Source organism: Sphaerodactylus townsendi, linkage group LG03, assembly GCF_021028975.2.
Source record: "Sphaerodactylus townsendi isolate TG3544 linkage group LG03, MPM_Stown_v2.3, whole genome shotgun sequence".
Lineage (NCBI taxonomy): Eukaryota > Metazoa > Chordata > Lepidosauria > Squamata > Sphaerodactylidae > Sphaerodactylus > Sphaerodactylus townsendi.
The window spans coordinates 158,469,135-158,540,496 of NC_059427.1; the positions used below are offsets into that span (position 1 = coordinate 158,469,135).

At 45.4% G+C, this 71,362-nt stretch overlaps 1 protein-coding gene across 2 annotated transcripts; it reads left to right on the plus strand.

Moving 5' to 3' along the window:
* The first annotated feature begins 6,498 nt into the window (after nt 1-6,498).
* ESPL1 (extra spindle pole bodies like 1, separase) lies at nt 6,499-56,234 on the plus strand. 2 transcript variants are annotated; one of them, XM_048487891.1, is made up of 31 exons: nt 6,499-6,630; nt 9,741-9,829; nt 11,524-12,639; nt 14,978-15,082; nt 16,085-16,208; nt 16,740-16,876; nt 19,934-20,127; nt 21,371-21,613; nt 24,219-24,363; nt 28,625-28,787; nt 29,449-29,588; nt 30,714-30,848; nt 31,710-31,829; nt 33,140-33,311; nt 34,526-34,654; nt 36,568-36,724; nt 37,552-37,661; nt 38,168-39,324; nt 40,979-41,366; nt 42,776-42,937; nt 44,160-44,373; nt 46,223-46,410; nt 47,641-47,768; nt 47,865-47,987; nt 49,587-49,736; nt 50,264-50,437; nt 51,173-51,277; nt 52,646-52,761; nt 52,960-53,043; nt 53,835-53,993; nt 55,709-56,234. In XM_048487891.1, exons 2-31 carry the CDS (start codon nt 9,749-9,751, stop codon nt 55,908-55,910), a joined length of 6,621 nt encoding a protein of 2,206 aa, XP_048343848.1. In that variant the 5' UTR covers nt 6,499-6,630; nt 9,741-9,748; the 3' UTR covers nt 55,911-56,234. The 2 variants fall into 2 exon arrangements, 1 of the variants encoding a protein (XP_048343848.1); XR_007243783.1 differs by lacking the exon at nt 55,709-56,234 and having other exon boundaries at nt 50,264-50,441; nt 53,835-53,892.
* The last annotated feature ends 15,128 nt before the right edge of the window (nt 56,235-71,362 follow it).

A 71,362-nucleotide genomic window follows, 5' to 3' on the forward strand; every position in this document is an offset into this window, starting at 1 on the left:
CTCCATTTTCAGAACTATTGTAGTGTCTCTTACAAAGCCATGTCTTAAGCATGCTCCTGTTACCTCACCCTGTCCCCACCAGTCTGTTCAGCATATAGGTCAGAGGTCCCACAGGCACAACAAAATGGCCCCCACCCAGGGGAAGCCAAAGTTCTGTGGACATGAGTAATTTAAAAAAGTATACTAAGACAAAGGAATAAGACCAACACTATTGGTAGCTACCACTAAAACAATATTATTTTAATCTGCATAGCCAATCTCACCTCCAACGGCCTGTCAAGGAGCCCCACCTCCTTTTTAAAATACCTGGTGGGTGCCAGGAAAGGTGCTGAGGTGTCCATGGGTACCATGTTGAGGACTCCCGGTATGGCGCCTTATAGTTAGCGAGGGTTTATGGGCAGAGTAATCTTGCAATATGGATGCAGAAGCCACAATCTTAGTCTTACCAATTCCACTTGCCAACAGCTAACTCATTTGTGGCGTGGCGATAGTCTGAAAGAGGCACTGAAAAACTCACTCTCTGCAAGTGACTAGTTGCTTACAAGCCTGAGATCTGGTTGTTTCTGACAGTGACGTGGGGAGAGGAACAGAACGGTTTGTTGTGATCTGTTTTACAAAACCACACGTGGGGAAGATTTAGAAATGCGTTGGTTGGCCATTTAATGTACAGGGAAAGTTCCTGGCGGGCTGCTGGCTACCGGGAGCAAGCAGAGCCAACCGCAGCAGCTCTGGGTTTTAACAGAGGAGGCTACAGTGAACTGACACCAGGGGCGAACCTAGGCAAACTGGAGCCCGGGGACAAAACCTGAGTTTGCCCCCCCCCCCCCCGGCGAATGGGCAGCCACCCTCCTCCACCATGAACAAACAATTATTTTTTGCACCAGCTCACAAAACACCTCCCACTCCCAGCAAAACATACATGGCTCTCTCCCCACCAACTCTTTTCCTAATTTCCTAATCACAACAACCCTATGAGGTAGGTTGTTAGCCTGAGAAACAACTCCAAGCCAGTGTAAGTGGGTATTAAGCATGTAAATCTCTCACAAACCACCCCCAGCAAAACATTTACCAAACAAATGTCAGCATCATCTCTCACAAAACACCTCCAGTGGAATCCACCCCCAAACAGCATCACTTTCAATGGTGCTTTAAACTAGGGAGCTCAGATTCTTCTATTAAATCCACCTTAAAGGGAGAATCTGGGGTCTCCGGTTAAAACAAAATTGAAAGTGATGCTGTTTGGGGGTGGATTCTCCCCCACCCTGAAACAACATCACTTTTGAGGGTTGGAGATTTAGATGAAACAAATACCAGATTCAGATGGAATCTGGGCAAATTTGGGCACATTTGGACAAAAAGTGTCCAATTATGTCCTGCCCAAATATGAACAAATGTGAATGCAAGGTATTTGGGCTTTTTTTGGGGGGGAGGTATTTTTGGTGTTTTTCGGCCTTCAGGGAGGGCATTTTTAAAGCTAACAGCACCATGATTTTAGGGCATCATCCAGAGACTGCCCTGATGATACCACCCAAGTTTGGTGATGTTTGGTTCAGGGGAAGCAAAGTTATGGACGCCCAAATGGAATGCCCCATCCCCATTGTTTTCAATGGGAGTTAACAGGAGATGGGGGCTACCCATTTGAGGGACCATAACTTTGGTCCCCCTGAACCTAACTTCACCAAACGTGGGTGGCATCATAAGAATAGTTACCAGATGATACCCTGAAATTTTGGTGTCACTAGCTTTAAAAATACACCCCTTACAGGCACCCCAAGAAAGTTGCCCAAGATTCTTTGTTTTGCAGTGACTTTCCTCCATTGTAGCCAATGGGGAATTTCTGAGGCAGGCTGCACATTTTTGAAGATAGAGGCACCAGACTTTCAAGGTGGCTCCAGGAAGCCCTCCTGGTAATAGCATCCAGGCATAGAGACCTTTGCTTCTGAGGGTTCAATTTTATGGACCCCCAAAAGGCTTATTTTGTTTCCACGCTCCTGCCCATGAAGCCTGCGGGCTGAGGTCTCTCAGAACTCTCTCAACTTGCCCCCCCCCACTCTAGAAGCAAAGCTCACCAAGCTTGGATGCTATTACCCAAGGCCTCTTGGAGCCACCTTGAAAGTCTGGCGCCTCTATCTTAAAAAATGTGCGGTCAGTGCTTACACACTCAGAAATTCCCCAGAATCTGCCAGGCTCTTCAGCAAGCTCTATGGTGGGAAACATTATTTTTCCCACCATAGACTTCAATGGGGCTTTCTGTTATGCCCAGCTGGCGCTGTGGTAGAGGTTTCAACAGGAGGCAATGTGGTAGTGGTCTTGCTCTGGGTGGGGGCACTAAAGTTTGCCTGGGATGGCCGAATGCTGTGGGCATCAGGTTCACCTTCAACTTGGTGCCCACAGCATTTTAGCAAATTTGGTTGGTTCCTTTCAGGAGACTCACACTAGCAGCCCTGCAGGAAATGCCCCCACCCAGAGCAAGACCCCTACCACAGTGCCTCCCATTGAAACCTCTACCACAGAGCCATCTGGGCATAACAGAAAGCCCCATTGAAGTCTATGGTGGTAAAAGTAATTTTTCCCACCACAGAACTTGCTGAAGAGCCTGGCAGATTCTGGGGAATTTCTGAGTGTGTAAGCACTGGCTGCACATTTTTGAAGATAGAGGCACCAGACTTTCAAGGTGGCTCCAAGAGGTCTTGGGTAATAGCATCCAAGCTTGGTGAGCTTTGCTTCTGGAGTGGGGGGGAGGGGGACGAGTTGAGAGAGTTCTGAGAGACCTCAGCCCGCAGGCTTTCATGTGCAGGAGCGTGGAAACAAAATAAGCCTTTTGGGGGTCCATAAAATTGAACCCTCAGAAGCAAAGGTCTCTATGCCTGGATGCTATTACCAGGAGGGCCTCCTGAGCCACCTTGAAAGTCTGGTGCCTCTATCTTCAAAAATATACAGCCTGCCTACACACTCAGAAATTCCCCATTGGCTACAATGGAGCAAAGTCACTGCAAAACAAAGAATCTTGGGCAACTTTCTTGGGGTGCATGTAAGGGGTGTATTTTTAAAGCTAGTGACACCAAAATTTCAGGGTATCATCTGGTAACTACTCTTATGATACCACCCAAGTTTGGTGAAGTTAGGTTCAGGGGGACCAAAGTTATGGTCCCTCAAATGGGTAGCCCGCATCTCCTGTTAACTCCCATTGAAAACAATGGGGATGGGGGCACCCTCTTTGGGGGTCCATAACTTTGCTTCCCCTGAACCAAACATCACCAAACCTGGGTGGTATCATCAGGACAGTCCCTGAATGGTACCCTGAAAATTTGGTGTTGCTAGCCTTAAAATGCGCCCCCTGCAGGGCAAAACGTGAAAAACACTAAAAAATTTAAAAATCACACAAACGACCCTGAAATGGTGGCGCCCCCCACGTGACCAAATGGGAAGCGCCCGGGGACAGAGGAACGCCACTGACTGACACCTATCATTGTTGTCCCTGGGTGGGTGTGAACTGACTTGTTCCTGGACTATTTTTCCCAATTGGAATCATGGCAGCTCTTTTTCGGGAGGGGGCATGGGTGAGGAGGCCCCAGTGGCCGCAAGATCCTTTGTATCTCCCTGGAAATTTACTCCTCCACAAGCACTCCCTTCTAAAGTGCTCCCAGGGTAGTGTAGATTTTATAGCGTACGCATTCGGTTAGCATCAGACTAGTATTACCTGACCAACAAGAAGTTGTCAGCCCACATATTGCTGGTGCTTTTTGTTTGGGAGCATTCTTCACACCCACCCATCACCCCCCCAGGTTAGAAATAGAGCTGGCTTTGCCCAAATGCAGACTGGGAAGGCCTTTCTTGTTAAGGCATGTTCGTGTTGTATGCTTGGGGTGTGGGTATGCTTGCCATACTGCTGGGTTTATACGATGATCTAAGCCCTTGCAAAAAAGCAGTGTCCTCCATGCCCCATGCTGTTGCTCCTCCGTTTTAGGGTGAGTCTAATCACACACCCAGTTATTGCATCTTTCATGCCTCCACTCCTTAATAAGATGGATTGTGGAGGTGGTATGTACCTTATTGATATGTACTGATCTCTCAGCTGCTCTGCAAGTGAGTTGGGCAAACCAAAAGCAAGAAAGGTTGCTTCTCTGTTGATCACTTGCCACTTCACGGAAGATGCTTCAGGGATGGAGAACCACTGCCCCCATAGATGGGCATGGTTGGTTGTTGCAATTAAAACTGATCTCCAGGCTATGCAGATCGGTCCTGCTGAAGAAAAATACTTTGGAGTGTGTATTAAGATCACTTCAATATCTGCAGGAATTTTGAGCCCCAGAGTTGGCAACCTGTGAGGTGCCTGTTGTCACTGTTCATGAAGATTTTGTGTCTCCACGAGAAAAGGAACTTCAGAGGCCCTCAATCCTCAGTACCAGAAGTTTTGTAAACAGGATGTGGCAACACTACCCAGAGGTTAACAATGTGTGAAGATGAGGGAGACTTAATGGACCCTGCTTGTTGAGTGGAGGGCAGGAGGGATTGAAAGTGGCGATTCTGATACCTAGTGGACACAAATACTAGTGATATACCTGAGGTAATCAGGGGCACCATTTGGCTGAGTTCAGGAGGCCAGCTGCTAGGGCTGCCAACTACTAGGTGGTAGCTGGGGATCTCCTGGGATTACAATTAATTTCCAGGCCACAGATGTAATTTCCCCTAGAGGAAATGGCTACTTTGGGAGGTAGACTTTATACCCTTTGGAAATCACTCCCTTCCTCCAACCCCTCTCCCCAGGGTCTACTTCCCAAATTTCCAGAAATTCCCACCCCAGATCTAGCAACCCTAACAGCTTCAATTTCACCTTTCATCTGCATAGCAACTAACCTGGGGCTTTTTGTCATTATGAACATGAAGGATGTTAGGAAAGGAGAATGCATGAAGTCAGCTATTCCAGCCACACAGTGCGCCTATCTTCGTATAAGAAATGCATTACACTTTTACATCCACAGGACCACAGACCACTTCACAGCACTCTGTGGGGCTCCCCTTTAAATTTTGTTTATTTCTAAACGAAGTATCTTCTTCCCATGTTCTCATAATGGAAACCCAGATCATTTTCAGCTTCTTCTATCCATTATTTAAAAAAAAACAACTCAAATACCATTCAATTTCACAGGCAGTATGGTGGATACTGAACCAAATGTTCAGATCTCGTGCAGTCTGCTCCTAAGCATATTTTCTCCAAAACAAGCCTCACTATCTTCCATGAGACCAGAACCATCTTAACGCATGAGTATGTTGGGCAGTGCCCTGGGGGCCCCATATTAATTTATGTATGTTATGACATACTGTCAATAAATAAATAAAAAGTACACTAAACTATAAATATTTGTTATTGGAAAACTCATCTTTTGCATGTTTTACGAAAGATAATGAACAATATTAATGTTATTTTTTATGATAACAAGACGGCATTAGCACATATGCCAACTGCCCAGCGTGTCCATGTGTTAAGATGGCCCTGGTCTCATGTAAGATAGCAAGGCTTACTTCGGAGGAAACATGCCTAGGAGCATATATGCCAACGTCCTTTTATCATCATAAAAAATTAACATCAATATTGTTCATTATCTGTCTTAAAAACAAATGCTAAATATGCATTTTCCAATAACAAATATTTATAGTTTAGCGTAGTGTTTATTTATTTATGCGTTAATCAGCAACTATCTCAGAACTCTCTCATATATTTTTAAGATAACAAGGGGACATTGGCATATATGCACCTAGGTAGATTTCCTCCGAAGTAAGCCTCGTTACCTTCCATGAGACCAGGGACATTATAATACATGGGCATGCTGGCCAGTTGGCATATATGCCGATGTCTTCTTATTAAAAAATTAACATTAATATGGTTCAGCAGTGGCGTAGGAGGTTAAGAGCTTGTGTATCTAATCTGGAGGAACCAGGTTTGATTCCCAGCTCTGCTGCCTGAGCTGTGGAGGCTTATCTGGGGAATTCAGATTAGCCGGTGCACTCCCACAGACAGCCAGCTGGGTGACCTTGGGCTAGTCACAGTTCTTCTGAGCTCTCTCAGCCTCACCTACCTCACAGGGTGTTTGTTGTGAGGGGGGAAGGGCAAGGAGATTGTAAGCCCCTTTGAGTCTCCTGCAGGAGAGAAAGTGGGGATATAAATCCAAACTCTTTTTCTTCTTTTTCATTATCTTTTGTCAAACAAATGCTAAAGATGCATTTTTCCAATAGCTAATATTTATAGTTTAGTATAGTATTTATTTTACATAATTTTTATCGACCATTTGCATTTTTATTCCTGTGAGTGGTTGCCTAGGAAGGGGCCCCGGCGCACTGCTTTGCCTGGGGCCTATAATGCTGTTAAGCTGGCCCTGCCTGACGATCTTACTCCTTAAGTAAGCGTGCTCAGGATTCGCAAGGAACCAAATCGTTTCCACGCCTGCCGAGCCTCAGAGTGAACAAAGAACTACAGTTCCCAGAAGGCAGCAGATGGGAAAGGGGCGGAGTTATAGCATGGCGCCCGCGATTGGTCGCGATGTGGATTTGAACGTGGCGCGGGGCCGGTTCTTCTTTCTCCTTCCTGCAGTGTTCGCTTTTGTCTGCAGCGGGGCAGGTGATGAGTAACTGGTAGGTAGTGGGGCTTTTTGGAGAGGAGGAGGAGGAAGGTCGTATCCCAAGAGGTGGGAGGGATCCAAATAATAACTTTTTGGTGCGGTTGGTGATAATTTCTTCTAGGAGTATCTGCCATCCCCAACCCTGCACCTTTTTCAAACAGGGTTAGCTACCATGGTTCCTCTACCTTGCCATTTTTTTTCTTGAGTCTGTACGACCGAAGTCTCCCCCTTTCCTGTTATATAGTTTGCCTGGTCTTGTTTGCAGACTTTTAGTTCCCTGGTTGTGGGCTGTGTGTAGGGGCCTGTAGTGGTTAAACTAGTTAAATTCAGTAAATCCAATTTAAAAGTGATGGAATCGGAGCGGGATGCTGTATTTTAGGGTTCCTCAATGTGGTCCCTGCTAAACATTTTAGAAAATAGGAGGGGCCATTGAGCAAGACTTGTTGGTTGAGTGTGCATGTGTTAAGGGTAGTCAAGTCGCTTCCAACTCATGGTGGCATTACTGGGTGCCCTAATTAAAATGTAGGGTTTTTTGAAGAAGACAGGCAAATAACTGGCCTTTCCTTAGCCATATTGGGGTGATGCTCCCCACCCCCTCAAAACTCCAAAGGTACCTACCGGCTATGAAGAAGAAGAAGAAGAGTTTGGATTTATATCCCCCCTTCTCTCCTGCAGGAGACTCAAAGGGGCTTACAATCTCCTTGCCCTTCCCCCCTCACAACAAACACCCTGTGAGGTAGGTGGGGCTGAGAGAGCTCCGAGAAGCTGTGACTAGCCCAAGGTCACCCAGCTGGCGTGTGTGGGAGTGCACAGGCTAATCTGAATTCCCCAGATAAGCCTCCACAGCTCAGGCGGCAGAGCCGGGAATCAAACCTGGTTCCTCCAGATTAGATAAACGAGCTCTTAACCTCCTACGCCACTGCTGAAAGCTTGGGGACCTACCAAGGGCTCTTAAAGTTAAATGGAGTTTAGGGGTGTGTGCATGTGTGTGTTTGTATAATTAGGAAAATACTTTGTTGAGTTAAAAAAAACTATCACAAATTATATTCCAAAATTCTTACAGAGGGTTTAAGTTAGAAATGCAATTAACCCATTCCACCACACACACACCCACACACACCCCAGCATACAGAAAGCAGCAATAGCAAAATCCCCATAATAACAAACCTCCTGACAGGTTATGAAGAAGATTGGAATTCCCAGAACAGGGAAAGAAAAGAAACACGTGAGCGGAGATTCAAATAACCTGATGGCAAACCTTTTCGAGGCCGAGTGCCCAAATTGCAACCCAAAACCCACTTATTTATCGCAAAGTGCCAATGCAGCAATTTAACCTGAATAACCCCCTCAAACAGGGGTCAGCCTGCTGTAGCCTCCAGTAAGTGCCACATGTGCCGCTTTGCGCCTCTCTAGCATCTCTGCTGCCTCTGCCCCCCGCCCCCCCCGGCATCAGCCACCTGGAACACAGGCACCAGGCCTGCTGGCCGAGTCCTCCCTGCTCACTGAGGTGCACGCACATCAAGTCCAGCGGCCCAAGCCAGCCTAGATGTGTGGGGGGGGGGGCAATTCCCCCCACATGATGAACTCTGTGCATGCGTGCCCACAGAGAGGGTTCTGAGTGCCATCTCTGGCACCCGTGCCATAGGTTCGCCACCACTGACCTACAGGCTCATAGTTCGTTTTCTGTAGCTTTAAACCTGTTTACTGCTTAATGGCAAGTAAGGAGTGAACGAGATGTTTATGATGAGTAAATTAAGTTTTGGTCATTCTTTTTCTGTCAAGTCATGTGAGTTTAGAAGAGGTCTGCTGTTGCCTGCCTCCACATCATGCACCTGGTATTCCTTGGAGGTCTCCCATCCAAATACTTTCCAAGGTCAAGGCTGAGAGTGTGGGACTAGCCCAAGGTCCCCCAGCAAGCTTCTATTGCAGTGGTTCTCAACCTTCCTAATGCTGCGACCCTTTAATACAGTTCCTCATGTTGTGGTGACCCCCAACCCTAACATTTATCCATCTTACAGATGGAGAACACTGATGCAGAGAGTCTTAGGCGACCCCTGTGAAAGGGTCGTTCGACCCCCAAAGGGGTCCCGACCCACAGGTTGAGAACCACTGTTCTATTGAGAGCTAGCATGGTGTAGTGGTTAAGAGCAGGTGGATTCTAATATGGAGAACTGGGTTTGATTCCCCACTCCTCCACCTGAGTGGCAGAGGCTTATCTGGTGAACCAGATGCGTTTCCGCACTTCTACATTCCTGCTAGGTGACCTTGGGCTAGTCACAGTTCTTTGGATCTCTCAGCACCACCTACCTCACAAGGTGTGTTTTGAGGGAAAAGGAAGGGAAAGGAGCTTGTAGGCCACCTTGAGTCTCCTTACAGGAGAGGAGGGTGGGATATAAAGCCAAACTCTTCTTCTCTTCTATTGCATGAGTGAGAATTCGGGCCTGGGTTCCCCAGATCCTAGTACAATACCTTGAATGCTACCCCATCATGGCTTTCTCATGGGGGATGCAGCTGCTATCAAATTTTGTAGGGTCAATTTAAACTCAACAGGGGTGTGAGGTCTGGAAGAGTGGGCAGAATGATCTTAATTAAAGGGAATGCTAAGGCCATAGGTCATGACAGGTAAGTGGAGTTGCCCTTACCAGGTGTTTCTCATTTTAAAGGCTGGTAAAGAGCCAGCCTGGTCTAGTGATTAACAGCAGGTGGACTCTAATCTGGAGAACTGGTTTTGATTCCCACTCCTCCACATGGAGTCTTATCTGGTGAACCAAATTTGTTTCTTTATTGTGTCAGTCCTACCTCACAAGGTGTCTGTTGTGGGGAAAGGAGTTTGTAAGCCCCTTTGAATCTCCTTACAGGAGAGAAAAGGGGGGTTACACATCCAAACTCTTCTTCTTCTTCCAACATGGGGTGGATATTAATTCAGACCTTCCATTCCCATGTGACTTGAGAGGCTGTGGCTGCATGGTAGAGCCTCTTCTTTGTACATAGATGGTCACATGACAGCCGCATCTCCAGTTTAAAGGATCCAGTGACACTCTGGGAGAATTCCTGGCCACCCTCACAAGTTATAGGTGTGGAATCTTGTTGTGATATAGATATATATATATTTCCTTTCTGTAGGATGCAGAATGAAGTTCCTCAAAGGCACTGACTTTGTGGCATGGACCAGCACTCCTCAAGACACTCGGGATTTGTTGTCAGAGTTGGAGGTAATACTCCTTGGTCGGCTGTCTTTAAGGATAAGGGTATCAATGTATTTTCAAAGGCCTCCACAGCCAGAATCAACTGGCTGTTGTGGGTTTTTTAGGCTGCGTGGCCGTGGTCTGATGATTTTTGCTAATAATGTTTTGCCCTTGCCTTTGGCTGGCATCTTCAGAGGTATGTCACGGCAACATGTGTTTCTCTTCGTGGCACAGATGCGGGTGAAAAAGGAGCAAGAACTACCAAACCCACAGCCACACAGCCCAGAAAACCCACAACTGCCAGAGAACTGTATCCTTTGCGGTTTTTGAACTTGCTGTTGGTTTCTCACAAAGCTCAGGAGCTCAACTGCTTTTGGTTCTGGTCTGTGGCAAGCAGCTTATTCCCAGTTCTGTATCAGCATCTGAAGGATTTAGAGGATGTGCCCTATTCTTTGCAATTCCCTCTGGGGTGCCCTTAAAGGCGTGCATTTCTCTGGGCCCCTGTTCCCTTACTGTGGGTTGGGTGTTCAGACCCTTACTGAGCAATATTTGAAGCCTGAAGAGTAGTTTGAGGCCTAACCATGTATAATTTGGATTCCAGCAGCAATTTAGTTTGCAAGAGTTATGTGTTCAGAAGGGCTATGGAAATGGAGAAGGGGAGGGGTGAATGGGGAAGCAGAGGGGGACAGGGAGAACCTACCCCCCCACAACATTTTTAACAATACTGATAAGCAGGCTCCTTTCTATGAGTGAAGAAAAGGTAATAAGCCAAAGGGACAGTTGCTGGTGAGTCAGGTCTTTTCCTTCCCGACTCCTTTAACAAAGCGATGGTCCTTGTACTGGCGTCCGGAGAGCCAGCGTGGTGTAGTGGTTGAGAGTAGTTGGATTCTAATCTGGAGAACCGGGTTGGATTCCCCCCTCCTCCACGTGAATGGCAGAGGCTTATCTGGTGAATCAGTTGTGTTTCCGCACTCCTACATTCCTGGTGGGTGACCTTGGGCTAGTCCAGGGGTAGGGAACCTGCGGCTCTCCAGATGTTCAGGAACTACAATTCCCATCAGCCTCTAGAGGCTGATGGGAATTGTAGTTCCTGAACATCTGGAGAGCCGCAGGTTCCCTACCCCTGGGCTAGTCACAGTTCTTCGGAGCTCTCTCAGCCCCACCCACCTTACAGGGTGCTTGTTGTGGGGTGAGGGGAAGGGAAAGGAGATTTTAAGCCCCTTTGAGTCTCCTTACAGGAGAGAAAGGTGGGATATAAATCCAAACTCTTCTTCTTTGAGACACATTAAAGGTAGAGAAAAGTGGGGTATACAAACCAACTCTTCTTCACACATCATGTGGTTAACTTGGGTGACTAAAAGGGATCAGTTAAATTCAGGAAGACAGGTCAATCAATGGCTCTTAGTCATAGGAGCCAAACAAAAACTTTATGTTCAGAGGCAGCATAGCCAGCATGGGGAGAAGCCTTGCTCGCAGGTTCCCTAGAAGTGTTTGGTTGACTGCTGTTGAAAAACAGGGGCTAGGAATATTCCAGTAGGTCTCGTAACACTGGTTAAATTCCAGAGAACTAAAGTGGGGACAGTGCTGTGGATCTGGCATGTTGTTTATACATTTTGATGGGAGTTCTTCCATCCAGCTGCAAAAGGGAGGCACTTTGCAGAGCTTAATCTACTGCAATGTGTTATCTCCAAGTTCCTAAAAGACCCTCTCTTAAATTTCAGGAATGCCTCAACTTGGCAATCAAAAATGCAGATGCTGCAAGCCAAGCTTCCAAGTGGGCGACCGCATGTGATGGGATCCTGCGGGCCTGCATCCACCGGTTTGCCGAAGACTTGGCCTGCCCAGATCATTTGCAATGCCTCCGGGCTTTGGCTGAGAGGGCCTATCACGGCTACGTGGAAGCTCGGCCGCAGTATGTTCCGCTCTATCTGGAGAGGTTGCTGTACCACTTGCTGAGAGGCGCTGCTTCTCGGGGCCCATCAGAGACCAAGCTGGGGTTTGCAAACCTCCTCTATGCTGAACTGTTGAAGCATCAGCCACCAGAGGTGCCCGCTGACGACTTCACGGCCATTGCCAAGAGTGCCTTTAGTGTCCTGTGGAAGAGCGCTGACGTTGTTGCTAAAACAGGCAGGACTCCTGCCCAGCTGAGGGCAGTCCTCTCATCACAGCTGCAAGCAGTGCGCTTCTTGGTTCTCTTGGAGCACGACTCCCCCGTCCTCTTGCTCAGAGAACCCCCTTTCTTTACATCCCCGGTGGCCCAACATGCTGCTGCTGCCGCTTCTATATTTGAGGCCCAGCGGAGCCCGCTGCCCAGAGAAGAGGCTTGTTTCCTCAGCGAGCAACTGTTCAGCCATCTTGTCACAGGACTCCTAGAAAGGACGGGCACGAGCGAAACTTTGCCCTTTCTGGACACGCTCTGCATCTTTGAAGTCACTGTGATGAGGGCCCGTTACCTCTGCAAGAGCGGCTGCTTTGCAGAAAGCAAGGAAGTTCTCCAGCAGTCCCAGGGCTGTTTGAGAAGCCCTAAGAAGAAAAGACACTTCTTCGGCGCAGGCTTGGATATTCTTTCTGCTGGTGTCAAGTTAAACCAAATGTTGGTACTTCATGACGGCTCGGTAGGGCCTCTCTTTGCCCAAACTGCTCAGGTCCTACGTGCCTTGCTGGATTCTGACGAACGTCTACTTAAAGCAACGATTGAAAGTTGCCAGTTGTTTATAATGCCTCTGTACGGATACACAAAGGAGTCTAAACGGAGTTTCTTCAGTCTGCATGATGTTCTGGGCATCTCTGCCTTTATGGAAAGATACTTTGAGCTGCTCGGCAAGCTGCTAAATGTTGTAAGTGAAGTTCATTTTTTTCCTCATTAATTCGTTTACATCCTGCCTCTCTTCCCAGTGGGGAAGGATTCCAAATTCTCTGTTTGCTAGGAGTTCTCCCTGCTGGCTCTAGCCTTGGACCCTTGGGCTCAGAGCCAAAGAGCAAAGGCCTTTGACTCTTCCCCTTCTGCTTGTGTTCAGGGGCTCCCTCCCCATGTCTTTTGCATGCCTTAAATATCTTCAAAGCTGGCAGCTATCTTCCCCAAGTCCCCCCTGCTGCTTTCACTTTTCACTGTTCCTCCACAGTATCCCTTCATTCAAGGGCCAGCCATATGTTGCTGCTTTGTGTTGCACGGTGGTGCTGCCTGTACATCCCACCCCAAGGCAAAAAACAGCATGCGGGCTCTTTCCACTAGAGAAGAGGCAGTAAACCTGTAGCAATCTGAGCAGCTACTGATGCTGTAGAATGTAGTTGGAATAATAATAAGAAAAGTTTGGATTTATACCCCACCTTTCTCTCCTGTAAGGAGACTCACGGGGGGCTTGCAAGCTCCTTTCCCTTCCTCTCCCCACAGTAGACACCTTGTGAGGTAGGGTGGGGCTGAGAGAGTTCCAAAGAACTGTGACTAGCCCAAGGTCACCCAGCAAGAATGTATGAGTGCAGAAATACATCTGGTTCATCAGAAGCCTCTGCCACTCAGGTGGAAGAGTGGGGAATCCAATCCGGTTCTCCAGATTGGAATCCACCTGCTCTCAACCACTACCCCACGTTGGCTCTCTGGAAGGGGGCACGGTCATGAGATTATCCATTCTACAGAGTGCTTTGTTACAAGACCATCAGCTGGGGTTGAGCTAAAAAACTGATTGGACATGGCCCACCTACCCTAGCGGAGGGAGTGGTGGCATGGAAGGGAATGAGTAAGGGGTGGCATGCAAGGGAAGGGGAGTGAGGGAAGGGAGGGAGAAAGGGGTGGCATGCAAGGGAAGGGGAGGGGTTTGGTTCTCCTACATCACAGTATGACACTAACCACAACATTTAGTAACAGTCCTTCCAAACATATTTAAGAAAGCAAACCAATTCATATAAATACATGCATACAAAGCATAAATGTGCATTTATTATTTGTTTGGGGTATTGATTGCCAATAAATCCCATAGGGTTTTCAAGACAACTAAAATTCAGAGGCAGTTTGGCATTACCTTCCTCCGCATCACCCCCCTGGTATTCCTTGGAGATCTCCCATTCCAAACATTTGCCAGGATCGCGGATGAAAGTGTGCAACTGGCCCAAGATTAGCTGGCAAGTTTCCATGGCAGAGTGGGGATTTGAGCCTGGGTTTCCCAGATCCTAGTCCAGGGGTAGGGAACCTGCTGCTCGAGAGCCGCATGCAGCTCTTCTGCCCTTGCACTGCGGCTCCATGAGCCGAGCTGCTGGCCCCATCCTTGCCCACCCTGCAGGAAGCAGGGCATGCGCACCAACTGCCCATGGTCGACTGGGCCGCAGTGCGGGCTTCCCTTCTCGCCCGCCCCATTGGAGCGGGGCGGGTGCTTTCTTGGCAGCCGGCGAGGCCGAGCTGCTGGCCCCATCCTTGCCCGCCTTGCAGGCAGCAGGGTGGACGCATCCATGCGCTTCTCAGAATGAGCGGAGTAAAAGGTAAAAAACCCCAATATGTACAGTGTTATCTTTATTTTAAATGTCAAAAATTATTTGCGGCAAGTGTTTCTTTTCCCGTGGAAAACGGGTCCAAATGGCTCTTTGAGTGTTAAAGGTTCCCTACCCCTGTCCTAGTCCAACAACCACTACACCATGCTGACTCACTAAGCATTTATACCCCTGGGGTTTTTTTTCCCTCGGGGTGTGTGTGTGTGCAAAGCAGTTTACAACATTTTTCTCCCCTTCTCCATTTTATCCTAAAAAAAAAAAGAACTGTTCACCTGCACAAGAGAGTGACCAGGTCTAGGTTACACCTTGAGCCTCCATGGCAAAGTGCTGTTTTGAATTTGGTGTGACACTAACTACATCATGTTTGCTTGCTGTTGTATCGTTTCAAATTTGGTTTCGCTGTTATATGGCTGTGGGGGCGGGGCTAATCTAGTTCATAGGGCAGCAATTGCTCCGGCAGGGTGGGTACACACACTCGCACAGGGGTGCGCCGGCTCCAGAGGGGGATTTGCCCTTCCCCCTGGATCGGACCGCCCGAATGCAATTGTATACATAGTTATTCTAGTTGTTGGTACCAGATGTAGACTGGAGCAACTCTGCGTAAGACTGGCTTGTTAGCGAGTTACCTGGCCCTCATTAACTATTCATTGGGACCATTCGAGCATCTTCCCATGCCAACCTTCCTTCCCTTCACAGGCTCCGCCAGACAGTGGGAAACAGCAGCAAGCTCTGAAGAAGTTGCTGTACTACTTTGCCCAGCTGTACACCACCCTGGTATATGACTCTCTTCAGACTGTGCAGGTACGAGAAACCGAAAAGGTTGTGTTGCGGCAGCACTTGTGGAATTTCGAACAGAACAGAGAATCCTCCAGCCTGTGTAGAAATAAGATTGAGGTTTTCATCTTTGGCCCCAGGGGGGGCAGGATAAATATCCTTAATGGGTCTAGGGCAGGGGTCTGCAATCTGTGGCTCTCCAGATGTTCATGACTACAAATCCCAATTGGCCATGCTGGCAGGTGCTGATGGATTTTGTAGTCCATGGGCATCTGGAGAGCCGCAGGTTGCAGACCCCTGGTCTAGGGCAGTGATCCCCAACCTTTTTGAGCCTGTGGGCACCTTTGGAATTCTGTCGTGGCATGGTGGGTGCAGCAGCAAAATGGTGGCCGCAAAGCAGCTGCTGCCAGCCACAAAATGGTGGAGCCAGCCACGAAATGGTGGCCACAGCTTGACTTCAGTAACACAGTGCAGATTTTTGTGCTGTGGGAGCAGCTGCTGCCAAATCAACATTTAAGAAAATCTGCACAGCCAGTCAAATCTCCAGCAGTTGGCCAGGACCTCGCAGGGTAAAAGCCTTACTGGCCCCACCCATTTCCTGAAAACACATGGTGGGCCACAGTAAAGGTGTTGCTGGGCCCCGTGACATTCACAGGCACCACGTTGGGGACTCCTGGTGTAGGATCTAGACCAGGGGTCTGCAACCTGTGGTTCTCCAGATTGGCCATACTGGCAGGGGCTGATGGGAATTGTAGTCCATGAACATCTGGAGAGCTACAGGTTTCAGACCCCTGGTCTAGATTCTGTAGAGGCCCTTTGGTTCAGGCTTGTGTTTTTTTTGTGCAGAAAGTCCAAGGTTCAATCCCTGGTACTCTTAGTCAAAAGGTTTCTTACGGAAGAGCTGTTAAAGAGTCCATGTCTGGAAAAGCACTGGAAAGTAGTTTGCCATCTGCAGCACACTCATTGTGGGGAAATGTTGCTGGAGGTGTATTTTTTGTTTCCTCTTCCTAAAGCTTGCCTTTTTCACAGGCGCCAGAGTCCAGTGAAGAGATGCTACAGCTGGTGGCAACCCTTCAGAAAGTTGCTTCCTGGATGCTGGATATGCTAGCAGGTCTTCCACAGAGTGAGCAGGCAGAATACCTGGATGTCTCAGGTTGGCATCAAAGACATTCTTCCTCTGGTGATCTGGTTCTGTGTATGCTCATCAGCTGGAGGTTGTTCTCCATCATAATAAGAGACAAATACACTTGTTATTAGCAGATCTCTGGAACAACCCCTGGCCCGGAGAATGCCATCTATGTGCATATGAAGTGTATACACATGTGCTTTCTTCCTTCCCATTTCTGGGAGCTATCATGCTCTCTGACACGTAGTGGATCAAGACTAGCCCCCATTTTGCCTCATTTACAGCCAGGGCCACCACTCTGGGTAAAAGTCAGCCTGTCCCCTCTCTCAAGTGAGTTGCCAAAGCCAACTTTACAAGGGTGTCTCTCAGTAGCATGCCACATGGCCAGGCTGATGGGTATGAACTTGTGCTGACTCTCTGATGGGAATTGTAGTTCATGAACTTCTGGAGAGCCGCAGGTTGCAGACCCCTGATCTAGTGACTTTCATTCTAAAGGAGGCCTGCTACTTCATGGTGCTTGACCTAAGACTGACTTTTCCCCACTTCCTTTCTTGGCAGCATACTGCGTGTCCAGGCTGGGCTACAGCTTCTACTGTCAGAAGATGTATGTTGAATCTAACTCAGTAGTAGAGCTCTTCTGCAAGAGGCTGATCAAAGAGGAGCTGTTCAAAAATCCAGAATTCCCTACAGAAAAGGTAAATAAAGCTGTCCTTGTCGCTTCACAAACTGGCGTGACAGAGGTACCGGTGATATTTTGTAGAGCTTTGTCAGCTGGCTCTTTTCTGTGGCATATAAGTTCTGGGCAACATAGCATTTTGTGAGGGATTTGTGCGGGGGAAATATTCGCAGTTTGGGCCTTGTTGGTAGAAGACAGGCAGGATTGCTCCCAAGTATTATCATCCTGTCAACTATGTCGAGTATGCATTTGTTAAAGCAGTGGTTCTCAACCTTCCTAATGCCGCAACCCTTTAATACAGTTCTTCATGTTGTGGTGACCGCCAACCCCAACATTTATCCATTTTACAGATGGAGAACACTGATGCAGAGAGTCTTAGGCGGCCCCTGTGAAAGGGTTGTTCAACCCCCAAAGGGGTCCCGACCCCCAGGTTGAGAACCACTGTGTTAGAGCTTTATAAATGCAAATGACTGTTCAGCAGAAGACTATGAAATAGCCAGCACACACCTTAACTGGAATCTGATGTTTAGAAGGTGACCAGAGACTTGGGATATTGCAGGCTTAATTGTACATTCCTGGAGAACTCAGGAAGGGAAGATTTGACCCATGTGGGGGAGCGGGGTGGAGACAGCGGAGAAATTCCTCAGGCACAAAGGGAACAGAAAACATTTTGGCTGATTTCGTCTGGAAGAAGATTCCTCATCTAGTCACAGTCTTGACGGTCGCCATTTTCCCTTAGAGCTAACAAAGGGCAGGCAGCGAGGAGAAAGACCCCAAAGTAATCCAAAGTTTTAGCACACTGCTAGTTTGAAATTGAAAATGCCTGCTTTAGAATAAGACCAGGTAGGATATGTTATAGGGCTGAGGGACTGGACGTTTGCATCTTTTTCCTTGCACTCCTTGCTTGATCTGCTGCTCTGCAGAGTATGTTACATGAACTTTTGTTTCTCAATCCTTTTCTATTTTAAATGCTGGTTGTTCTATGTACCACATATATCTCCACCATTTAAACATATTATGTAAAACATGCACCAGGAGAATGTAGGTGATTAGCTAGGACTGCTGTTTCTCAGGGAATGCATATGCAGTAACCTTATAGGTAACTATTGGTTAGTGGGAGATGTGGGCACGAAGTACAGCCTTTAAATGGCATTGTGTATGCAGTCCAACGAGGGCTGGCCCTCTTAGCAAGCAATACTGTAACTGACCAGCTGGTGGCAGTTGAAATACCAGAGAGAAGCGGGAAAACTCTTCCGAGTTTTAAACATTTATAAGCTTGGAGTGCTGCATTTTAACTTGTATAAATTTTAGTATTTTATCTTATTATCCACTTGTATGTATTATGTTGTAAACTGCCCTGAGCCCTTCGGGGGAGGGCGGTATAAAAGTGGAACAAATAAATAAATAAAATAAATAAATAGACTTGGAAGAGCGGTTCATTCCTGGACAGAGTTTCAGTATGAGCACTAAGTGTCTTGGAGGGCAGAATGGAGTAGTGTTCACAGGTCAGCAGGGCAGTTTGTTGTGGAAAGTTCTGTACCCAGTTTGGTATAGTGTACTGGATTAAGACTAGGACTACCTGGGGTCTGATCTCACAAAAGGGATGTATTTTGCAGTCTCTGACAACTGTTTGTTTTCTAAATTTTCAAATATAAATTGATTTCTAGGCTGCTTTCCTCCTTAATGGACTTAGGGTGGATTACAAAAATCAATTAACAGGATAAAAATGCAACAGTACTGGCTTACTCAAAAGTAAAGCCCTCTGAGCTCAATGGTACCTTTTTCCAAGTAAGCGTATGCAGGCTAGGCTAAGGCCTGTTTTGGGTCCACATAAAGAACTCAAATAAGGAAGCGCTTAAAGTGACTTTCATCTGAAGAGCAGCAAGAACATTCCACATAGCACGTCTGAGTCTTGTTCCAAAAATAAGGTCATGTGATCTTAGGGCAAGTCTACAAATTAACCAATGCCTTAACACTTTAAAATGGAAACGAAAAATCTCTCCATATGAATTATGTAACGACTACAACTACATTCTGTTAGAGTAAAATGGGAGGCTGCAGTTAAGGTGTTGGCTGCCTACTTGAGATCTGTGTATGAACTGTTGACTTGCATTTGCCTGCTCAATCTCAGCCTTACCTTTCCCCATGTGCCAAGCTCTTTTTTGAGGCTGCTGCCACAATATCCCTTCCTGCTCTTGTCTCTTCTGGGATCTGAACAGTTCTGCCAGTAGCACCCAGCAACCCTTTGCACACCTTTTGTCCCTGTGGCATTAGGGTGCCTAACAACCGTTTGCTGCCAGAGTCTTCATTCATCACAGATCTCATGTTTACAACCCATAATCCCTTGGAGGAAAAATAGAATGCAAATGCAGTGGTAACAGTAACCATTAAAGAAGAGGAGAAGAGTTTGGATTTATACCCCCCCCCCTTTTTCTCCTGTAAGGAGACTCAACGGGGCTTACAATCTCCTTTTGCACCCTCCCCCCAACAACAAACACCCTGTGAGGTGGGTCAGGCTGTGAGAGCTCCAAAGAACTGTGACTAGCCCAAAGTCACCCAGCTGGAATGTGTTGGAGTGCACAAGCTAATCTGGTTCACCAGATAAGCCTCCACAGCTCAAGCGGCAAAGCAGGGAATCAAACCTGGTTCTCCAGATTAGAGTGTACCTGCTCTTAAGCACTACACCATGCTGGCTCAGGTTGTAGTGGGGATACCAAGGTTGGATGAGCTAGGAGAGAACTCTACCCTGCACTATTGGATTAAACGGGCCTTCACTTTGACAGGTTAAACCGGGGTCTATGGATTAGTAGAAGCACGGGTAATGGAAGGACTTTATTTTCTGGATTTGTTTTATCATACTTGTATGCCACCCTTCCCTGGCAGGTCCAAGGCAGCTTCCAGTACCAAAACATACGCAGAAAATACAATAAATATCACTATAAATAATAAGATGTATCAGCAGGTGGTGCTCAAAACATTCCAACAATTGACAAATAAGATTTCTGGACAGTTGCATAGAGTGATTGGATGAATTTCTAATGGGTGTCACTTAAATCCTCTTTTGTGTTCATCGCAGCTTCACAATTGCTTCAGGCTGCTTGTGGAAAACTACAGGAAGCTGGGCTTGTTGGAGGATGCTCTCCAGGCTGTGGTAATGTGGCTGGTCACACAGCACAACAAGATCATTGAACAGATGGCGGAACCGGTCTCCTTCTGGCTCAAAGTCAAGATGGATGCCAGCAAAAGCGGGGCTGATGATTTAAGATTAAAGTACGATGAAGTTGAGCTATTTGGGGAGGGGAGGGTGCGATTCTTAAAATGGGGGTTGCTGTTTGCCAGTTATTGTTCAAATCTGGCCATCGAGGAGTAACTAATTTGTCCTGCTGTGCCTGTGAGGAAGTTTGCTACTCTTAAATTCTTTTTAGCCTACAAAATGGGATACAGGAAGGGCAGTCCTAAAGGAACTTTGACACTTCTCTGCCATTGAGATGATAGTGGAAAGGAAACATAAGAAATCAGTGCATCTTTTCTTGCTAGTGAAGGCCTCTGTGTAGAGCTGGAGGCCTCAGAATGGTGCCTGTGGGTGCCATAGTGGGTGGGGCTACATGGGGCTTTTGCCCAAGAGGGTGTCTAAGTGGCCGTGAAGATGAACAGGCATCCTGTCGGGCAGAAGGAACCCCATGGTGCAGAGTGGTAAGCTGCAGTACTGCAGTCAAAGTTCTGCTCACAACCTGAGTTTGATCTTGATAAAAGTCAGTTTTAGGTAACTGACTCAAGGTTGACTCAGCCTGCATGATGTAGTGGTTAAGAGCAGGTGGATTCTAATCTGGAGAACCGGGTTTAATTCCCCACTCCTCCACCTGTGGCAGAGGCTTATCTGGTGAACTAAATGTGTTTCCGCACTCCTACATTCCTGCTGGGTGACCTTGGGCTAGTCACAGTTCTTCGGAACTCTCTCAGCCCCACCTACCTCACAAGGTGTCTGTTGTGGGGAGAGGAAGGGAAAGGAGCTCGTAAGCCACCTTGAGTCTCCTTACAGGAGAGAAAAGTGGGATATAAATCCAAACTCTTCTTCTTTTTCTTCCATTCTCCCAAGATCTGTAAGATGGATAAAATACTTTTCAAACAATACAGTTACCTTAAGTAATTGACTATCATGGGATGAGGTAATGACCATTAGCTTAAAAAAAACTGTTGTAGGCTAATCCATGAGGGAGCAACTGACTGAAATTTAACTAGAATTACAATAGATTGAGGCAGTTGGGGTCTCTGAACACTGGAGACTCAAGAGCAAGATGGCTGCCAATTCTCCCATAGCTTGAATTGAGGCCTCTGGCGCTTCTGGAAACCGAATGCTTTTCCAGATGAATTCAGCAAGGCCTATTCAAGGCCTATCTGATTTAGCAAGGCCTATTAAAGTTCTTCAAATAATTCAGCTTACAGTGTTTGGATGGTTCCTCCATTATGGTTCTGTTCTTACCTGTGTTCCTGACGAGATTGTGTGTGTTTATAGGACTCTGAAGGAGGGCCTGGAAGGATGCAACTTAACCCCTGAGGTCCTGCTGAAAGTGTTGTTGGAAGAACTGAAGGCCTACAAGAGTGTGCGAACTGACATCAGCCAAGAGCGCTTCAATGTGATCTGTGACTTACTGGACATATGCGCAGAGGGCAGCAGCTTTGTCCATGAGCGGGCAGTGATCCTGATAGAACTAGCTCAGGTGCTGTGTTACCACGACTACACAGAGCAGACAGAATGGTGAGTGGCCTGGGCCCGTAGGGGCTGCTGTTTTCACCTATGCTTGAGTTCACATCATCTATGTGTAATGCTCAGTAGGGTGAAGTTTAAAAAGTTGAAGGCCTGAGATATTGCTTGTGTTCATAATGACTGTTGCTGTGGGGCCCCAAATTCTCCTTTCCTTCTGACAAGACTGGAGAATGCGGAATTGTAGGCATGTAGTCAGAGATGGGAGGATAATTCCTCGGATCTGCACAGTTGCTTAAAATGTAAGTGCTGCCTATCATGCTGCTCTATTAAGGCCCGTAACAGCGTAATGCAAGTGACTGGTCAGAAACAGGTAATAGAGGGGAGATCATTAGTATCTTGCAACTAGAAAAAAGGTATGATGAATTTTAATGACACTGAAAAGTCAGTTGTGGTGATAGTGTAGGCGCAGAACAAGTATTGAAAAATCTTTTAAGTTTCCATACTGATATTTTCTCTAATTGCATTGCCTTTATGATTTTATGCTTTAATTATGATCAATTAAAGATGAACCAAAGTAGGCCTTTTGCTTTCTGGCTTTTGTTACTAGCCAGATCAGCAAAAAGCCTGGATGAAATACCCTTTGTTCTCAGTTCTACATGGGAATGTATGAGATTATGAACTAAGCTGTTTTCGGGGTCTTCTTGCCCCGGCCCGGCACCTTGAGTCTGTTCTTTTCTGATACAAAGCAAGAACATGGCTAAATGTTTAAGCTCTTTGTCTAGAAAAGTAGGACGGTAGAAAACAATAACTGATAAGGGGAAGTTGGGCCTAAGTTCATAAGATGTCAAAGGCAGAGTACTGACATCTTCCAATAAGATGTTGCCCCATCCCCACCCTTTCAAAATGATTGATTGATAATGATGAACTTTGGGGTGTATTCTTTTTACTGCCATTCTGATGTAACCTATAAAAGTAAGAGACAGCAGCCATTTTAAGGTGGCTCCCCTGATGCTGTCTTGCCCGTCTGTTGGTGTGAATAAAATATTTATCTGATTTTATTCCTTTGTCGGCTTAAGCTTTTTGGCTTAAATATTTTGAACCTGTTACCATGCTGTAACAATAGTATCTGCAGGGATATATTGACTAAATGCAGCCATAGTGGTTTAGTGTGGAGAGCCAGGTTCAATTCCCCACCCCCTCCACAAGAATCCTGAAGTGTGACCTTGGGCCAGTCACAGTTAATTCAGAACGCTCTCAGTGCATGCAGAGACCACCAATGGGAAATCACCCCTGAATGTCTCTTAGCCTTGAAAACCCTACAGGGTCATCATAAGTTGTCTGTGACTTGATGGCACTTTGTGCAAATATATTGTCTAAGAGCAGGAAACAGAACACATGAATATTTCTGTAGCCCAAAAATTCAAATTGTGTGCTTAAAACCATCCTCCTGTGGACTTTACCACTGAGCACAGTCCTTTCGTAACTTGCTTGTGTTTGTTCTGAAATCATACTTGAATTGATATAGAATCTTGGCACTTTTAGCAAGACTGGGTAACAAGGCAGAAGCCAGAGTTTTTAAATAAAGGGTAAGCAAGCATCAGTTGAATGGTTGCTTTTTCCCAAACGAGAGTGTTGATATGCGTCACCTTCACCCCTGCTATCTGAACACCAGACATTTCTGCTGCAGGCCAAACTTGTGTTGCAGCCCCCCAATCCCAATATCAGTGGAGCCTGGAAATTTGCCATTTCAGGGCAGGTTAATAGTTTTCAAGGAACCACCCAGATGTTCTACTTGGTGCCAGGTGTACTGGCTTTGGATCCAAATGAGCTTTTCTGCAGGTATAAGCATCTCTGCCCAAGGAATGTGACTTCCCTGTCTCCTTCTGCAGCAGTCCAAAATGCCCTCCAAAAATCTGTTCAGGTTGGATATTTGAGGCTGCTCCCAGGTGGCAGGAGGCAGGAAAATCACACCCCATGGGGAGAGATCCTTGCAACCACAGAAATGTTAGTCTGGACGTGAAATTGAAGAATATGATTAATTCTAGTCCAAGCAGTGCGGATGTGTGGATTTGCATGCTATGCACAACCCTTTTTGACCAGTATTTGCAATGTGAAGGACAAACTTTTGAGCTGTGTTTTGAAATACTTCTTTGGCCTGGATATTCAAGAAAGAGAACCTAAACTTAATCCAAATCTGCAGTTTCTTTGAAGTCCTATAATAGCAAGAGAAAAGCTTTTGAGTAGGAAAGGAGATTGACATGCTATTAATTTCTTTTACTACAGGCATACCTTTACACTGACTGACATATACACAGTCCTTTTTTGTTCCTGAACATTCACCTTCAAAGTGAGCCCTGTGCAACTCAAAAGATTGCATCCATATTAAGGTCTTGCATGCCTTCAGAATTGTGTTTGCAGAGAAGTCAGAAAACAGCTGGTAGGCTGTGCATTCATCCTGGCTGGTATAATTCTTGGACAAGGATAAAAGTCTAATTATCAGGGCAATAACTGTTAGTTGTACTGGAAACTGGTTATGGCCTGTCCCTGTTCATTTAGCTTTTTTCCATTTGCAGAATGAGCAAGGTAACTTGTGCCCAAGGACTTTATTGGCTATGTTTGCCAGACCTTGGTTAACACTGAGTCCGTTCTTCCCTAGTTCGGCCCTGGATTCCATCCATGAAGCCTTGCGGCTGCTGGACTTGGTCCCTAAAACTCCACAGAACGAGGAACAGCTCCAGGATGACAAGGCCCAAGCCCTGCTCTGGCTCTACATCTGCACAATTGAGAACAAAATGCACGAGGTATGTGGCAGGAAAGAAGACCGGACAGAATTTAGCTGGCTCATTTATACTGTAGGCCTACTGCCCTAGGGACATGGGGTCACCCATTTCCCCGGGCACATGCCTTTTGGTCACGTGGGGGGTGCCCAGCGCCCCCCACATGACAAAAAGCATGCGCTCCAGCCACACGCTACCAAATCCCCCACCTCCCTGCAGGCCGTCTCCTGCTGTCCCCAGGGCCTAGGGATGGCAGGAGACAGCCTGCAGGGAGGCCTGCTTGGAGGCCGGGGGTGTGGCTCTGTGCCCCTAAGTTCTACCCCCCAAGCGCGGGGGTGTGGCCCTCACAAGATCTGAGCCCCACCTCCCTGCAGGCTGGGGGCGCGGCTCGGTGCCCCGCCCCCTGCCTGCAGAGGGAGTTGTCCCTGGGCACCATTTCAGTTTTGTCCCGAACTACTCACAAAGTTTTGTGCCAAACCACTCACAATTGATGGTTAAGAACACTGTGACTGCTGGCAGTCTTGCTGAAATAACCCCTTTAGCTTCTAAGATCACACCATACTTGACCATATACTTCCAGGTGTATTTTTGTTGTCAAGAGGTCTAGAAACCTTTTCCCGTTGGTATTTTCTTTCAAAGCTGAGATTCCAAAGAAACTGCATGCTTGTGTTGATTCAACTTTGTGTATTATTTCGCACTCGCCCAGTATCCTGACATAATGCAGGTAAAAACCACACAAAAACTGAGAATATCTATGCACACTAACTGTTGAGAAAAACTTCTGGTAGGCATAGGGTCAAGGAAGAGTACAGTAACAGTCATATTCCATATTGAAAGGACCTGTAGTTTTTATGGTTCTGATTTGATCATTGCTAGCCCAAGGAATAAGGTCAGTGTATTCCTATAGGGAGCTGTTAACACACATACAGCTGTTATGCTGAGTTAGAGTGCTTAGTCCTGATTTTAATGTTGCTTTATTCTAAGTGCTATTGTTGGATGTAGCAAAGTGTGCAAAGGAACTGGGAAGAAGACCCAGCAGGGGGTGACAGTCGCGTAGCTACCACAGGGGAGGGGGGCGCCGCACATCAGACAAGTGCCATTAGGGTCACATGGGGGCTGAAAATCGCCCCCCACACCCATCCCCCTTCCCTTCCCTTCCCTCCCCGCCAGGCCCGGCAGAAGCCACTGCCAGGCAGCCTCGACCAGCCAGGCTGCTTTTTCAGCCAGCTACTCTTTGCAGGCTGCTGAGCAGCTGGCTTAACTAAGGGCATGGGGGCAGTGCCCGGGTGCCCTTTTGCTTCCCTTCGCCTCTGGGGGGCTTGATCAAACTTCACCAAGATCAACTAGAGAGGGCTGAAAGGTTAGTGACCCCTCCATCCATTTGTGTCATCTCTTTGTCCTTAGACAGATACTCTCAGGTCCAATATCCTGCTTCTTCTCGATAGTTAGTTGCGGAGACTCTTCCTTGCTAGCAAGATAGCAGCGTGCTGTATTTCCCTCGTTTCTATCCTAAATGGAGTTCCTAATAAACATTAACCTTTTAATCAGTGTGGTAGCTGCTTTTCCGTGCAGTAAACCCAGCACTATTGATGTAGGTGGGCTATATGTAAATACACGGAGCTTCTTTGTAAACTAGTTCCATTTCACCATCTTTACACAGCCCCAGTTAGCACCAGTTACATGTAACACGGTTGTTCAGGTCAGTGAGCATACTGAGGCGTTCTTACCCAAGGAGTGTGCCACAAAGAACTCAGAGTACTAGGCAGAGGCAGATAGAATGCTCACAGCCAGTATGATGTAGAGGTTAGAGTGTTGGGTTAAAACCTGGGATACCCAGGTTTGGAATCTCCTCTCTATTGTGAAAGCATAGATTCCCTTTGTGCCATCAAGTCACAGCTGACTTGTGATAACCACGTGGGGTTTTCAAGGCACAAAGCATTCAGGGATGGTTTGCTTTTGTCTACCTCCACATCACAACCATGGTATTCATTGGTGGTCTCCCATTCCATTACTGACCAGGGCTTACTGTCAGAGGCGGAGATACAAGGGGGCTGGGGGGTGCGCGTTGCACCTGGGGGGGGCACAAAAATTTCAGGTGGTTTTTGTATTTTTAGTGTTTTTTCAGTTTTTGGCCCGGGGGGGGTGGGGGCACAGTTTTTAGGCTAGCAGCACCAAAACTTCAGGGATTTTTCAGGAGACTCTCCTGATGATACCACCCAAGTTAGGTGAGGTTTGGTTCAGGGGGCCCAAAGTTATGGACTCCCAAAGGGGATGCCCCCATCCCCCATTGTTTCCAATGGGAGCTAATAGGAGATGGAGGATACACTTTTGAGAGTCCATAACTTTGGACCCTCTGAATCAAACTTCACCAAACCTGGATGATATCATCCGGAGAGTCTCCTGCTAGCCTAAAAACTGCGCCCCCTGCATTCCAAAAACAGAAAGAACACTAAAAAAATACAAAAACACAAACAAACTGGGGGGGAATCAGATTTTGCACTGGGCTCCATTTTCCCTAGCTACACCTCTGCTTACCGTACCGAGTTTCTGAGATCCAGGGGTGTAGCTATGGTAAATGGAGCCCGGGGCAAAATCTGAGTTTTGCGCCCCCCCCCCCCCCCCGGGCAGCGTCCCTCCCCCACCACAACATTTTTTGCACCAGGTCATCTCAAAGTCACCATCGCATTATAGAACATGCCCCAACACACAAATCTGAACATACCCAGGGCTCCCTAGTTTAAACAACATTGAAAGTGATGCTATTTTTGAAGGCGGGGAATCCACCTTGAAACAGCATCACTTTTAATATTGTTTAAACTACAGAGCCCAGATTCTCCTTTTAAATCCACCTTAAGGGGATACTCTGGGCTCCCTAGTTTAAACAACATTGAAGGTGATGCTGTTTCAGGGTAGATTCCCCACCCCAAACAGCATCATTTTCAATGTTGGTTATTGTGTGTTTTCTGGGTTGCGTGGCCGTGGTCTGGTATATCTTGTTCCTAATGTTTCACCTGCATCTGAGGCTGGTATTTTCAGAGGTGTATCACAGAGAGAAGTCTATTATACACTGTGTCCAGCCTTCTCTTATAACAGACTTCTCTCTGTGGTACACCTCTGAAGATGCCAGTCACAGATGCAGGCAAAACGTTAGGAACAAGATCTACCAGACCACGGCCACACAGCCTGTAAAACTCACAACTACCAGTTGAATCTGGTTTTGAAAGCCTTCAACAATACTTTCAATGTTTTTTTTTAAATCTAGGGAGCCCAGATTCTCCCTTTAAATCCACTCCAAAGGGGGTGGATTTAAAGAGAGAACCTGGGAAAAATTTGAGGGTGCCTGTCAGGGGAGCAATGTTTAAGCTAACAGTACCAAAAATTTAGGTTATCTTCAGGAGACTCTCCTGATGAAACCACCCAGGTTTAGTGAAGCTTGGTTCAGGGGGCCCAAAGTTATGGACCCTCAAAAGGGTAGCCCTGTCTACCATTAGCTCCCACTGGAAACAATGGGAGATGGGGCACCCCTTTTGGGGGTCCATATCTTTGGACCCCTGAACCAACCTTCACCAAACCTGAGTGGTATCAGTAGGAGAGTCTCCTGAAGATACCACCCAGGTTTGGTGAAGGTTGGTTCAGGGGGTCCAAAGTTATGAACCCTCAAAAGGGTAGCCCCATTTACTATTAGCTCCCATTGGAAACAATGGAGGATGGGGTCACCCATTTTGGGGGTCCATAACTTTGGACCCCCTGAACCAACCTTCACCAAACCTGGGTGGTATCAGCAGGAGACTATCCTTATGATACCACCTAGGTTTAGTGAAGTTTGATTTAGAGGGTCCAAAGTTATGGACCCTCAAAATGATAGCCCCATCCCATTAGCTCCCATTGGAAACAATGGAGGATAGGGTCACCCCCTTTGGGGGTCCATAACTTTGGACCCCCTGAACCAAACTGCACCAAACCTGGTTGGTATCATCAGGAGAGTCACCTGACAATAGCCTGAAATGTTGGTGCCGCTAGCCTAAAATCTGCGCCCCCTGCAGGCCAAAAATGGAAAAAACCCTGAAAAACAGAAAAAGCCACAAACGAACCTGCAATTTTTGCGCCCACCACAAGGGGGCGCCCGGGGCACTTGTCCCCGGATGTCCCCATGGTAGCTACCCCTCTGCTGAGATCTGATAAGACTGGGCTAACCTGAGCTGCCCAGGCACCTAAATCAGATTAAGTTAACCATGCTGATTGTGCTTTTCAGGCATTACAAAAGTTCTCCTTTTCTTAACTGCAGAGCAATAAGGAAGAACAGAGAACCAAAAACAGCCACGCCCAAGGACAAAAGGGTTCCCAGCTTCTGGAAAGCGTGGAAACGAATGATCTCGGCTATGAGGATAGGTCCCAGGATGATAAGTTCCTGTATCTTGGCATCACATTTAACCTGTCTGCGGATTCTGGTGAGGAGCTTGTTGCCAAGCTGGGGGAGTCAGGTTTAAAACTTGTAATGTATTGTAAATGGAGACTGGAAACCAGGAAGGGTCATCTTAGTCCAGCCCTCTGCTTCAAGAAGAATTCTATTCATTAATCTGTGTTTCACTCCGTCAGCATAGGTGACCCCCTAAGGAATATTGTCTCATCTTGCGTGGTCATGGGAATCACAGGACAAATAAAACACAGATTTTTCTGTAGCTATGCTTGTCCACCCCAAACAAGCAGAAATCTTCAGAACTTTTGTATACATGCTGATGTAATGTGCCTCTGTTTTTTCTTCCTTGTTTATTCTTGAAGGCAACTTTGATGCTTTCGTCTGCTGGCCTTCGTGTGTCGTCTGTGGCTTCCGCAGAACTCCCCAACACTCCCATTTAATTTCTAACACTGACCCATAATATATCAGAATCCCATAGGGAAAGTTGCAATGTGGAAGGGATAGCTTTATTAAATTTCCACCCATTTCTCAGTAGGCTTTGCTGTTTTAGCTGCCTCCAATGGCAAAATGGATCCCAGATGTGATGGCTCAGGTTCTGGCTGTTGCCTAAAGAATTGGGTGTGGGGACACAGCCCTCAGGGGAAATCACCGGACTTGCAGTCCCTCCAGACAATACCATGTCTCCTTTTTAGTGAAATCAAAGTGCTTGGATGATGCCTACGTTTTGTGGAAGCAACTCCTCAGCAAAGGCCGGGCCCCAGCTGTGCGGAGCGTTGAGCAGACAATGGCATCGTTGCATATTATGGCTGCTCTGTACAGGATGATGGGCAAGGTAATGGAACCTGGACTTTGGCCTTAGGAAGAAGTCTAACTTTTTTCCCAGCTTCCCTTCAGCTTTCTAGAACTTTCCTCCAATCCCCTTCGCTGTCACCAATCTTTTATACAAGGTAAGGCTGGCTAGCCCTTTGGCAGTGGATTTATTTTGCACACTTCATCCCACCCTTCCTCTGAGGCGCTTAGGACAGTGTACATCGATCTCCCATTGGTCCATTTTACCTCACAGCTACGATATGAGGTAATCTAGGCTGAGAGACTGTAAGTGGCCTAAGGTCAGCCAGTCAGCAGTATGGAAATGAAAGTTGTGAAACTTGCCAAAAGAGAAAATACAACAAACACACAGTGTGTGTGTGGGGGTGGGGGGGGACACCCTTACAAAACAGTATGAAACAATAACAGTACATATTTGGATGCCTCAGTGTCTTCTGGATCTCAGCGACATTTATGGCATTGTTGCAGTTCCGCCTCTGCAGGCTGGACTAGTATCCTGTGTAAATTAGATGGTGCACGGTTGCTTCCTGCCTCGCAGTTGGCAACATCTTGTTCGACAGTAAACAGTGTTGCAGTTTAAATAGATTTGTTCAGCCTTCTCAAACTTTAATTGAGCTGTTATTTTTTTTAAGTAGATTCTCCTCAATTTGTGTATGGGTGGGTTTGCTTAGAAGCAGCAGTGTGTACGTGTTTCATATAAACTTTGCACATGGATGGGATACAGTATTCTGGGAAGGCAAGTTTTGGTTGTGCGTGAGAGAGAGACGCGTGCCAGTCCAAAAGAAAAATCCACCTACAACACAAATCTTTTATTAGGACCAACCAGAGGGCACTTAACATTGCAAGCTTTTGAGTTCTCCAGAACATTTCTTCAACCTGGATGTTAAAAAGATTGTTTAAAAGGGGAGGAGAGAGAGTGACAGAGAACTCCCAGAAGCAACTTCAGTCTTCACCCAGGTTGCCTGATGACTGTGCAAACTCGGCTCCATGCCTGCGATTGGGTTGGGTGATCCTAGCTTGAGGCAGTGTGATCACAAGTACACCAGCACTGGATTCTCCCTGGGGCCCTTGGAGTACAGAAGCTGGCCATCTCTGTCCCTTCCTCACTGCCCTGCTTCCTGTTCCATAGCCGCTGCGAGCCATTGAGAGCTACTTCCTGGTCTCAGAACTCTCCAGTGCCCTTGCAGATGCTCTTGGGATGACCAATGCATTGTGTCAGATCGCCAAGCTCTTCTTCCAGCTAGAGTGTTCCAGTTATGCAGAGGTGAGCTTTGAGAGTGACTGGTTGTTGACAGGTTTCCCAAAAAGAGACCGTTGCCCGTTCCTGTATATAAATGGACTGCTGCCTTGTGTGAGGTCATACCACCTGTCCATTAGGCTTGGTGCAGTTCACTCGGAACGCAGTGGTCTAAAGTCCTTCCCTGCCCTGCTGTCTGAAGCCTATGGGTTAGAGAAACCTATGATTGAAACTGAGTCCGCATGCATGCCAAGTTGGGGGTCCTTTCTTAATGTTCAAGCCAGCGTGATATAGTGGTTAAGAGCAGGTACACTCGAATCTGGAGAACAGGGTTTGATTCCCCACTCTGTCACTTGAGCTGTGGAGGCTTATCTGGTGAATCAGATTAGCTTGTGCACTCCAACACATGCCAGCTGGGTGACCTTGGGCTAGTCACAGTTCTTTGGAGATCTCTCAGCCCCACCCACCTCACGGGGTGTTTGTTGTGGGGGGGGGGGGGGAAGGGAAAGGAGATTGTAAGCCCCTTTGAGTCTCCTTACAGGAGAGAAAGGGGGGGTGTATAAATTCAAACTCTTCTTCAAGTCCCCCAGTATATGGAAAAGTGGATCTGAACTCACTTCGTCAAATAGAAGGCAACTACCACTGCTGTGCTACAGCGCAAGTTGCTGTGTTTGGGCTCATTCTACATTGACAGAATAGGAGCCAAGTTCTCGATCCATTTCATGCCATTCCTTCTCCAAAGGTTTTGGGAACGGGGTACAAAGATCTCACATTCCATAACCTTCCCATTGCTTAAGTCAGCCAAAGACTGAGCTTAACATTCCCAACGGACGACCTGTGTTTTTTTAAACTCACAACATTGTTCTTTTTGTCCTGTTCTTCTTCTAGATGATCTTGAAGGAAGCAGAGTCTTGCTTGCGAAGTGTTGACCAAAGCAAAGACGGTGCCTTACTGACGAAGCAAACGCTAGCTGTCCTCCGAAGCAGATTATGCGTGGCAAATTGCAAGGTAGCTTATGTGACCTGCAGCCTTCAGCACATCAGACAGCACTGAATCTAGTTTCATAAGTATTTTTGCTTTAAAAACAAACTCTACTGTATGTCTGATAAGAGGAAGATGGGAGAGACAAGATTAGAAAACAGTGTGCATTCTTTTTGCCTCTGGAGGGTTCTAGGGTGTGTGCTAGGGGGATCTATCCTGCAACTAATTCCTTAGTCCAGTTACTTGCTCCAAAATAGGTGTCTGCTGATAATATTTAATTCTTCTTTAGTTCTGGTTCGAAAACTCTCTCTCCGTGCTTTGTAGGATGAGTCCAATGCAATCCACTAGCCAACCTAGCTTTTGATTCTAGTGGACCTTTGGGCAGGGGCATACTGCCCAGGGGGGCATGTGGGGTCACATGTCCCCGGGCTGCGACCATTTAGTCATGCGGGGGGAATTGCCCCCTCCGTCTTCCTTCCCCCTGGGTCCATACACTGACTTCAAGACCTGGTGTGAGAAAACGTTTGGTTGTGGTGGGGGAGGGTGGCCGCCCATATGGGGGGTGGGAAGGGACTCAGATTTTGCACCAGGCTATATTTTCCCCAGATACGCCTCTGCCTTTGGGTTAGTGACTTCTTTGGGCCTTGAGCCTATATGGGGGTCAGCTCGATTCTGCAATCCATGTGCAATTGAAGCACCAGCATGTGAGGGCAAAGCTACCCAAACTCAGTCGATTGTGAACAAAACAAGGTGGGGCACCAGAATAATTTATCCAAGCATTGAGGCCTAATGCCTTGTTCGAGATTTGTTCACATTGGATGCCTTTTGAGTTATAGCCACTTTACAAGTTCTGGGAAAAAAATCTCTCTTGGGTCAGGAATAGAATGTAGGTGGTTGCTGCATTAGCTAAACACTAGTCATTTTGGTTTAGATCAAGGGTCCCCAAATCTTTCTAAACCTGCAGGAACATTTGGAACTTTCAGAGGGCGATGGTGAGTTTCACTCCAAAACAGCTGCCACAAGAGTGGCCAATTAAAATGGCTGCCTCATGAGGTAGTGAGAAATGGAATGCTTCCCTTGTCACTTCTCCTGAGATGAAGGATTACTTGAACGGGAAATGGAAAGTCCATGTGAAAAGTCCTTTCATTTCAATGAGGGATAGCCAGTAACAAGCCCTGTCTTATAGTAGTTCCACCCGCTTTCTTACAAGCTCACCGGAAGTACTGGTAGATTCAATAGTGTCCATGGGCATCACACTGGAGAACTCTGGTTTAGAGATTAAAGAGCTGTCTGCTTTTCTCAGCGGCTACCTTCACTGATCCTCTTTTCATGGGCAGATTGAAGAAGGTCTCAAACTGCTGCTAGAAACCCTTCAAAACCCAACTTTGCAAAGGCCGTCTAAACTCTGGTACATGCTTCGAGCCAGCGCTCTCGAGCTGACTGCCTTGTATCTCGGCCTTCCTCCTTCTTTTCTTCCACTGGCACTCAGGCAAAAACTGTACACTCAAGGTGAGTACAAAGCTGTACGTATACTAAATGTTTAATTTACCCTGGGATGATGCATGCTTAGGACAACAGCCAGACATCCATTTGAAATGACGTTGCCTCTCAGTAACCAACTAAAAGCATACAGTGGTAGACGGCACTGGGCTTCTGCCTCCACAGCAGCTCAAAGCAAGATAAAAGACCCAATTTAATGTCTGTATCAGACTACTGGGTGTGGCTTGGCTAACTGGGTGTTAACAGAACAAAGCCAGGTTCTAGATACATTTCATGCCTTCTCTAAGGAACTTTTGGCTGGATAGATGGGTCTTAGACTGCAGGCCTCAGTTGTCAAACTCCACCTACCCTACAGATGAACCTAGGCAACCTTTATTGATATGTGCCTGCCTGGCAATTAAGATCTTTTAGACAAGCCCATCTCCAGTGGCTTCCACCTTCCAAATAAGATGGGTGGCTAGAAGGGAGCAGGCCTTTTTGATGGTGGTGCCCTGTTTATGGAACTCCCTCCCAGGAGGTGTTTGCCAGCATTTGAGCTATGCCCTTTAAATACCAACCTAAAGCTGTCCTCTGTTGCCTAGGCATTTGAGGGTAGTAGAGTGTGTGTGTGTGTGTATGATTACAGGTTTCTTTATATTGGTGGTTGCTCATTTATCTTTAATGATTTAGCTTTGGGTGTTTAAAATTTATATTCTTATGGTTGTGAGCTGTCTCGTGAACCTGTAAAAAGACTGGCAGACTGTTGATGCTGCTTGGAATTTACTCTTGACGAGAGAACAGCAGCAGCAGAGAAGTTTGTACTGAAGATGTGTCTCCAGCATGGTGTAGTAGTTAAGAGCAGCAGACTCTCATTTGGAGAACCGAGTTCAGTTCCCCATCCTTCCATGTGAAGCCTGCTGGGTGACCTTGGCCAGTCACAGCTCTCTCAGAACTCTCAGCCTCACCTGCCTCACAGTGTGCCTATTGTGTGTGTCTGGAGGGGGCGGGAAGGTGTTTGTAATCCACTTTGCGATTCCTTTCTACCAGTGCAGCTTGCTCCTTGAAACATAGCCACTGTGATCTGGGTGGACTGTCTGTGTGTCCTCAGTTCCCTAATTTCTGTAACAAGTGATGGTCCCATAATAAAGGCACAGGGGTTCCTTGTGGAGAGGATTCCCTTGAAGAAAAATAGCTGGAAGGCAGTGATACTAATATACCCTGCTATTTTCTCTCCCTCTCCCCAGGGTGGAAGACCCCTGAAACTGCTTTGAGCGATGCCCACAAACTCTATCGCAGCATTATTTCTAATTTCTTGCTGATTGGCAGTGAGAAATGTGCTAAAGATGTTCCAGACCATCTGTTTGTAGATCATGGTAAAATGCGACCTGTTTTCTGTCTCTTAATTCCTGTACTATGAATTTTTCCCTGCACAGAGGTCAAAAGTAAAAATCTTGCTTTCACTTGCTCATTTCCATAGCATTGGCCAAGACCCTGTAAAGTATTTGTATTTTGATATTTATGGTCTATACACCGCTCTGAGCCCTTTCAGGGAGAGCGGTTTATTAAGATGAATGAATGAATTATTATTATTATTATTATTATTATTATTATTATTATTATTATTATTATTATTATTATTATTATTATTATTAAAGACACATTTTGTCAGATCTTCCTTGCTTTTAAAAAATAATGGTGGCAAATGAAAGCTACTACCAAATTGCAGAAAAATGGTCCACTAGTTGCGTATTTGCCTAGGGACAGGGGGTTCCCCTTGTCCCCTGGTGCTCCCTAGTGGAGGGCGCAAAAATTTCACGTTTGTTTGTGTGTGTTTTGTACTTTTAGTGGTTTTTTCAGTTTTCAGCCTGTAGGAGGCGCAGTTTTTAGGCTAGCAGCACCAAAAATTCAGGGGTTTTTGAGGAGACCCTCCTGACGATACCACCTAGATTTAGTGAGGTTTGGGTCAGGGAGTCCAAAGTTATGGATGCCCAAAAGGGGTGCCCCCATCCCCCATTGTTTCCAATGGGAGCCAATAGGAGATGGGGGCTACACTTTTGAGGGTCCATAACTTTGGACCCCATGAACCAAACTTCACCAAACCTGGGTCGTATCATCAGAAGAGTCTCTGAAAGATACCCTGAAATTTTGGTGCTGCTAGATTAACAATTTCACCCCTGACAGCAGGCACCCCTCAAATTTTCCCAGATTCTCCTTTTAAATCCACCTCCTTCGGCATGGATTTAAAGGGAGAATCTGAGGTCCCCAGTTTAAACATTGAAAGTGATGCTGTTTCAAGTGGGGGAGAATCCACCCCAAAACAGCATCACTTTCAGTGTTGTTTTAACTGGGGACCCCAGATTCTCCCTTTAAGGTGGATTTAAAATAAAAATCTGGGCTCCCTAGTTTAAACATCATTGAAAGTGATGCTGTTTGGGGGTGGATTCCACTGGAGGTGTTTTGTGAGAGATGATGCTGGGTATTTGTTTGGTGAATGTTGTGCAGGGGGTGATTTGTGAGAGATTTACATGCTTAATACCCCCTTGCACTGGCTTGGAGCTGTTTCTCAGGCTAACAACCTACCTCATAGGGTTGGTGTGAGGACAAACTTAGGAAAGAGAGCTGGTGAGGAGAAAGCCATGTATGTTTTGCTGGGGGTGAGAGGTGTTTTGTGGGCTGGTGCAAAAATCATTGTTTGGTTGCTGTTGGGGAGGGTGGCCGCCCATAATGGGGGTGGTGGTGGTGGGAAAACTCAGGTTTTGTCCCCGGGCTCCAGTTTGCCTAGACATGCCTCTGGTTGCGTTTATCATACATTGATCTTCTGAGCTGTTCACTCTGAAAGGTCAGGTTTTTTAAGGAAAGATGTTGACTATTTTATACAAACAATCTGGTAAAAGAGATGGACCGAAAATTGGGGGGAGGGGGAGATTCCACCAAAAAATCCACAGTTCTGCGACTGGAGTATATTCAGTTGCAGAATCTGGTGTTTGCTGCAGAATTCAGCATCTGTCTATTGTTTTAATTGTACTGTTTTAATTGTTTTAATACTGGATTGAAACTTTTATTGTAATGATTTTAGTGAGTGTATAATTAATTCTATATCGTGACCCGCCCTGAGCCCTGCGGGAATAGGGCAGGATATAAATCCAATAAAAATAATCTACATGAACTTAACAAAACGGCCAGCATCCTTAAAACATGGACAGTTTTCGGTGGGATGGAGTGTCTTCATCTTAAGCTTCAGTGCATAACTCCCCCCTCCCCCCCCCCCAAATTTGCCCCTTTTCAGGTGACAACCTGGTGCAGAAGTGGCAGGTTCTGGCTGATCTGTTTGTGTGTTCCGAGACATTCGTCTCCCTCCTCGGCAAGATAGAGATTGTAAGTGAAGCAAAGGCCTTCTGCCTGGAAGCTCTCAAAATCTCCATGAAGCTGCAGTCCCTCCGCTGGTAAGGGCTTTTCTGACAAAACCCATCTTGCACGGATAGGACCATGAAAGGAGAAACTATTGTGTGTGGTTGTGTGTTCCTACATGGCAGCGGGTTGGACTTGATAGCCTTTGTGGTCTCTTCCAACTCTTATGATTCTATAACAAACTGTTTCCCAGCATGCCTCATACCTTTCCGAATGTATAGACCCCGGAATTTTGTTAGTAGTATGCATTCTACTTTGGGGGAGGGTCCGTGGCTCCAGGTAGAGCATCCGCTTGGCATGCAGAAGGTCCCAGGCATCTCCAGTAATGATCTGATTGTAAATTGTTGGAAGATCTCAGCTTGAGCCCATGGAAAGCTGTTGCCAGTAGGCAATTCTACTTTGATGGGCCAACAGTCTAATTCAGGGGTCTGCAACCTGCGGCTCTCCAGATGTTCAATTGGCCATGCTGGCAGGGGCTGATGGGAATTGTAGTCCATGAACATCTGGAGAGCCGCAGGTTGCAGACCCCTGGTTCATGCTGGTTCATGCTTTGCTTTTGGGAAGGGTCAACTGATCAAGCTGTGCCGTAGGTGGAGCCAGATAAGTAAACTGAACGAGGGGTACAGTTAATGAACCACAATGCTGTGGCCTGGTTTGAGGAGGGGTCGCCAAGCTGGCCATGTGTGAAACAAATGTTTGAAGGGTTGGCTGACGGGAAGCAGTATTGTGTGCCTCTGTTTTTCTGATTTTGTGATCAGCCTCGAGCAAACTGTAAGTCTGAGTGCATGGACTAGTCTTGTGACCACTGCTGCCCTGGATCAGAGCCACTCTAACATTGTCTCCTGCTGTATTGTCATTTCAGGTGCGCTCGGTTTTTGGTCTTGAAGAGCGAGCTGGAGCTCGAGCGGGGTGAATTGCAGCTATGTCGCTGTGACCTTGAGCAGGTGCTCTTTCTTCTGGAGTCTGGCACTGGTGAGCCTTAACTTTTTATCTTTATGCACTACGTTTCCTTGGGTAGTCAGAGTATGGTTTCAGGTTTCCAGGTCTCTGCAAGCTGCGTTGGTTCCAGGTTCAAATTTTGGTATTAATTTTCAAAGTCTTTAAGCTGGGGGGGGGGGGGGGGCTGGTGCTTCAGATGTTCATGGACTACAATTCCCATCAGCCCCACCAGCATTGTCAATTGGCCATGCTGGCAGGGGCTGATGGGAATTGTAGTCCATGAAAATCCTGGAGCACCATAGGTTGGCCACCCCACCTTAAACAGTCTGGGACCTTGGTATCTGTGGGGCTGCCTCTCTTAATATGGGACTGTCCCAAGAAGCAATAGTTTACTGGTGGTCCCTGGTCCAAAAGCTGTCTGGCTTTTCTTGACCAGGACCAGAGCTTTTTCAGCTCTCGCCCCAGCCTTGTGGAATGCTAAGGTCAATGTTGAGGAGAAAAATGAAACCCTAAACCAGCCCGTCTTTTCTGCCCTCCAGTGTTTGAAATGAAAGAGGAGAAAGGTGATATGAAAATCAAGCCAAAGAAAGGTAGGCCTAAGGGCAAGAAACAGCAAGGCCTATGCACCATGCCATCTGAAGAGGAGCAGTCTTTTCTGCGAGAGGCCTCCCTGGAGTTTGTTGACACGGTTACCATGCAGAAGGGGAACTCTCTCACAGACTCGCCAATGCTGAAATCAAAGCTGAAGAAGCATCCCAGCTTCCTGACTCACCCAGACGGATGCCGCTGCTTGCTCTGCTCTGACGTGGTCCTCTTGAGCGTTTGCCTCCGCTGGCTGTTGGCCTCTGCAGAGAGGGAGCTGGCATTCGGGCACAAGGGAGAAGGACTGCATCTCCTCGAGACTTGTTTGAAACGGTGCGCCTCAGCGACTTCATACATCTGCGACCTGGTGGCATCCATGTCTCAAAGCAGCAGCAGGAAGGCTGTCGACCAGAGTCTGTCCACAGTGGGACTCCTGGATGATCTGGTGGCCCGTATTTATGTATCTCTGGCAAAACAAAACATGAGCACTGACCGACCTCAGAAAAAAACGTGGAAACTTCTCGAGAGCGGTTTAGCCCTGCTGTCTTCCAAGAGGCCTCGGCTGCCGGGGCTCGAATATCAGAAGGCCAGCCTGCTTCTTACCAAAGCTGTCACTACTGTCTCGGTTCTAGCTTCCATTCACGAGGGCGACACGGCAAACATATTTTCTGGAGCCTGGGCCTGGAAGTACCCATCTTCCCTCTGTGAGAACAAAGAAAATATGCCAACAGCTGCGGAGAAGATGCTCAAAGCTCTTCTGTCAGAAGCCCTGAACAGTAACACCACCAAGGGGCATCCCGAAGCTGTCCAGAAAGCGAAGCCTAAGAGGATCCAAGAAACCAAACCACTTCCTGCGATCCATGCCAGTGACCCACTTGCCGTGGTTGACGCCAGTACGGAGGCTGCTCCACTTATCTCTAGGCCACCTGTAGAACCCTGTACTCCAGCACAGAAATCCTTTCCAGTTGCCAGGTCAAGCAGGTCAGCGGCAGCCAAGCAAGCTCTCTCCTCCAAAACCTCCTTTAAGATTTTTGAGGAATCTTCTTCTCCAAGGTTGAAGATGAAACTTTCAAAAGCTCCCAAAGTGTCCCGAAGAACGAAGTCTCGTCTTAAGGTAACTGAAGATATTACAGGAAGCTGAGTGAGAAGGGCGGGGGTGGTGGTGGTGGATGGTATCCAGAGAATATACAACTGCCTAGCTTGAGCAGACCCGGGTCCACGTAGTCCAGTTCCTTGTTTTCACCACATGCTTTTGGGAAACATTAAGCGCAGTGTGAAGCTGGTGGGCTTGCTTTGACCCCAGCATATGGTACTTCAGAAGTATATGCCATTAAAATGGAGGTTCTATTTAGCTAGCTGTCTTCTCTTTATTTATATTTATTAGATTTTTTTTAAGTTGACACTCATCCAAAGGTTGTCACGGTCACCGACAACATTAAAACTAACTGAGTTAAAAAACAACAACATAAAAACAGGTCACTAATATAAAATATTAGCATTGAAATATTAAACTATTAGTGTGTGGCTAGCACCATTCCACTAACAGAACACCTCAGTTTGTGGATTACACTCCAAAGACCGCCCTAAACAATTCAGCCTTGCATGTCTTGCAGAAACTAAACAAGTCCGGCAGTGCTGTCAATCTGTTGAGTCTCCTTTTAAATATACCTAATAATGGCCAGTGTGTGTAGCAGTGGACTCTAAAAGTTAAACTGGACAGTATATGAGGGAAAAAAACACTCCTTGGTAATACTGGAACTTAAAAGGTCATCATCCAATAAATTTAAAAACATAAGAACTAGCCTGCTGGATCAGACCAGAGTCCATCTAGTCCCGCTCTCTGCTACTCGCAGTGGCCCACCAGGTGCCTTTGGGAGCTCACATGCAGGATGTGAAAGCAATGGCCTGCTGCTGCTGCTGCTGCTCCTGAGCACCTGGTCTGCTAAGGCATTTGCAATCTGAGATCAAGCAGGATCAAGATTGGTAGCCTCCTCCATAAATCTGTCCAAGCCCTTTTTAAAGCTATCCGGGTTAGTGGCCATCACCACCTCCTGTGGCAGCATATTCCAAACACCAATCACACGTTGCATGAAGAAGTGTTTCCTTTTATTAGTCCTAATTCTTCCCCCCAGCATTTTCAATGAATGCCCCCTGGTTCTAGTATTGTGAGAAAGAGAGAAAAATTTTTCTCTGTCAACATTTTCTACCCCATGCATAATTTTGTAGACTTCAATCATATCCCCCCTCAGACGTCTCCTCTCCAAACTAAAGAGTCCCAAACGCTGCAGCCTCTCCTCATAAGGAAGGTACTCCAATCCTTCAATCATCCTCGTTGCCCTTCTCTGCACTTTTTCTATCTCTTCGATATCCTTTTTGAGATGTGGCGACCAGAACTGAACACAGTACTCCAAGTGCGGTCGCACCACGGCTTTATATAAGGGCATGACAATCCTTGCAGTTTTATTCTCAATTCCTTTCCTAATTATCCCCAGCATAGAGTTTGCCTTTTTCACAGCTGCCATGCATTGAGTTGACATTCCCATGGAACTATCAACTAAGACGGCCAAATCCCTTTCCTGGTCTGTGACTGATAGCACTGACCCCTGTAGCGTGTATGTAATTTAATTAGCTGTAGGACCAGGGGCGTACTGCCCACAGGAATTGGGGGGGGGGGGGGGTCAAACGACCCCGGGCGCATCAGTGGCTTAAAAATTGCCATGAAATCTGAGGGGCCTTTGGAGGGAAAGCAACTTTCTGTCTCTTCCCAGGTGGTGTTCAGTGATGATAGTGACCTGGAAGGTCCTCCAGAAGCTATGCAGGAGGCTAAGCTTCCGACTGCCAAAGAACCAGCAGCCTCCACCCCCAGGACAGGCCGAAAGGCAGCTCTCAGCAAAAAACAGTCAACGATAAGCCTTGCTAGAATGGAGGAGTGCGGCACCAACTCTTCAAATGATCGCCCCCACACTTCAAAGTCGCAGCCTCGACGTGGGAGGCCGGGCAGCAGGAGAACAGCTAGGCAGGAAAAGCTGCGTGAAGAAATCAACAAAGCTCCTTGTGAGGAAGAGACACTAGATGAGCCAAGGGATGAGGAAAAGGAGGTTCTGAGGACCATTGAGGAGGGCTTCAGGGCTGGCTGTGAGGTCCTGCAAGGTTCAGGTAAGGAAGAAGCTGTTGATGGGCAACTTTGGGTCTCCTGGAGACTTCCAGCAATTTGATGATGTGAGACATAATGATGTGAGACATTTAAGATGATGTGTGACGTTTGAAATGTAAGATATTTTAAAGCAGGGAACAGGGAAGGACAGCAGGAGAAACTTTGTGGTAGAAACGTGAAGAAGGTTCTTCTGTGAGGTGGGAAGGAAGCTGAGACGGCAAATACTTGAACATGACCTTTCTAAGCCAGATGCTGGAGTGAGTCTGCACTGTCTGGTATTTCCATAGGGGTAACTGTATGTGTTGCTGTCTTGTGGTTCTTCAAAGAAATTTCACTTTAGCATAAGCTTTTTGTGAGCTATAAGCACACTTCTTCAGGCACAACTGTGGACAGACACACGTTCTTCATGACTGAGGGAAATCTTTATATCTGAAAAGGAGGCTCTAGTCAAAATCTTGTGGCGGAATAACATTTCCTTGTTCTTCAAGGGGCCACCGAACTATTGTTGTGTTGTGTTTTTTCTTGTTTGGTTTGTCTCCCCACTTGATTGGCAGGCCATGCTTCAGTGTTCATCCACACCAATAAGCTTGGGGCAGCATTAAATGGGGAATTAATGGAGAGACTTAAGATATTCTCTCTGCGCCAGCCGAGCAAGGTGGCCGGGGAAAGGGAACAACTTCCTGAAACAGTAACTGAAGCTAAAACAGAGAAAGGCCCAAGAAGACTCAGCCCAATTCACTTTAACTGAGCCCCCAGCCCAGGCAGAACCAAATGAGGAATCTTACCTTGGGGGGTTTCTGTAAGGGTCCCACTTCCATTTGTGATCTGTCCATTGAAAATTATAGATGAGGTTGTGTGTACGGTTTATATGAAAATTATGTATAATACCTGTTTTGCATGTTCTCTGATCATGAATAGTGTTGTCCATACGCTTTCAAAACTGACCTCTGCAAACATAATTGAATTGTTTAGATTCCTACGGCCACAAGGCCAGCAAAAAGAAAACAAAGACAGATTCAAATTGTACATAAATATAGCAATTCATGGTAAAAGAAGCCTCAACTTAAAACATTATTACTCTGCAAACATAAGAAGTCTTTAAAAACAAAAGCCACGATCTCAGTGATCAGGCCTTGTCTTATGAAGGGCACTGCAGCAAAAAATAGCTTGGTGCCACCTTCTTAAAGAACAAAATGATTTCTTGTAGCATAACCTTTTGTTGATGACAGCCTGCTTCCACACAGGTTACGGAACCTGTGCAAAGTTGCGCTACAATATCTTACCAGTGAGGTTTCGTGAGGCATCTCAGGAATATCCTATGCCTGTTGTTGTAGCCCTTGGCATTGGCACTGAAGAGGATATTTGGAGAGGGTATGTTTGACAGGATGATTTTCCCTCCTTGTCTCCACAGGACGCAAAAAGCAACCTGTTCCTGAACCAGAACAGGATCAAGAGGCTGTCTGGCACAATGCCAGTGCTGATCTGCGGGAGACTTTCCAAGGTTCAGAGAAGAGAAGCCCCACAGATCCACTTGATTTGCACATTCTTGCCTCTTCCCTAGAAGTAGCTGATAGTAAGAAACAGAACTTCTTGCTCTTATTCCCACTCCTCCACCCTCACCCCAAAAAATTGCATACACATTTGCTCTTGTGGGGAAGGCCTGCACGGGAGTTCTCCCCACTCCCTGAACTTGAGCAGTGTTCAACTGGCTTTTGCACAGGTCAAAGTTGCTTTTGCACAGAAGCAGCAGTGGCGTAGTGGTTAAGAACAGGTGCACTCTAATTTGGAGGAACCAGATTTGATTCCCTGCTCTGCTGCTTGAGCTGTGGAGGCTTATCTGGGGAACTAGATTAGCCTGTGCGCTCCAACACACGCCAGCTGGGTGACCTTGGGCTAGTCACAGCTCTTTGGAGCTCTCTCAGCCCCACCCTCCTCACAGGGTATTTGTTGTGGGGGGCGGGAGGGAAAGGAGATTGTCAGCCCCTTTGAGTCTCCTTGCAGGAGAGAAAGTGGGGATATAAATCCAAACTCTTCTTCTAAAAACTAGAAACTTGCCTTTTTCCCATTTCTCATCTTTACTCCACCTTCTTGTTGTCCTGTTTTAACTGGCTGGGATGTTTACTGTGTTATGGAATTTTTAATATACCTTTAGATGTTATAGCTGCCTTCTATGTTTTTAAGTTGCTATTTAATGTATGATTTTGTTTTACATGTTGGAAGCTGCCTTGAGCTTGTGAGGGAAAGGGCAGCGTATAAGCTCATATAAATAAATGAAACAGAAGGCGAGCTTATCCAGATGCTGAATTCTGTTGTTCTTTTGTGCTTAGGTATGCAACAGAACTCCCAGTGGGCTTCCCTGGGGAGCTATGTAAGAATAAGAGTGCTCAGTTTTTAATACCAGGATTTCTGAGCAGTCAAAATGTTTCAGTAAGCATCTACCCCAAGTGTGATCTAGGTCAGTATTATCCCCATATTGCAGACAAAGATGGTAGCTAGCCTAACACTTCCCAGTGTGTTTACAGTGCAAGTGAGATTTCCTGGTTTGCAACCTAGTCTTACCGGTAGAGAAGGAATCTCCCTTCTGGTCCAGATCTAAGATTCCAATGGAAGCCATCCTGGAAGAAATGCACTTAGATCAGACGGTTCTCATTCCAGGAGAGACGGAGTACCAGATCTTGAAATCTGTTCTTGTCCTGAATTAAACCAGAATCCAAGTTAATGTTATGCCTCAGAGTTTGAATTTTGCTTGAAAACTTGCATTGAATTTAGAAACACACCCCTTGTGATTGTTGCAGATTCCTTCTCTGTGAACTCAATCTATGAAATCCTGCAAGCCGCCTTCTGTTCTATCAGTCATAACCCTCCAGGCGCCCTCTACAGCCATCTTTGCCAACTCATGGCGCTATGTCTGGGGAGCCGGGACCCCGTTGCTACTGCCTACCTGGTTTCGGAGTCGGTCGCTGTCACTCTTCGCCATCAGATAATGAACACCATTCACAAAAGACTTGAGTAAGAGCCCCTGTCAGGAGGGAGGGGGTGTGGTGTGTACAAAAAAACAGAAAAGATGGCATAGCAATGGCTGAGTTGCTTCCAGATCACCCTTGGCTAACTTGGGGCCAAAGCTGCATAATCTGCTGTGATGTTGGGAAACTCATAGAAACATGAACAGCTGTTGGAATCTCTTTGCAACACCTGTGCGAGGATGTGTTTCAGACCAATCTAACAACTTTTGATGGTGAGAAGGAACCGAAACAATGGAAGCTGGTCAGAAGGGACCCGGGTGTGTGTGTGTGTGTGGGAGATCCAGGAGAAAAATCTGTCTCTTAAGGCAGCATTTCTCAAACTGAGGAGAATCCTTCATAAGGTAGAGCAGTAGTGTCCAATTCTGGGGCTTCAGATGCTCATGGACTACAATTCCCATCGACCCCTACTGGCGTGACCAATTGGCCATGCCAGCAGAGGCTGATGGAAATTGTAGTCTATGAACATCTGAAGCGCCAGAGTTGGACACCCCTGGGATAGAGGGTGAGCTCTTTCTGGGCTCATTCAGCTAATATGAAAACAGAACCACCTCAGTTTCCTGAGAACAGGGTTGGGGACTCTCTGCTTCAAGTGAAGTGGGTGAAATCGGTTTCCCGCCCTTTTTTTTCAAACTGGGAGCTCATAGAAATATCAACTGGCTCCCAGAGTGCCTCTGAGAACTAGTCGGCAAACTTGCTGATGGCCTTCTGGGAACCAAACGCTCTGGCCTAGGAGAGTGAGGCACATTCCTCCACATTCAGAGGATCCTCCACATTCAGAATTTCAGCTCTCACTCTGTTCTGAAAAGGCTTATTTGTAGTAGGTGTGCAAGTAAAGAGTGACCTTTCCACGGCAGAGCTTGTCTTGCATTCCTGCATGAGTCACTGATCTGGGCAAGCCTCTTGAATAGAAAGGGGACTCATGAGTAGACTCATGAAGAGCCTTGTAGCTGCTTTTGTGCTTTAGGGGAAGACTGGTCAATGACTCCTGATCTGTCACTTCTAGTCACACTCAGTGCAGCAGTGGCGTAGTGGTTAAGAGCAGGTGCACTCTAATCTGGAGAACTGGGTTATATTCCCCGTTCTGCCACTTGATCTGTGGAGGCTTATCTGGGGAACTAGATTAGCTTGTGCACTCCAAAACATGCCAGCTGGGTGACCTTGGGCTAGTCACAGTTCTTTGGAGCTCTCTCAGCTCCACCCACCTCACAGAGTGTTGGCGGGGGTGGAAGGGAAAGGAGATTGTCAGCCCTTTTGAGTCTCCTTACAGGAGAGAAAGGGGGGTGGGGAATCTAAACTGTTCTTCAGTGAAGCAGAACTATCTGTCCTTAATGGAGCTAATAAGAAAGCAAAGACAGAGCCTATCCCATGCAGATATGTGGTGAGCCTCTTGTTAAGTACCCAGAGCTCTCCAGAGTCTTTACTTTATTTGTCACTGCACCAAGCTGTGTGCCTGGCACACGCTTTGATATTTTTGAAACAGGAGTGGTATTAAGAGCGGCATTTGAAGAGAAACTCCAATGAGCTTGCAAAGCTGTTTCAGTACACTTGTGCCTGCCGGGATCTCTCTAGTATAAACACCCATTTTATTTCCTCTATTCTGAAGTCAAAACATGTTTATGATCTTTGCTGGTAAAAACTGGAGGCTACCTCATCAATCTCATCAATCTCATCAATCTGGTGTAGCAGAGGTTTCGATTGCTATTGCTGCCAGAACGTGAAGTCTTCTGCATTTGAAATGAACTGACTTCCGGCCTCATTTGATGCTGTCTGATGGTTCGTGCTTCCCTCTGAAAACCACCACGTGAAATAACCTTTGTTGTTTGTTTTATCCTCAGCAAAATGAAGAAGTCCTCCGTGGCCAGCGCATCAAGGCAGCTGGAGATGCTGAGCCTGCAGGCAGGGAGTGCTGACCCTCTACTCCGGTCCCTTAAAGAGCTGCAGGATCTCTTTGCCTTCAGCTGTCCCAGTCCCACTAAACTGGAGACAGAAGGCTTCAGAAAACAGCTGCAGCAGATCCCCACTGGTATTGGATTGGTTTTGATGCAGGAAGGGGGAGCGGTGGGCTTCATTACAGATGGGCGGCACTCATTTCTGAAAGCAAAACAACCAGCTCTGGCTGTCTGGTGTCCCCTCTAGGGGAATCTATTTATGAGAGCCAGTGTGATATAGTGGTTAGAGCAGGTGCACTCTAATCTGGAAAACCGGGTTTGATTCCCTGCTCTGCCACTTGAGTGTGGAGGCTTATCTGGTGAACCAGATTAGCTTGTGCACTCCAACACATGCCAGCTGGGTGACCTTGGACTAGTCGCAGTTCTTCGGAGCTCTCTCAGCCCCACCCACCTCACAGGGTGTTTGTTGTGGTGTGGAGGGAAAAGAGATTATAAGCTCCTTTGAGTCTCCTTATAGGAGAGAAAGCGGGGGATATAAATCCAAACTCTTTTTCTTTTTTTTAATCATTCATTAACTGTCTTTTTGCCTTGAGGGACTAAGATCCAGATTTACAGTGTAAATAAAACAATTATTCAAAAGTACACAGAAGACCGCAATTTAAAATAACTCATTTTAGACTGGCAATAAATAAAAAAAATGAAATTAGTCGAATGTGGTCCTAAATGAAACCAACTTCAACTGCCTCCCGAAGTTCAAGAGTGAGGGGACCAGGCTGACCTGGCTGGAGAAGTTGTTTCATATTTGAGGGGCTGCCACCAAAAAGGCCAGACAAACCTTGGTTGACGGGACAGTCAAGAGGGTCTCTCCCTGTGACCTTAATGGGGTAACTGCTGTCATGGCAGGGAAAACCACAGAAACGAAAGGGACACTTGAGTCTGTTTGGTGTAATAGGAAGGTGAACCTGATACATTAATGCACCAGAAGGTCAAGAGTACTGAACACAAATTGTGTCATCTGAGTTGATGTGGGTTGCATATTAAGCCATTTGGTAGATCAGCGTATTTTTACTTTGCCTAGGTTTTCTACAAGCTGTCTTACTGGGCATGTTCTGTTGTGTATTAACTGGGGTTAGGATGTGACAGTCCCCTCAGTTCTTCTCAGAGGGACAAGGCAGTCTAGAGTAAAGTTGCCCAGGGTCCTTGCTTCCTATTTTCTCTGTTAGATCCAACTCAAGTTCTGTAGGCATTACATCATTCTAGTGTCTGTTTCTTTAACTGTCATGAGTTTCTTAAATCTAGACAAGCATGTGCATGTCTGCTCTGTCTCTGTGAGTGTGTAAGCTGCCCTGCTGTCTCTCTTGTAGGCATAACAGTGTGTGTGCTGACCCTGGTGAGCATCAAGCCAGGAACCACTGGGGACATCCTCTTGCTGACGCGGCTGGAGAAAGATGCTGTGCCGGTGACCGTCCAGATACAGACAGTGCACTGCAAAGTAAGAGGCGGAGAAACACAAACCCCCTCCACAGTTCCAGCACCCTGAGCACACTGCAAGATGTTGTTGTCCCATGATGCCGTCTTTGTTTCCTAGGTCTCCTTGAGTATGGTGCTCAGCGAATTTGATGCCATCCTGCAGGAACAGAAAGTGGTTTCCAACCTCACAGAAAAAGAGGATTGGTGGCTTGGCCGGACTGCGCTGGACAAGAGAATGAAGGTTGGGAGTCCTGACACATTGCTGTCCGAGGGGTGAAGTGTGGGAAGTAATGTTTCCAAAGTGTTCCGGCTTCCTGTTCTTATAGGGATGAGAGGTGTGAAGCTGATTGTGAGTCTAGACCGTTTTGTGAGAGGGCAGGATGAGGTTGCAGAGGAAAGGCTTTGCAATTTCAAGGGGCAGAACTTTTGGCCCGCTCCTTTCGCCCTTTCCCCAACTTACAGGGATGTTTGCTTCATGTGCTGGCACATTGAGTGGCGGCAGTTTTAGTCTTAGTTGAAACCGGAAGAAGGCGTAACAAATGATGTTTTTATCCCACTCTCCAAGCAGCTCAGTGTCCTGTTTTATCTTTCTAACTGTGAGGTAGGAGATCCAGGGTGGTGCAGTGGTTAAGAGCAGCAGACTCTATTCTGGAGAACCAGATTCGATTCCCCACTCTTCCACATGAAGCCTGCTGCATGATCTTGGCCCAGGCATAGTTCTCTCAGAACTCCCTCAGCCCAGGATGCAGGCAATGGCAAACCACCTCAAAATGTCTCTTGCCTTGATGGCCCTATAGGGGCATCATAAGTCAGTTGAGACTTGATGGCGCACACACAACTCAGTGAGTAGATTAAGCTGAGAGAATGACTGGCCCTTTTAGGCCACTCACTGAGTTTTTGTGGTGAGTGGGGGTTTGAATTTGGGCTTTCCCGTGCCGGGCCCCACGCTCTATATCAGTGATGGCGAACCTTTTCGAGACCGAGTGCCCAAATGTCAACCCAAAACCCACTTATTTATCGCAAAATGCCAACACGGCAATTTAACCTGAATACTGAGGTTTTAGTTTAGAAAAAACAGTTGGCTCTGAGGCATGTGTTACTCGGGAGTAAGCTTGGTGAAGTAACCGGGCAACGCTTTGAATGGGTGAATCACGACCCTAGGAGGGTTTAATCAGAAGCAAGCCCCATTGCCAGCAACTGAACTTACTTCCAGGTAAAGGATCATGCCCAGGCCAGCCTAGATATGTGTGTGTGGGGTGTGTGTGTGATTTTCCTCCCCTCCACATGACAAACTCTGTGCACGTGTGCCCACAGAAAGGGCTCTGAGTGCCACCTCTGGCACCCGTGCCATAGGTTCGCCACTGTGCTCCACCTCGGTCTCAGCAAGGCCCAGAGTTCAGGTACAGATGTTGCTTTGGTGTTCCTCCCAGGCTCCAGTCACTGCTGAAGAGATTTCTTTTCTGGAACGCTTGTGGATTGGAACAATGTTATTTTCAGCCTATTTCGATAGGTTTTGGGGTTTGCGATGCTTTCTGATAGCTAACCATCTGAACTTCAGTCGAAGTGTTCTGTCAGTATCTTAAGATGAGGTGAAACTGGAACAAGGCTTAACAAATTATGTTTTTATCCCATCCTTCCTCCAAGCAGCTCAGTGTGGCCTATGTCTGTTCTTTCTGTTTTAGCCTTCTAACTGCGAGGTAGGAGACCAGTGTTTAGGTGGAAAAGGTAGCTTGAGAAATGCCACCATTTTTTCTCCGTTTTTAAATTCCCTTGGTTGTCACTGACAGCTGGGTAATCCGGCCGTCCCTCAGAGGTGTTCTTTTCTTCTCCTGTTCCACAGGTCTTGATAGAGTCTTTGGAGAGGCTGCTGGGCTGCTGGAGGGGTGCCCTGCTGCCAGGTTGCGAGGGCCAAGGTTTGGCACAGGAAGCTTCTAGCCTTCAAAAGCAACTCAGGGAATGTGGCTGTGAGGTGGATCTGGCACTGCTTAAGGTGAGGAGCTGAACAGGTCCCTGTTGTCCAACCTTTGTTTTGAACAGATCCCAGCCGGTTATCCAGAAAGCCATGATCACAGCATGGAGGTCATTCCTCCTTTCTACATCATTTATTTTTCGGGAGTGCTACCACTGCCCATGGAGGCTTGATTAATCTGTCACAAGTACCTTTTGTCTACCTCCTTTGTGTATTTTTGAGACATTGCTACGTATAGTGGCAGCAAACTGCTTGTGTCGGTTGTGCACAGTGTGAAGTGACTTTTCGTCTCCATCCTGACCCTCCTGAGAGATCCAGATTTTACTGGGTGATCCTGGAATTCTTAACATTGAGGGAGAATTTGTCTCTTTCCCCCTCTGCACAGTCCGTGATTTGAAAACCTTTCGCACTCCTGCCACGTATTCCTCCTAAACGGAAACATCCTACGGCAAACTTCTCAATCCCCCCCCCCCCCTCGTGTTCAAATATTGCATAGTGGTCTTGGGCCCAGAAATGGCATGCATTGAACTTCAGTCCTGTTCCCACAGGTTATGCTTACCAGCTCGCATCTCCTGGCCCCAGAAGACATACAGCGTTTGGCGTTGGGGCTCAGCCCAGCTGTGCCCGAGAGAGCTCAGAATCTTCTTCAGGAGGCAGTAGACAAAGTGGGACCCCGTACTTGCCAGGCATCAAGTGGCCACTTGGTCCTCATCCTGGATAAAGTGGGTAAATTCCTTGGCTGCTTTTGTTTTCATCAGAGGTGGGCAACTGATGTGTCCGGCCTGTAATGCTGAATATTTTGTATCCTACTGGAGGAAAGCTTGCCATGTGAGAAGTGGCACTTTATACGCTACTCATGGTCTTGGGGCTGCCACCCGCAGTCAGTGCTCTGGAATGTAGCTGATGGCTTCTCTGAGGTAACTTCTGAGGTAACTTGCCTTGATGCAGCCTGCCATTTTGCTTCATCTTGGCAGTAGTGGGGAGGAGAGAAGGAAGGGACTGGATTGGAAAGGGCTCTGGTCTCCCCTGCCCACGCCAGCTCAAATAAACCGCTGCTGACATTTATTTTTATTTAGAAAATGTATAAGCTGTCTCCTCAGAGAACCTGTAATGTTACAAAAATGTGGTTTTAAAAAAAAATAACAAGCCTGACCAGTACACAAAACATCCAGCAGCCTGAAATAAGACTCATGAACACTTCTCAGGGTAGAACTAGATTATAAAGCAATTTAAATAAGATCAACCCCTTGTTTAAAAATCTGGGTGCACAGGAACTTTTGATCTGGGGCATAATGTAGGCACCAGGCTGGCTTCAAAAGGGAAGGGCATTCCACCGAAAGGTGCCAGCACTGGAAAAGCCCTGTTTTTGTTTGCCCACTTTGCTTTGCCTCTCAAACTGTTTCATCGGCTTAGCTATCTAGAGGTGTGGGGCTTAACTCTTCAGTTCTCTTTTCCAGCACCTGCAGAAACTCCCCTGGGAAAACGTACCATGTCTGAAATCCCGGACAGTGACTCGATTACCTTCTCTGCGTTTCCTGCTCAGCTATTTGCTTACGAAAAAGGTAAAGAATGACTTGCCCAGTTAAGAGATGGGCCAGACATCCATTTCCTGATTCTAAGGACAAGTTGCATAGCAAAACTGCATTTATAACATCACAGCTAGGCAGCATCCTTTTGCAAGAAAAAGATGCTAGGTGTGCCTTTTTTACTGTTGTTGGAGATACTATCAGGGGAATCCTGAATTCTTACTAGCAGGGTTAGGAGGCAGGTTGTATTTGAAAGAGCCCCTACAGTGGGGTTGGTGATGGCATTGAACTACCTTGCTTCCTGGGAGCATGAGGCTTGTCTTGCTTGCTTGAGACATCTAAACATGCTCAAATAAGAACTATTTCAGTGTACTTGCTTTGTATGTTTGGTTGGTTGTATAGGCTGATTGGGTTGAGGGAAGAGATTGGGCCTGGTGAATGAGACTGTGTTTATGAAGCTACTTTCTGTATATTCTGGCAGAGAGATCTTTCCCCAGTGATGGGATCAGGGATTCTTCTAATGAAGATACTAGGTATTTAACATGGGACCTTCTGCATTATCAAGTTTTACCACTAAATCACAGACTTGTGGCACTCTCTTGGTCTTAATGCTCTCTGTCTTACAGAAAACCAGAGGCGTATCTGCCCGGTGACATGGGATACCCCATGTCCCCGGGCATATGCCATCTGGTCACATGGGGGTGCAAAATTCCCCCCCCCACATGGCCAGGAAGATGGCTCCGCCCCCATGTGACCAGGAAGTTGTCTTTGGGCAACTTGCCCTTGACCTCGCCCATGTCATTGTCTTTGGGCGCCCTTGACCTCGCTCATGTCGTTATCAACATGGGCAGGGTCAAGGGTGCCTGGAATTAAGACACTGAAAACTACTAACAATAATTCTAGAGATATGCACTGTTTGTATCTTTTGGTTTAATTGACCCACTGTTCACATATATGTAATACAAGGTAAATATATACTTTCTAGGAAGTGTGATTCTAAGTGAGCCACTGTGCAAGGCAGTGGATTTACTGCAGGACTGTCAAAATGTGGAGCTGTGTATGGCGTGAGAAGGCAAACTAACGCTACAAATGCAATCCTACGCATAATTGCTCCAATCTAAGCCCACTGCCTGGAGTAACTGCACAAGATCACACTAAGAAAAGCTGAGTTCTGTGATCTGTGAAAGCCAGCTTACTGGTTTGGCTGGATTAATGTAGGCTTCTACTAGTCATGGGGAAAGGATCACTTCAAACTAGAAATCCCCCCTTTTCTATGTGAAGCTCTAAAGTTGGAGGTTTGTGGGGAGATGCAGGCCTTCACATGCTTAGTTCTACGTGCCGCACCAATTCCATGCTTTCTCCTTCTCGCTTCCATATTGCAGTTTGTTGTCTCTTTTTTAACAGTACCGAGAGGAATCTGTCTTCAACCAGGGGATAAATGCAGGCAGGGCCTTCTATGTCTTAAACCCGCAGAGGAACCTTTCGGGAACGGAGAAGATGTTCAGAGATTGGTTTCAGAGGTAGGTGTATTGGCACGCTTGGGTGCTAGGTGCACATCACTCACGTCAAACCCCTCATGCATCCCTGAGCACTGGGAGAAAGGCTGGTTGCCTATGCAGCCTGCCAGTCAATGTCCCTTTCACATATGGGAGCTTGTCCAGTTGGCTCAATTGCACAAAGCACAGCTCAGCTTGCTTTCCGATTCTGTTGCCTCACAGTGAGCCTGGCTGGACAGGGGTGGTGGGCGAAGCCCCAGCTACAGACCAAGTGCCGTCGGCTCTCGAGGAGCGGGATCTCTACATGTGAGTACACACGTAGGAGGCAAGCGGTGCAGGAGGCAGATGGGACTGGTGTAGTTGGGGTCAGGTTGGGGCATTAGCTAAATGTTTCCACTAGCTCGTGAGTCTCAGGACACTTTCGCACGTGCAGAATAATGCTACTTTCAATGGACTTTCACAATTGTTTGCAAGTGGATTTTGCTATTTCGCACAGCAAAATCCAGCTGCAAAGTGCATTGAAAGTGCATTATTCTGCTTTAAAAGGGGTATGGACAGATTTACGGAGGAGAAGTCGATCTCTGGCTACCAATCTTGATCCTCTTTGATCTGAGGTTGCAAATGCCTTATCAGACCAGGTGTTTGGGAACAGCAGCAGCAGAAGGCCATTGCTTTCACCTCCTGCATGTGAGCTCCCAAAGGCACCGGGTGGGCCACTGCGAGTAGCAGAGTGCTGGACTAGATGGACTCTGGTCTGATCCAGCAGGCTCTTTCTTATGTTCTTATGTGCGAAAGTGCTCTCTGAGGCAGCAGCTAGTGCAGAAATTTCAGAGGCATTGCTGCAGAGCTGAATGCTGAGCCTGGCAGGACTGAGGCCCCCACTCAGCACTGTACCACCTGCTACATCTGAGACTCAGCCATCCAGAGGGAGGGGGACAGGAGATTCTTTCCAGTCTTTTAAAAAAAATGGAATGAAGTTGAAGCAGCTTGAAAAATACCAGGGAAAAAAATCAGCATTATTTGGGACCCACTTTTTAGGGGGTGGTTCAGCTTTGCCAAATGCACACCCTTAATCACAACCTTTTCCTTCTGTATAGCTATGCTGGGCACGGTGCAGGTGCCCGTTTCATAGACTCCATTTTGAAGATGGACTGCAGGGCTGTGGCTCTGCTCTTTGGCTGCAGTAGCGCTGCTCTGGCATTGCAGGGCAACCTGGAAGGAACGGGCATCATCCTCAAGTTCATCCTGGCAGGGTGGTGAGTGAGCTGTGATGACCTCTGTTGGCTGTCTCTCTAGGACTTGGGATCAGCATGATTCGTTGCCCCTGGTGCCTAGGGGTGGGGGGTTTCCTTATCTGGTGAGCCGCAAGAGGGTCTGAAGCCTCTTGAGAAACTGAGCTCCCTGATGTGGGATGTATCCATTCACCTGACTTGTTTAGATCAGGGAGATCCCGTGCAGCACTGATACATCTTATCCATCAGTGCACGTGCAGAGAGTACCCTAAAGAAGGGATTACGGATGTGCTGATAGAACGGGGGGAATCCCAGGAGAATCCCCATTGCCTAGACGAAGTCCCAGGCCAAGCAAGGAAGAGGGCTGAATCCTTCAAATCTGGAATTCCTGTCTTGTTGTGAGGAGGATGTCTATCCTGAGTTCTTAGACCAGTTCAAAAAATACCCTACCTGTATCCTTTTTAAGTATAAGACTTGTGCCTCAGTTTTCAAGCACAGCTAAAACTCTTCCTTGAATATCGAAAGAGTTTGGGGATGCTCTGATCTAGGGAAAAGAAGGACCAAACGTTGTAATTAATGGCATCTACTGGGCAAGAAGACCAAAGAGAACCCAAGAAAGACACAACTGTTCATTATCACTATTATACTTGGCTGTTTAATTTCTTTTTTAAACTTCTTCGTTACCCTAACCCATTTTGCTTTTTCTCCTTTTGGGACACCTGCCCAGGCCATCTGTTTTTAGATTAAGAATTCATCACGTGTCTTCATTGCCTTGATTCAAGATGGTCAAAAAGTATTTTGCTTTCATTATATTGTGTCTGCACCACTTTCAGCTGAGCGATGGCATACACATAAAGGCATACAAAACCCAAACTAGATGAGTTTGCTCAAGCTTGGTTGGTGACTTATCTAGGAATTCTTGGCTAGAATCAGCTACCAACCAGTACGTAGCCACAGCTTGATTAGCTGGTATAAATTCATCTAACCCAGGAGTCACCAAGGATTCCATGGTGCCTTTGGGTGCCATGGCACCTGCTGGCACCTTTTCTGATGCCCTCAAGTGGGCGGGGCCAGGTAGGACCTTTTGCCAGTAAGGCTTTTGACTCTATATTGGAGATTTGATTGGCTGTACAGACTTTTCAAAATAATGCTTTAGCAGCAACTACCACCACAGCACAAGGATCTGCCCTGTTACTGAAGTTAAGCTGTGGCAGTTATTTTGTGGCTGGCTCCACCTCCTGTGGCAGCCATTTTGTTGTTTTCTCCACCATGCTCTGTGAGTGCTTCAGATGTGCCTGCAAACTCAGAATGGTTAGGAACTCCCGATCGAGCCATTTACCTTCACTAGCACCTTTCTGTCGTACATCTGCTCATAGCTTGCTTAGTGATGGGAAGAGGGGATTGATGGCTTTTAGTGTGATCTTTGTGATTCTGAAAACATGAAGATGTTTCTCCTTGGCTCAGAGCAGGCACAGACATGGACTTTTGGTGAGAATTTTGTTTAGCTGCTAAAACAAGGCTAGGCAAAAAGTCAATTACTTCCCGATTGAAACCAAGCAAAAAACCCCAAGCAAAAGGGGAGCAAGGTTGCAGAAATATAATGTATTCTCTCCAGACAAACCAGATTCATGAAACTTCATGCCATGTTGGAACATCCGCTACTGCATCTAGGACTGCTTTTTTAAAAGTGACTTTTTGGTGATTAACTTTGTGTCTCTTCCCCCAACCTTATCTTCCAGTCCCCTAGCTCTGGGAAACCTCTGGGATGTGACTGACCGAGACATTGATCGCTACATGGCGGCGCTTCTGAAGAATTGGCTCAAGGCAGGGTCTGGAGCTCCTCTGCTCCAGTATGTCATACAGTCCCGCCAAGCTCCCAAACTCAAGTACATGATTGGAGCTGCCCCTGTAGCCTACGGCTTGCCAGTCTCTCTGCAGTAGGAAACATGGAAAGAGCACCATAACTGGTTTTATGAGGGCTTTGGGGTTTTAGAACCGCCTTTAAAAAATGCAAATAGCTGCTGGAGAGAAGATAAATTTTGCTTCTGCAAACTGGTATCTCTCATCCATTTCTGTCTTGCTATGTCTTCCATGGAAGGTGTATGTTACCCTTTCATTGAGGGAGAGTTTTTAACCCAGCTGCCTTTTTGGAAATGTGTACAGCGTATCAATTGCACTCCCTGATATTATACAGTAAATTATTAAATCTGTTTTGTGTGTTAATGTTTAAAAAACTAAATAAAGGTTAAAGTTATTACGTTTTAACTTGTGGACAGCTTTTTTTTAAGGTTCTGATCTTGGAGCATGAATCAGAGCTCTAGGTAATCAGAGTCACCATCTCAGAACTGTGGATCTGCTTGCTTAGCTACCCAACTTTTAGCATATCTTTACAGCTTCCCTTTTGGCATGCCCAATGCATAAACATCCAGGGCACTGTGTGTGATACTGTAATAGCTCACTAGAAACTGACCTTGGAACAGGGGGAGAGCAGAACACTGTAATAGCTCACTAGAAATTGACTTTGGAACAGGCTGAGTCAGAACACTGGAAGACAAAAAGTGTGTGTCTTTGTATGGGCATAGGTGTGCCGTGCTTCACAACATGTATACCATTGGAGACAGAATTCACTGCTGTGAAGAAAGTGTATATATTCCTTTCAATTTACTTAGAGATCTTTTGTCTTGTGTATTGGGTCATTCATGAGGCAACCATTTGGTCTTGCTGGGTTGTTTACAGAGCTGGTTCTCAGAGTGAAGCCCAGTATAATTGGGATCTTCTTGGACTATGATGCAAGGTGAGGTATCCTTCTATAATCCATTTGACCCTCATTAAAGTTGTAAACTGTGTGTGTGTTTAGTTTAGGTAGTGTTACCTAAACCTAGATAGTGGAACTGGCTTTTACAAGGCCACATTCTAAACCGTGCAGATAGGTCCTAATTGCCAAGGATGCTCAGGTGAGGGTCATCCCCCTCATCGGCTCTAGTTGACACCCAGTTGGTTAATTAAGGGTCAATATTTAGATGAGCCAATTCTTTAAGACCCTGACACCATTTTTAGAAAGATTCATTCATTCTAAAAGAGATACATTCATAAGGATTCTTCTGCCTTAGGATGAAGAGCCTTGTATTGTTTTTATACTGGAAACTGTCTAGAGCTGAGAGCTGATTTTTCTTTTTAATAACATTTTAAAATCTCAGTTGTTTGACAGTATCTGGTACGTTACTGGAAAGGCATGTGGCTTAGGGTAACCTTTTCCACAACTGAGCCCTTCGGGGGAGTGCGGTTTATAAATTTAATAAATAAATAAACTACCCACAACTAAACTTTTCTTTTCTAAACCCGAGTTCCTTGTCTTTAAGGACGTGATTAATAATTGCCTATCTCTGAAATGAGCAATGGATGGAAAAGGTTGATCGCTTATGTTTTAAAACGTATCTTGGCAGACTAACCTACATCAGGCTTGGGCTGGTTTTTCAAAGTCAGTGATGTTTCATTCTGAAGCAAACAACTCATATATGAAATATTACTTTGTACATCACTGTACTCATTTCAGTACAAATTGTAAATGTATAAAGTTGTGAAAGATATATTGCATAAACCATTGCTTATGAAATTGTGTATCATACATTGTGGATAAAATTACCCACATTTTGGGTGGTTTAAGCCATTGGATAAAGATTTATATTGTTGCCAACTCACATGGAGTTTGGCAACCCTGCACTCTCCCTCTCTAAGCTTCATCCCTTGGGATCTGGAACTGACAGGCAGTGCAACTGTTGACTTGTACAAACCCTGCATTCAATCAGAGCCCATGCATCCCTGATTCACGTGTGGAACTCTGATGGGGTTTCCACGTGAAAGCAAATGCGGCAGTATAATGTTGAGGGGGCAGAATGGATTGCACTGCTGGGCTGCAGATGGGGGATTCCAGCTTGGAATACTCTTTCACTTAAAAAAAAACTCCCTGCAAATAGAAAGCTAGCAGAAAAGGGAGTACCTTTCTGACTCCCCTGTATTTGCTTGCTTGGCTAGTTTTCTGTTTGAAGGAGGCTGAGTGATGAAGAATGAAGGGAAGGACAATGTGGGCGATCTTTAAAGCCAAAAGTTTATGAGAATGAATGATGTCATACATTCTTATTTGATTAAGAGTACTGGATTCATTTATTTCTTGAACTTGTCTAGCCTTGTCTATTGGCTTCAGATTCCATATTTGTGCATTTGGAAGCTTTTCCTTGACTTCTAACATGGGATTTGGGTGTTCTTGATTTATTGTGTTTGGAGAAACTATAAACAAATCTTGTCCCTCCACTTCCTCCACACCCTTCCTACTGTCAAGGACATGTCCCTAATGAAGCACCAAACATGCATTTACCCTGCCCTATCTCTGTACAGATGCCCTAGTAAGCAGTGGCGTAATGTCCATTGGGCAAAATGGGCAGCTGCCCAGAGCTCAGGAATTTTGCAGGACATTCTCCCCATCCCCCTCTTTTATCCAGACAGTTGCCCAAGACCACAGCACAGGCAACCCCGGACTTACCAGCAAACACCAGAACCCTCTAGAAGCCAGGAGAAGCTACAGGGAACTGGCTGATTTACCAGGAGAACAGGAGCAGGCTTCAGCTGTTCAATTGAGAAGGGAGGGGCCAGCACAGCCCCAACCCAGCTGCAATCAACAGGCCTCAGCATTTCCACAGAGTGGAATGGAGCAAGCACAGCCCAAGCCAGGCTGTAATCACAGAGGAGGGTCCAAAGCCCTGAGGGTTCAATCCTGAGCTGGTAGGGCTCAATAGACAGTCTGCTAAACACGTGTAGGCTAGAATAGGGAGACCCAAGGGGGAAGGAACCCTCTCAGGAGGGATAAAAGGAACACGGGAAGAAGCCAGGGGGAAGAAAAGAGTGAGTTGTGAAGTGTGCAAGAGTGCTATAAACAGCTTGTCAATTAAAGCCTGTCTGTGGTAAACTGCTAACTTCCGTGTGTTCCTTTGCACCATTAGTAGTTTACTGGAGCACTGACCTACCTTGCAAGGATGGAGGGGAGGGGAGAAGCTCCCACCAAGGATCTGTGGTTGCAGCCCAAGTTTGCACACAGCATTATACTTTTATTTATTTATTATTAAATTTATATACCTCCTCTCCCTCGAAGGGCTCTGGGCGGTGTACAACAAGAATACGCAACAAACAATACAAACACAAAAATAGAGAATATAAATTAAAATATTAACGCATGTAAAATACAGCATACAGTACAAATTTATCTGTGTCCATTGAAATCCACATTAAAACCCTCCCAAAGAAAGTACTGTACTTTCATACAGTAATATCCCAAGAACATGGTTACTGTATACTAAGTTGCATTTGTGCAACAATTTCCAGGGTGATTCTGTGAGTTGAAGTATCTGCAATGGCATTTAGGGTTAATATCTGTTAAGCTCTGAGGCACAACTGACTCAGGCAATCCATGCTGCATGTGAACTCAAATACAATTTCAACAGTCTTCCATCTGGCAGCAGTCTCATTGGAAGAAGGAAGTGGAAAATTAAGACAAGCATGCATTTCTGCTTAACTCCGTGTCTAGTGAACCAGTATGCATTCCAATATTCCACCACTAGATGTCTCTACACCCTAACTCAATGACAAGAGTACCCACCAATAGAAATGGGGCTGTAATCAATTATGGGTATGTGTGAATGTGCCCCATGCAAAGCTGGTCACTCAATTAAAAATAATGCCATAGGAATGAGGTACAAATTGTATTTGTTTATTTTAGATTGTAAAGCAGAAAGCCAAGGAACAATGTCTGTTTTGGATTGTAAGGCATAATGGTATCTGGTTTTATTTATTTATTTATTTATTTATTTATTTATTTATTTATTTATTTATTGGATTTTATAGGCCGCCTCACCCCCAAAGGGCTCGAGGCGGCTCACTGTCATAACTATACTCAATACAATAGAACCGAACAACTCAAAAATTCAAAATTGGCACACTGACCTGGATTTGTATGTAGACATCATTTACAAAAAATTCAAAGCAACATTTGCTCAAAGTTATTTTTCATTATTATTGCACACATGTAAATCCACTTACACTAATGTTAACCTTATTCTAATATACTATAATAAGAAAATTAAAGTGCATAATATATATAAAGTGCCAGTGTCAATAAATCATATCAAAATACAATTTCATCACTTCGTGCAAGATGTAATGACAAGGTCCATATGTGACTCTAAACTAATTAGTTCCCAAAACTTTTTTTCTTAGTATGTCCATATTTTGTATGGTTTCAGAATGGAACTACGCAATTATTCATTAGCTGTATTAGCAAACAGTCATTCACAAGTCCATATGAGACCACACTGTTCAATTCCAACAGAAATTTTATATCTCCATTGTTTTGTATGTTCCAAATTGAACTTCACAACAGAGCTGATATCTCCTGTGCCTTGAGTCCATTCATAGATGGTACATGGAAAAATGAGAATCTTGCATAGAATCGCACCACGCGTCTGAATGCGTTTTCGAAGGTATCTTCCTCAGTATACCGATTCTCAATAGCTTGATTTCATCCTGGGGTACTACAATGCAAGGTTGTTGTTATTCATACCTATGTTCGTATTAATAATCAAATTTAACCCAAACTGTTAAACATACTTACAACATTCTTCTACAGTGTCATCTTTCCCCTAGAGATCATCTTATACAAGCAGGAAAAAAGCTCAGATATATACATCACCCATTAATCATCTGCACCTGTCCCCATATAGGTCTAGAGCTAAAGTTAAAGGGATCCCTCTTTCATTCATAAAAAAACAGGTCCAGTCAATTTCCCTATTAAGACCTGTACGGTCTGATTGTAACGTGTATATCCACTTTGCCTCTTTCTGCAAAAGAATCCGTCTGATGTCCTTGTTTGTTGAAGGAATATGATAAAGTACCAAGAAGGAAAAATCCTTCTCTGTGTGTTGTTTCTCCTTAAAGTGGCTAACCATAGGAGCCTCTTCTTTATTTAATCTGATGTTACTGGCGTGTTCTAAGAGTCTGGTCCGGAGATTTCTCAATGTCATTCCCACGTACATGAGATTACAACTGCATGTTATCAAATAAACACATTGGTTAGTGTTACAGTTGGAAAAATGTCTGATGGGCCATGTTCTTCCAGTGTTAGGATCTGTAATATTTTAGTATTAAGTGATCTGTCACACATGGAACAATGGCCACATATAAAGTGGCCACGTAAGATAGGTGTTATTTGATAAGGTTTTCTTATGTCCGATCTTATCAATGTCTGGCGTAGATTGCCCGTGTGTCTATATCCAATTATTGGTGGCAGTCTGCATCCAGGTATGTCTGCCACAATAAACCAATATTTATTTACGATGGATCTGATCTGGCTAGCCTGTGTTGTGTAATCTAATGCCCATGTGATTCGTTTATTATCCATCCTGGGCTTATATTGTAATAAGCCCTCTCTGGGTACCTGTCTTATTCTGTCCAAAGATCTATTTATTACATTTTTGGGGTATCCTTTTTCAGAGAACTGGTTGACTATTCTCTCAGCCTCTTTTTTAAAATGGTAGGGGTCTGTGGAATTTCTTTTAGCCCTAACCAATTGGCTATATGGAAGATTATCCCGCAAATGCTTAGGGAAGAATAGCGTAGCACTGTGTTTCTCTCTGTATTTTTATGAAAAGGGGCAAAACATATTTGATTGTTTTGCCCAAAGTAGATGGTGGTGTCCAAGTAATCTATACTATGAGTGTTACTAGTACCTGTGAATTTAATGGACCCGTGTATCTCATTAAGCCATTCAAGGAATAGCTGTAGATCGAATTGCGGCATCATAATCAAAAGAAGGTCATCAATGTACCTGCAATAATGAAGGATATTGGAATGAAAGGGATTAGAATTCTGATTCATGATGTAATTCTCTTCAAACTCCTCCAAGTACAAATTGGCAGCACTTGGTGCCAGGGGGGACCCCATACTGAGCCCCATTTTTTGGATATAGAAAGTGTCCTGTTTTCTATTTTGTGGGCTATCATGGCATCCTGGTTATCCAGTTTTTCATACAATCAGGCTGATGTTGATCGCATATTGACCAGAGTCAATACTGATGGGATTGAACCTTTACAAGTGTTAGAATCTGATTGGTCAGCTTTGCTTAATAGTAAGAAAAAAACTATCAAAACCCATTATCATGCTGTCTCCCTCACGGAGTACATTAGAGCTAATCGAATCCCCAGGGGACTTAGGATGCAAAAAGGTCCGACACTATTCTTAGAGTCTGACACCTTTAAGACTAGATGGATTAATATACTAAACAAGTGCTCCTTGGATTTAATGCTTTTAATAGTCGAAACAGCTACAGAATATGAAGACAAGTATAAAGAGGAGACCAATAAGATTGAGGGGGAGTTACGTACCAACAATAGCTCCTCCGTATTTGAACAAAAAATGAGAGAGTTAGAAAGAGAAATTAACATTTTCAAGGATAAGCTAGTGGAATTCAAAAACAAAAAATTTAAACGAGATCTCAAGGACTATGAAAATAATAAAGTATATAGGTGGCAATTTGACACGACAGTAAAGCAAAGACGAGTAACATGGAAGGATGGTTACACCTCTTCGGAGGGAGATACTACTGACAGAGAAGAATTTCCTTTAACCTCAGAAGAGGAGATTAATGAGTATGGGGGAGGATATGGGGAAAGAGAAAGAGAGAGGGAAAGCAGAAGAGGAACTAGATGTAGACAGCCTCCGAATTATTTTCGGGCGGCTTGGAAAAACAAACGGAAAACATAGTAGTTAACTTATCCTCGAGAACATTAACCCCACAAGAAAATGGGGAAGTGCTGAATTTGGGTATGGGATGTGTTCCCCACACCCCACTAATATGATGAAGTTTTTCAGACCAGAATAGATATATTCAAAACTTATTAGACAACTGGAAACTTAGAAACCTTTTTTTTGGTCTCGAAGATACAGAGGGGCACTCCATCTAACAATTTGGAAATCTCTAAGTTTTAGGAATAAAATCTAATTTTGTTCCTAATATACAACATCCTGCCATCTCCACTTTTTTGAGACATTATTATTTTAAAGACATATGAAACTGAGATGGAGGCACGAGGAATAAATATAGGGAGAGACATTACAACAAACATGTCCTATAATGAGAAACAAATTTTTTTTTTTTTTTTTTTTTTCTGAAAAGTCTTTTCCAATGATAACAACAGCATCATGATTAAGGATAAGTGGACAAAGGGAGGAGCTGTAGGCTCATTTTAAATCGTGTTGACTACTTGGGGGAAGCACAGAAGCAATTGAACAATACGGAACATTACAAAACATCAGTACAAGATCCCACTCGAAGAAGAATAGCCCTCCCACTTAATTAAGAAATGGTTATAGAGGAGGCTTGGTAATCATGGGTTGGATTAATAGTCAGCAGACGGGAAGACTATCTAATTAAAAAGAAATATCCTAGAACTCTCCTGTATTTTTATTTACTGGCCAAAAAATCCATAAACCCGGAGGAAAGACCACCTCTGCTGGCAGACCCATTGTTTTCGGCCACCAATTCTATATTGGAGCCACCTAGCAATATATATAGATAGCTTCCTTCAATAGCCCTTCTAAATGCAAAAGATGAAATCCTACATTAAAAGGACACAACACATCCTGAATTAGTAAACTTGAAGGAAATTTTTTTCCAAAAGATGCACTATTAGTGACATTAGATGTCACTTCACTTTTACCTACAAAACATACCACACATGAGGGAGATGAGATCTACTCTCCTCCTCAAGAATATTGGAGAATAAGAACTGAAGATTATTCCCCAACTCATTTCTTAATTAACATCATTGAAATTATTTTGGAGAACAATTACTTTAGATTTGAGGACACTTTCTATATCCAAAAAATGGGGCTCAGTATGGGGTCCCCCCTGGCACCAAGTGCTGCCAATTTGTAACTTGGAGGAGTTTGAAGAGAATTACATGTCGTGAATCAGAATTCCTAATCCCTTTCATTTCCAATATTATCCTTCAAATTTATTGCAGATACATTGATGACCTTCTTTTTTTGATTATGATGCCGCAATTCGATCTACAGCTATTCCTTGAATGGCTTAATGAGATACACGGGTCCATTAAATTCACAGGTACTAGTAACACTCATAGTATAGATTACTTGGACACCACCATCTACTTTGGGGCAAAACAATCAAATATGTTTTGCCCCTTTTCATATCAAAAATACAGAGAGAGAAACACAGTGCTTACGACTATTCTTCCCACCATCCTAAGCATTTCTTGCGGGATAATCTTCCATATAATAGCCAATTGGTTAGAGGCTAAAAGAAATTCCACAGACCCCCTACCATTTTAAAAAAGAGGCTGAGAGGGAATAGTCAACCCAGTTCTCTGAAAAAGGATACCACCCCAAAATGTAATAAATAGATCTTTTTTGGACAGGAATAAGACAGGTACCCAGAGAGGGGCTTATTTCAGCAATATAAGCCCAGGATGGATAATAAAGCTTGAATCACATGGGTGCATTAGATTACACAAAACACAGGCTAGCCAGGACTCAGATCCATCGTAAATAAATATTGGTTTATTGTGGCGAAGACATACCTGGATGCAGACTGCCACCAATAATTGGATATTACTTAAGACACACGGGCAATCTAATTGCCAGACATTTCGATAAGATCGGACATAAGAAACCTTATCAAATAACACCCACATCTTACGTGGCCAGCTTTATATGTGGCCATTTTGTTCCATGTGTGACAGATCTACTTAATACTAAAAATATTACAGATCCTAACACTGGAAGAACATGGCCCATCAGACATTTTTTTTCCAACTGTAATACTAACCAATGTGTTTATTTTGATAAACATGCAGTTGTAATCTCATGTAACGTGGGAATGACATTGAGAAATCTCTCGGACCAGACTCTTAGAACACGCCAGTAACATCAGATTAAAATAAAGAAGAGGCTCCTATGGTTAGCCACTTTAAGGAGGAAACAACACACAGAGAAGGATTTTTTCCTTCTTGGTACTTTTATCATATTCCTTCAAACAAACAAGGTTGACATCCAAGGGCCAGTTCTTTTGCAGAAAGAGGCAAAGTGGATATACACGTTACAATCAGACCATACAGGTCTTAATAGGGAAATTGACTGGACCTTTTTTTTTATGAATGAAAGAGGGATCCCTTTAACTTTTGCTCTAGACCTATATGGGAACAGGTGCAGATGATTAATGGGTGATGTATATATCTGAGCTTTTTTCCTGCTTGTATAAGATGATCTCTAGGGGAAAGATGACACTGTAGAAGAATGTTGTAAGTATGTTTAACACTTTGGGTTAAATTTGATTATTAATACGAACATAGGTATGAATAACAACAACCTTGCGTTGTAGAACCCCAGGATGAAATCAAGCTATTGAGAATCGGTATACTGAGGAAGATACCTTCGAAAACGCCTTCAGACGCGTGGTGCGATTCTATGCAAGATTCTCATTTTTCCTTGTACCATCTATGAATGGACTCAAGGCACAGGAGATATCAGCTCTGTTGTGAAGTTCAATTTGGAACATACAAAACAATGGAGATATAAAATTTCTGTTGGAATTGAACAGTGTGGTCTCATATGGACTTGTGAATGACTGTTTGCTAATACAGCTAATGAATAATTGCGTAGTTCCATTCTGAAACCATACAAAATATGGACATACTAAGAAAAAAAGTTTTGGGAACTAATTAGTTTAGAGTCACATATGGACCTTGTCATTACATCTTGCACGAAATGATGAAATTGTATTTTGATATGATTTATTGACACTGGCACTTTATATATATTATGCACTTTAATTTTCTTATTATAGTATATTAGAATAAGGTTAACATTAGTGTAAGTGGATTTACATGTGTGCAATAATAATGAAAAATAACTTTGAGCAAATGTTGCTTTGAATTTTTTGTAAATGATGTCTACATACAAATCCAGGTCAGTGTGCCAATTTTGAATTTTTGAGTTGTTCGGTTCTATTGCATTGTGCTTGGCACACTGTTTTCTATTTTGATAACTATACTCAATAACAGTTGCATAAAAACATAAATATAAGTTAACCTGATAAAATGACACAATTACAGCAGCAACAAATATTTCAGCAGCAACCGATACATCAGAATTAAAAAAACACAAAGAAATAAAATCAGGCGCCCAATCTAAAAGCCGGGAGGGGAAGGGCCAAGGCCAAGATGGAAGTCATGGCCTTTAGATTGTAAGGCAACAAGCCGGGAGTCACAGGTCAGGGTTGGCAGCTGAAAAATGCTGCCACAGTCTGGTTTTTATCACCCAGATAGATAAGTTGTGTCTTTGAAAGATATAACTGTTGTTCTTTGTTTTATTCAGACCAATCAACTGTCTAGTTAGAAACTATTCTGCCTAATTATGAGGTAACCAGTCAGGTTAGCTGCAGCTTTCTAGATAGTAGAATGTACAGTGGAATCCCAGTTTTCACCGGTAATCCGTCCGGCGATGCTTGTGCGAAACTGGCGAAAACCAAAGCTACGTCATTTGTGCATGCACTACGCAAACGGTGTAGCAAATTTATGCAAAAAGCGTAAATTTATGCAAACGGTGTAGCCAAAAACCGAGGTGTCCGGCAAAAACTGAGGCAAAAAATGGCTGGGGCAACCGGTGAAAACCGAAACCGGCGAAAACCGAAGGCAACGATTACCGAGGTTCCACTGTATAAAGATATGCCTATGTTCTTCCCCTCTTGGGACAACCAATGCTGAATATTGGGTATCTCCTGCTTTTATTGTAATAAAAATGTTGCCTAACCGAAACCAATTATTTGTTTAGACTCATTTATCTAACAGGAACAAGATGAAACAAGGTAATAAAAACAACGGGCATATTTATGTCAAACAATGTACTTTCAATCCATTTTCAATACACTTTAGTGATTTGCAAGTTAATTTTGCTGTTTCATACAGAAAAACCCAGTTGCAAAGTACACTGAAAATGCATTACTTAGCATCTGTGAAAGTGCTATACCCACATATGCAAATATCAAAGTGAGGACTAGGCTGTTCCATTGTAATAGATGCATTTCTTTTTTGCCAGTTATAGGAATGAAGAGAATCTTTTAGAAATAAGTATTTCATCATTTCAAAATTTAGCGGCTACTGCCTTAAGCAAACAGAGAACCGAGTGTTTTTAAAGGAAAAGAACACACTGATATCATACTGAATATATACATGGTAGTTTTCACCAAAGATGCAGAAACATTCGTCTGCTCAAATCATAAATTGTAAGAAAAAAGTTCACTTTTTAAATCAACCACTGAGAATTATCCAAAATTGTAGTCCAAAAGTTTTGTGCACGGGAATTCTGTTTTCCTGCAACTGTTCCCACCTTCCTCCCAACCTGTTGTGTCTTTGAAAGATAGTGCTTTTTTTTTTGTTAATAGGGGATCACTGTTCTTTATGTTCATAACAAACATGTCCCACACTACACTGAAAATTCTTCCTAATGGAGGGCTTTTCCATATTCATATCTTCCTCGACTGTAAGTTCAAGGGCAACCCTGCTTAGTATCTGACCTCTGATGACCTCAGGCTAGCCTCAGCCATTCAGATCAGGGTATGTCCTTAGGATGGAGGAATACCTCCTTAGGATGGAGGAATACCACTTCCCTAAAAAACCTTCCTCTAGTGCACAGCTGTCACACTCGCGGCCCTCCAGATGTTATGGACTACAGTTCCCATCATCCCCTGCCAGCGTCTAGTGAGTCTAAGGAGACAATCCCCACTGGAGGAAGAGCTACTGCAGGTGGAAAGGAAGCTCTTTAGGCTGGAAGAACCCTGCCACACTTGGCCAGGGTTTCTAGCCTCCAGGCGGGATCTCTCCAGACTACAAAGAGAAAATGGATGCGTTGGAGGGTGGGATCAATGGCATTGGACCCCTCTGAGATCCCTGTCCTTCCCAGGCTCAACACCCAAATATCCAGGAGTTTCCCAACCTGGAGCTGGCAACCCTACCCTTGGCAATCCTACACTTGGCTCAGTGGAATGGTAGGATACATGCCATTATTTTTCTCGCTGCTGCTGTATCTAATGGCAGGCTCTGAATAACATTTCTGCAGGAGCAGCTGACCCAATGGGCAGGCCCAAACCAATGCCTAAGATCATTCGATATGGATGAGTGAGGTTGGCTGGCTTTGCTCCTCTCTTTGGCTTGCTCCCTTGGAGCTGTAGACTATGGCACAACATAGCATTCAGTAGCAGCCCTGAAGTGCCCGCTCATGCAGCTATTACTGCTGGGCTGGGAGGCTGGATGCAGCATATACAACATTCCCAAGCTGATGGGCACCTACCATGCCACTACAGCTGATGACCCAGGCCCAGGTCTTCCACTCTGAGCCCTGGAGCTTGGCTACTGGCAGAGAAGTAGACCACAAACTGAACTGAACACAAGTCAGCAGTGTGATGCAGCGGCCAAGAAAGCTAATGCGATTTTGGGCTGTATGAATAAGAGTATAGTGTCAAGATCAAGGGATGTAACTGTACCTCTCTATTCTGTATTGGTTTGATCTCATCTGGAACATTGTGTGCAATTCTGGGCACAACAATTCAAGAAGGGTATTGACAAGCTGGAACAGGTCCAGAGGAAGGCAACAAAAATGCTAAAAGGTCTGGAATCCATGCCCTCCAAGGAGAGACTTAGGGAGCTGGGTATGTTTAGTTTGGTGAAGAGAAGGTTAAGAGGTGAAATGATAGCCATGTTTAGATATTTGAAGATATGTCATGTTGGTGAGGGAGCAAGCTTGTTTTCTGCTGCTCCAGAGACTAGGACCAGGAGTAATGGGTTCAAGGTGAAGGAAAAGAGATTCCACCTAAACATCAGGAAAAACTTCCTGACAGTTAGGGCTGTTCAACAGTGGAAGGCACTACCTAGGAATGTGGTGGAATCTTCTTCTCTGGAGGTTTTTTAAGAGAGGCTGAATGGCCGTCTGTCAGGAGTGCTTTGATTGTGTGTTCCTGAATTGCAGGGGGTTGGACTTGATGGCCCTTGGGATCTCTTCCAACTGTATGATTCTATGAGGAAAGGTGCACCAAGGCCAGCTGGCCTAGGGTATGAGAAGCTGCTTGGCCAGCCCTAGTCAGAGGCATAGCTCCAAGGGGACAGCGGGGGTGCACAACACACCAGGAGCGCACACCAGTGGGGGCGTGGCGAGGGCATTCCGGGGTGGGATGGGGGCAGAGATTGCACCAGTGCTCCGGGCACTTTCCCCCCTTGCTACACCTCTGGCCCTTGTCTTCAGCAGCAAAGGAGATAGACAAATCAAAGAGCGTCCATTTTAAATGGATCTAGCTGAAGATGAATGTGCTATAGGCAGCTTAGATGCTTGCAGCAAGCAGGGGAAAGATATATTTCTTGCCTGGTATTCCAGCAGAACTTATTTCCCTCCAGTTTGAAGGCTGACACTATGGAAGTGCTACCTAGCAGCACAGCTATCCAGATCGGAGAGGAAAGTTGGGAAAGTCGTATTATGGGATAAATGGAAGGCTGTAGAAGAATGTTTTGCACATGTTTTACACAGGTGAGGTCAAGGTCGGAGGAAAAGACGCTACCCAAGCACGTGATGTTGTGCTCTACCGGGACTCCAGTGGGAGTGAAAGAAGAGTGACTTTTATATAGTATGATGAGAGTGATAAGCTTCCTCTAACATGACATGAGAAGGACAAATAGGAATTCAAATGCAGTAATAAGGTCACACCTATACAAACATTCCAGAGCCGTCCCAGATATCAATGGCTTTATCTAAACATGGGCAACCAGTGATGGAACTTGTAATCATAATGCAACAACCTTACCACAGAATATTGTGGGTGTTGCAGAGCATTCGAATGAACATTATAGTTATTAGGTACATGGCAATAATTATAGGTTTGTGTCGGCATCTTCATAGTTCTTGGTTTGATTGCACAGAGTTGAAGTTTGAGACTGCAAGCCATCTGTGGGGTCTTCATTTCTGTAAATATTTTAAAATCAGTTTTAAACACAGAGATGTGTACACAGTGACAATGGCAACAAAACAGACATTAGCATTAAATCAAGACCAAACCACACAGGCTTCTATTCACAGGATTGTAATTAGTTGTAGGAGTCAGACAGAAATGAACTAGGGAAAATCAGTGCACCTCCAAAATAGAAAATGTCTTCACAAGTTGTCAGAAGGCATGGAATGAGGGGTCAAGGCCAACTTAGTGTGGGAAGAGAGTGTTTCAGAGTCTGAAAACAACTGCTGGCAGAGGTGGGCCTATTTAATAAAGAATGACAATCCTCCCTTTAAAAATCAGCTCCATTAGAGAATGGGCATGGACCAATTAAGAATGGGAGCAGAACAACCTTTTGCTTGCTGGACTACCTCGGGTCAATTATTGTCCAATAATTGCCTTTAAACTGTAGAGCCCTCTTCTGAGAAGACTACACCACCTTAGATTTAACAAGGAGTACCAAGCAACACCTTCTCAGAAGATATTCAGATGGCTAAGAGTTAGGGGTAGAGACTTGGGCTACATTCTCAGTTTTCTGAAGAAAAAGTTACCTCAGAAAGGATTGTGTACAGCATTGGACTTAAGGTTCCAGGGCCCATGGAAAAGTCATTAATTGGAAGGACATCCAGAGAAAGATGGTGCTGAACCAATAACGGCAATAACGGTACACAGTTGGTCCTGAAAATTCTGGCAATATATCGTACTCCTTTTTTAAAAAATTAAGGCACTATTGTTGGAGCTATGTAGACACACATAATAGAGTCTAAGCAGCTCACTAGACAGGTCTGCTGCCCATTGAAAAGCATTGGGTTGACGTGCCCTTCACAGTTCAACTCTCTGCAGTAAGAAAAAAACCCCATCAGTCTGCAGAGGGCAGGTCAACCCAATGCTTTTCAATGAGTGGCTGACATGTCGTTCAAGCAGCTAAGATTCTCTTATGTGTGTCTGCATAGCCATGAAGATAGCTTCTCAAAAATTAAAAAAACCAAGCAAAACAAAACTATATATTGCTGGAATCAGCTGGACTAGCTGAGTAAAAGTAAATACTTTTTTGGGCTGAAAAAGAGCCCAGGATTGGAGCCTGCAAAGCAAACGTCCTGGGGCAAGCTTCCGCAAATGGCGGCAGGGAAAATCCCTTCAGCTGCACACAAAATGTTAGGCACAAGCAGAGGGTGAAATTGACAGAGAGCAAAATGGTTGGGTGGAAAACATAAGACGCCTCCTGAGCTCTGCATTCCTCACAGCCAGGCAGAAGACACCTTGCGGGTGGCTTAAGGAAAAAAGTTACATGTTGAAGCAA

What these genes read in the sequence shown, in the direction of transcription:
- ESPL1 (XM_048487891.1), top strand. Translation starts at nt 9,749, where the DNA reads ATGAAGTTCCTCAAAGGCACTGACTTTGTGGCATGGACCAGCACTCCT. An exon ending in AGAATACCTGGATGTCTCAG is followed by an intron (nt 16,209 to 16,739) that starts GTTGGCATCAAA and finishes CTTTCTTGGCAG; the next exon opens with CATACTGCGTGTCCAGGCTG. An exon ending in TACACAGAGCAGACAGAATG is followed by an intron (nt 21,614 to 24,218) that starts GTGAGTGGCCTG and finishes GTTCTTCCCTAG; the next exon opens with TTCGGCCCTGGATTCCATCC.